This window comes from Schistocerca nitens, chromosome 8, assembly GCF_023898315.1.
Source record: "Schistocerca nitens isolate TAMUIC-IGC-003100 chromosome 8, iqSchNite1.1, whole genome shotgun sequence".
Lineage (NCBI taxonomy): Eukaryota > Metazoa > Arthropoda > Insecta > Orthoptera > Acrididae > Schistocerca > Schistocerca nitens.
Window position 1 is genome coordinate 593,177,910 of NC_064621.1, and position 72,089 is coordinate 593,249,998.

A 72,089-nucleotide genomic window follows, 5' to 3' on the forward strand; every position below is an offset into this window, starting at 1 on the left:
TAATATCTTCTGTCCAACGTGAAAGTCTCGGCGTCTACAAACCTGTTTTTGCTGTCTTCTCCGGCGCTCTGCGGCACGTTTGATGTTGTTCAGCGCAATGTCAATTATTTCGTGGTGTCGTAATCGACGAGATGTAGGAAATGTTACTAATTCTTTAATTTTGTTTGGTGGTTCAACGTTTTTCAGTATTACAGACGGAGATATCATAGTGGATTCATTTGGAATGGAATTAATTACATCTTGGAATGAGTGTATGTGTGTGTCCCAATTAACATGTCTTTTGTGGCAGTATATCCTACACAGTTTACCAATTTCTTTCATTAATCGTTCACAAGGGTTCGAAGAAGCGTGGTACTTGGATATATAAATCGGAGAAATGTTTCTAGCTCGTAACATGCGTGTCCATATAGCAGAACGAAATTGTGATCCATTGTCAGAAATTACTTTCTTCACATGCCCTACATGAAATAGAAAATGCTTTACAAATGCTTTCGAAACAGTTTTAGCAGTAGCTTTGCGTAACGGAGTGAAAGTAACAAATTTTGAAGTGAGTTCAACAGCGACAAAGATGTAGCAAAAACCTCTATTAGTTCTCGGAATTGGACCAAAAATGTCTACTGCGGCCATATGTCTTAATTTAACAGGTATAATGGGATATAATGGAGGAATGTGTGAAGTTGTGTCAGACTTAGCTTTCTGGCAAATTTTACATGACGCTAAAACTCGTCGTATACGTTTTTCCATATTTGTAAAATAACAGTTCTGTCTCAGTATAAGAAAACATTTTCTAGCTCCGTAATGTGCGTAGCTTAAATGAGTATACCAGATTAATTTGTTAACCAATTCGTCAGGAATGCATAATAACCAATTGTTGCTGTCTGGATGAGAGCGGCGAAACAGAATGTCATTGCGTACAGTGTAGTGGTTCCTAATCGTAACATTATTCTTATCTTCCCAAAGGTGTTTAATTTCTTTCCACACATTGTCTTTGCTTTGCTCTCGTGCTATGTCCTGTAATGACGATGAAATAAAATTTTCAAATGCTACTTGCTGAATGTACATAACGCTGAAATTTTCTTTGCACAAGTTGGTTGCGACGTCTTGCTGATTGTTGCTGAGAGAACGAGAAAGTGCGTCTGCTATAACATTGTGTGTACCGGGAATGTGAACAATCGTAAAATTAAATTCCTGTAAATAAAGTTTCCATCTGCTTAATCTATCATGAGTAAATTTAGCCGAAAGCAAAAATTGTATAGCTCTATGATCCGTGTAAACAGTCGTATGTCTGCCATAAAGAAAGTGCCGAAATCTCGTAAAAGCCCAAACAACACATAATGTTTCCAATTCTGTGACGGAATAATTTCGTTCAGCAGGTGACAGAATGCGGCTTGCAAATGCGACGTTCTTAATTACTTTAGAACCATCTTCTTCAATTTCCTGAAAAATGTGTACGCCTAAAGCTGTGTTGGAACTGTCGGTGGCAATGGAAAAATTTCTAGTAAGATCGGGGTGCGATAAAAGTGGAGCATTCAACAAAGCATCTTTCAGGTTCATAAATTCAGAGTGTGCTTGCTTATCCCATAACCAAATAGTGTTTTTACCTGTTAATTGGCATAATCTAGGCGTGTCTAAAGCAGAGTGATGAATAAATTTACGAAAAAAGTTAATTAAACCCAAAAAGCTGCGTAATTGTTTCTTCGTTGTAGGAACAGTAATGTCACGTAGAGCTTGAAGTTTTTCTGGATCAGGCGCAATGCCTTCTGCTGAAATTACGTGTCCAAGAAATTTTATAGAAGTTTTACCGAAATGCGATTTACTGAGGTTAACTGTTAGTCCCTGTGCATGAAAAGTTCGCAACAGTCGTTCTAAAATCAGATTGTGTTCAGACCAGTTAGCTTCTGCGATAAGAATGTCGTCTACGTACGTCGTAATTCTGTCTTTAAGTTCTGTCGGAAGTATTGTGTTTAAACCGCGAATAAAAGCTGCAGAGGAAATAGTTAAGCCGAATGGTAATTTACAAAACTGATAACAGTCACCAAAACAGAGAAAAGCTGTATATTTTCTGCAATTTGGATGAAGTTGAATTTGCCAAAATCCTGATTTCAAATCTAATGTGGAATAAATAGCTGTACCGTGAAATTTCTGTAGTAGTTCTTCTAATGTCTGTGGTCGATCTGTTTCATTAATAATAATGTCATTAATGTGACGTGAATCAAGTACAAGGCGAAGTGAGCCATCTTTTTTGTTAACAATATGCAGCGGGTTTATGTACGGATTAACTGCCGGTTCTATAATTCCTTGATCGAGCATATCCTGCAATTCTTTTTTAACTTGTTCTCTATGAATCTACGGAATAGGATAATGCTTTGCTTTAAATGTGTCGTGCTGTTTGACTTGAAATTCATACATAAAGCCGGACATAGTACCAGGAATGTTGTCGAAAACTGGAGCTTGCTGTAAAAGAATTTTGTGTAATTGCGTTCGTTCGTCATCTGTATTTGCACTGCTTTGCTTAACTTTATCAGAAATCATTTGCATTACGTCGTAGTCAGCTTCGTCTGGAGTATTATAGTTATGTACGTACGTGTCTGTGAACAATGCGGAATTACAGTCTATGTTACGTAACACGGAAATGACCTCTGTGCGGTTAATTGTTTCCTCTTCTGTCGATAATGAGTGCTGAAACTCTAAAGCTAATTGTACATTTTCGTCCTTCAACATTAAATAGGAATTTTGAAAATCAACCACTGCGTCGTGTTGTACGAGAAAGTTCATGCCTAAAATAACGTCTGTTGTCAATAAGGGAACAATCCAAAAATTTGAGTGAAAAGTATGACCTCCAATACAAAATGATAAATGCGTCTGAAATTTTACGTCCACTCCTTTACTCGATACTGCTCCTTTTACTTTCGTTTTGCCTAAAGGTAATGTGGGATAGGTATTCTCTTTGTTACACTCGTTAAAAGTCTCCTCATTTATAACTGACATAGGTGATCCGGAATCGATTACTGCTGAAAATTTCGATGAACCAATTTTAATTTCGATGACAGGATGTGAAATGGTTTTCTGAACAACTGGTCTTTCCTGCAAAAGAGTGTCTCTGATGTCGTCAAACGTAATTACATTTTCGTGAACAATATTTTGCGTGTCAAAACTAGTGCTTGTGTTATTGGAAGATGCGTCCTGTACAGTATCTAGTCAGATTCTATCTGACGTGTTATTATTATCAGGAGGATGTTGTGGCATTTCTACAATGTGAACAGTTCTATTACTTCTTCCAGACGTGTTACGCTCTCGATGATACCTACTGTCGGGTTCATTCATAAGAATATGTTCTTGCGGATGATTTTGCTGTTGGTAAGATCGACTGTTATTATATGTACGTTGATAATTGTGCTCGTCATTTTTACGTCTGTCGTGATAGTCATTCCTATACGGTGCATTGCGATAGGAATTGAAATACTGTCTTCTCTGTACGTAGTTATTTCCTTGCTGTGCGTTACTATTTATTGTAGCTGGGACTATACGTGCACGCGGCGAAACATTGTAGTTGGGTTGACCTTGTGCATTAGATTGTTGGTTATGTATTCCAACCGGCTGACTTTCATGGTGTTGTGGTGGAAAACGTCTATTGTTACTAAAAGGTGGTTCCTGTTGCTGAAGGTTTTGATGATGTTGATAATGAGAATTTTGTCTGCTGTTAAAGTTCTGGTAGTTGTCGTTCCTAAAGCGTCTGTTATTTTTCCTATTGAAATTACGTCCCTGATCATAATTACTGTAAGTTTGTTGACCTTGGTTATTATACGAAAAGTTTTTATTTACAAAAGAATAATCAGATTGTTGTACTTCCAAGAGCTGTAACAGACCTCTGAATGCTGAAATATTTTCCTTTTGCTGACCCGTTAGAAGTGAAACTCTTAATGACCGTGGTAACTTAGAAATGCATAATTGTATAAGTGCAGATTCACTATAAGGTTCACTTAAATACTGGTTTTGTTGCACCATGTGCTCAAAAAATTGCGTCACATTCGGAAAATTTGTGTTCTCATAATTTGGCAAACTAATTAGCTGATCTTTAATTCCGCGCTGTGTCGTCTTCGACCAATACGCTGACAGAAAAGCATTCTGAAATTCCTCTACTGAATAACATTGTCTCGCGATCGGCCTCATACGAGTTGCCGGTTCGCCTTCCAAAAAGCTGCAAATAAATTCCAGTTTGTGCGTAACGGGCCAAGTCGGTGGAAAAGCAAAGCTAAACTGTTGTATCCAATCTAGTGGGTGAATCTGTGTTCTGTCGTTTTTAAACACTTTAAATTTTCTTACTGACAGAAAATGTTTGTAATCGAAATTATCGTCTCTGTGTGATGGAACAGGTTCAGGATTATAAGAGAATCTGTTGAACTGTGGTTGTTCGGAATCAAAGTCTCGTACTCTCTGTAGATTACCCAAATTGCACGCGTTGCGCGAATCTGACAAATGTTCGCAAAGTGGCGTCTGCTGTGATGCGTTATTAACCGAAATATTTTTCATCTCTGTTACTTCCTGCTGTAAACTTGACAGTTTTCTACGCAACGTGTTATTAGACGAATCGATTTCATTAATTGTCTGCTGTAAATTTTGAAATTCAGTTGTTTGACTAAATGAAACCGGTGAAATGTCGTCTGATTTGCTGTCATTAGTACTTTCAATAGCATCAATACGACTGGCCAATTCATCATATTTTTCAGTCAGTATTTTTGCCTGATCATCGTTTTTAGAATCGGACGCATTAATCTGTTTTTGCAACTTACGTGTAATTTCGTTCAGTTTTTTAACGTCAGCTTTGACGACATCGGAATCCTGTGTTATTTCTAATTCTTCAAATCTGTCTGTCACTGTCTGAATATCTGCTGTATGCGTATCTGTTTTTGATTTAAGATCAGAAATTTCATCGCGTAATTCCGCGTTCAACTGTTTGATGGAATTAATTTCATCGGACATTGTAGCAATATTGTTGTCTACGTATGTTTTTGCTTTCGCAAATATCTTACGTTTGTCTTCTTGTCTCTGTGCAGTGATTGTTTCCATGACTTGACGTTTGACTTTATTTTGATCATCAATAAATTTGCGGAAACGCGTATCACTGTTCTGTATGTGAAGACTAAGACGTTCGTTAATTTGTGTGTTCTGTTGGTCGAATTTCGCGTCAATCTTTTCATCCATTGTACGCGAAAGTTCTGCTGTCATTGTTTTAAACTCGTCGCGTAATTGTGTAGCTTTTTCGGAACATTGTTTAGCGACTGTACTGATTTCCGCTCTAAGTGTTTCTGTTGTGGCTGTTTGCATTTCCCTTAATTCTTGAGCAACAGACCTAATTTCTTCGCTACTTTTTCGTGAACAAGCCTCAATTTCCTCGCGTAACTGTTCCTTAGTGTCATGGCACTGCGCGGCAACGGCTCTAATTTGTTCACTTAACTGTCTGGAATTGTTGTCTAATTTTTCATTTAAGTGTTGTTTAAGGTTTTCGTTATCTTGTTTGACCTGTTCACTAAGTTTGTCTTGTTTTTCACTCTGTTGTTTAGAAATTACGCTAAATTCGTTCTTAAACTGTAGCATTACTGCCATAAATTGCTCCAAACCAAAAGTAGCTGCTGCATTCTCAGTGCTCTGTGATGGGGTACATGCAATTGTCACGTTCTGTGTGACCATTTGGTCATTCTGTATTCTACCAGAAGGTTTACCAGTCGGATGTACACTATCAGTCACTGTTTCGGAATTAAATAAATCCGGCGTACTTTCAGTACACTGATCATTTTCATTCAAAAAATTTGTCTGATCGTCACTTGAATTTTCCAAACTGGATGTATTAAGCTGGGCAGCGCTCATTATAATAGGGCGCCCCGCGTCATCAATTGTCGTCAAATTAACAGAGGAGACAATTGAGTTCGCTTGTTCATCATTAAGGTAAAAGTCGTCATTCGCGGTTGGAACGCACTGACTGTTAGTGAACGCAGCATTGTGATCACTATTCTGCGTGTCACAATTGCTATCGGTCATGTTGTTTAAGTCGGAAATTTCATTCAAAATACCTCGCGATACACTATTCACAGTTTTTCGCGGCATTTTTACAATAGTCACAATTAATCATAAAACAAATAAACACAATGCAAAATCAACACACAAATACAACAGAGCAACGAATTGCTGATGATCTGAGGAAAGAAAGTCACAAATTAGTAAAAGCGTTGCGCCAAATTATAATTATATTTAAGCAAATAAGAGCAGATATCTGACTGTTTTTCAAAAGAATCTCACGAAATACGATCCTGGACCGGGTGTCGCCAAGTGTAACCTCCCCACAAAAAATTCGAAAAGGACAATACTTAATAGAAATGGAGCCAAGTGTAACCTTCCCGCAAAAATATTAATGACAATGACAATTAAACAAAAATTAGCAATCTGACGCAAGTATAAGTTCGCATAAAATAATGAAACATGATCCCATGACAATGGAACTACAGTGACAATCAAAACTCAGCTTAACCGAAATGTCGGTCTTTGGCCCTGTGCAAAAATCAGAATTAATTTCTTACCTTAATATAACTGCATGTCAAAATTCTGCTCTTATTCTGCGCCACAGCTTGCAGCAGATGTATCCCAATAACTAAATTTTGAAGTTAATTGAAATTTTTTTTTGTTTAAAGGAAATGGAAGGAAATCGAATGATTCTTTGTTAAAAATTGCTTTTAAATCAAAATTATTATTGGGGCGATTCTTTAAAGTTCATTACATTTAATTTACATTACTAGCTGAGCGCGATGCTGCTTAATAATATACCTTGTCCTGAATCTCGACCATTGCGGTGCCGACGCGCGCCGACTGCTGTGCGCTACCACTACTGACAGACACCTCTCCGCTACATAACTCGGCTACTGCTCCAAACAGACTACTGTACTGCACTGCGCTTCGAGCGCAACTGCTCTGGTCAGAGATTCTACAATGCCTCATCATCGCTGCCAACGAGTACATACGCCTTTCAACTTGTAACTTGGGATGATGTATGGGTTGACTACTTTACTCCAGAAATCGAAGACACTAAGTGAATTCCATTAACCCTGCACAGAAACGGCGTAGTCAGTTTCATCTGCCGCGAATACAATCGTCAATATTTTGACTATCTTGCAAAGGATAAAACAAATCTGACGAATGTCACGCAAATTAATTACATAAAAAGTCATGAAAATGTACTTGGTTTGGAAATTAATGTATTTTCTTTCCTTTTACATATTTATTTGCTGAAATTGTCTTCAATCTGCTGCTAAAACTTAAAACACGTGTTGCCTCCATTATTACAGTTTTTAACTGATCGTTTCAACAAATTGAAGGTATTGTAACTTTATGTTATGTTAATGTTTTAATAAACAGCTATTATGTCTGTTAGCGTTCCTATCACGGAAAAACCTAAGGTACAATAAAAATCACCGGAGGTAAATTAGTCCCCTATTCCGATCTCCAGGCGGGAAATACTCAGGAGGATGTCGTCATCAGGAAAAAAAAATGTAGCTACACGGGTCGGAGCGTGGTACGTTAGATCTCCTTAGCAGGGTCGTTAGGCTATAGATTTAAAAAAAATGGGTCTGAGCACTATGGGACTCAACATCTTAGGTCATAAGTCCCCTAGAACTTAGAACTACTTAAACCTAACTAACCTAAGGACATCACACACACCCATGCCCGAGGCAGGATTCGAACCTGCGACCGTAGCAGTCCCGCGGTTCCGGACAGCAGCGCCAGAACCGCTAGACCACCGCGGCCGGCTATAGATCTTAAACTGAGTCGGTAGGTTAAGGTGGGATATAGTAGGTTTTAATGAAGTGCTTTGGTAGGAAGAACAGGAATTCTGGTCAGGTGACTGTAAGTTTTTCAATACAATATAAAATAGGGTTCATGCAGGAGTAAGTTTAATAACTTATAACAGCACAGGAACCGGGTAAGCTTCGATGAACAGCATAGCGAACGCGCCATGGTAGTCAATACAGACACGAATCCTGCACTCACCATAGTAGTACAGATTCATATGCCTACTACCTCTGCAGATTATGAAGAGATTGAAATGTGTGTGACGAGATAAATTACATTATTCTCATACGAAAATCTAACTGTGATGGGGATCTGGATTTCGATAGCATAAAAGAAACAGAGACGTAAGCAGTAGGAGAATTGTTGTTGTTGTTGTGGTCTTCAGTCCTGAGACTGGTTTGATGCAGCTTTCCATGCTACTCTGTCCTGTGCAAGCTTCTTCATCTCCCAGTACCTACTGCAACCTACATCATTCTGAATCTGCTTAGTGTATTCATCTCTTGGTCTCCCTCTACGATTTTTACCCTTCACGCTGCCCTCCAATGCTAAATTTGTGATTACTTGACGCCTCAAAACATGTCCTACCTACCGATCCCTTCTTCTAGTCAAGTTGTGCCACAAACTTCTCTTCTCCCCAATCCTATTCAATACCTCCTCATTAGTTACGTGATCTACCCACCTTATCTTCAGCATTCTTCTGTAGCACCACATTTCGAAAGCTTCTATTCTCTTCTTGTCCATACTAGTTATCGTCCATGTTTCACTTCCATACATGGCTACACTCCATACAAATACTTTCAGAAACGACTTCCTGACACTATACTCGATGTTAACAAATTTCTCTTCTTCAGAAACGATTTCCTTGCCATTGCCTGTCTACATTTTATATCCTCTCTACTTCGACCATCATCAGTTATTTTACTCCCTAAATAGCAAAACTCCTTTACTACTTTAAGTGTCTCATTTCATAATCTAATTACCTCAGCATCACCCGATTTAATTTGACTACATTCCATTATCCTCGTTTTGCTTTTGTTGATGTTCATCTTATACACTCCTTTCAAGACACTGTCCATTCCGTTCATCTGCTCTTCCAAATCCTTTGCTGTCTCTGACAGAATTACAATGTCATCGGTGAACCTCAAAGTTTTTATTTCTTCTCCATGAATTATAATACCTACTCCGAATTTTTCTTTTGTTTCCTTTACTGCTTGCTCAATATACAGATTGAATAACATCGGGGAGAGGCTACAACCCTGTCTCACTCCCTTCCCAACCACTGCTTCACTTTCATGCCCCTCGACTCTTATAACTGCCATCTGGTTTCTGTACAAATTGTAAATAGCCTCTCGCTCCCTGTATTTTACCCCTGCCACCTTTAGATTGTGAAAGAGAGTATTCCAGTCAACATTGTCAAAAGCTTTCTCTAAGTCTACAAATGCTACAAACGTAGGTTTGCCTTTTCTTAATCTTCCTTCTAAGATAAGTCGTAAGGTTAGTGTTACCTCACGTGTTCCAACATTTCTACGGAATCCAAACTGATCTTCCCCGAGGTCCGCTTCTACGAGTTTTTCCATTCGTCTGTAAAGAATTCGCGTTAGTATTTTGCAGCTGTGACTTATTAAACTGATAGTTCGGTAATTTTCGCATCTGTCAACATCTGCTTTCTTTGGGATTGGAATTATTATATTCTTCTTGAAGTCTATGGGTATTTCGCCTGTCTCATACATCTTGCTCACCAGATGGTAGAGTTTTGTCAGGACTGGCTCTCCCAAGGCCGTCAGTAGTTCTAATGGAATGTTGTCTACTCCCGGGCCCTTGTTTCGACTCAGGTCTTTCAGTGCTCTGTCAAACTCTTCACGCAGTATCGTATCTCCCATTTCATCTTCGTCTACCTCCTCTTCCATTTCCATAATATTGTCCTCAAGTACATCGCCCTTGTATAAACCCTCTATATACTCCTTCCACCTTTCTGCCTTCCCTTCTTTGCTTAGAACTGGGTTGCCATCTGAGCTCTTGATATTCATACAAGTGGTTCTCTTCTCTCCAAAGATCTCTTTAATTTTCCTGTAGGCAGTATCTATCTTACCCCTAGTGAGACAAGCCCCTACATCCTTACATTTGTCCTCTAGCCATCCCTGCTTAGCCATTTTGCACTTCCTGTCGATCTCATTTTTGAGACGTTTGTATTCCTTTTTGCCTGCTTCATTTACTGCATTTTTATATTTTCTCCTTTCATCAATTAAATTCAATATTTCTTCTGTTACCCAAGGATTTCTATTAGCCCTCGCCTTCTTACCTACTTGATCGTCTGCTGCTTTCACTACTTCATCCCTCAGAGCTACCCATTCTTCTTCTACTGTATTTCTTTCCTCCATTCCTGTCAATTGTTCCCTTATGCTCTCCCTGAAACTCTCTACAACCTCTGGTTCTTTCAGTTTATCCAGGTCCCATCTCCTTAAATTCCCACCTTTTTGCAGTTTCTTCAGTTTCAATCCGCAGATTGTGGTCAGAATCCACATCTGCCCCTGGAAATGTCTTACAATTTAAAACCTGGTTCCTAAATCTCTGTCTTACCATTATATAATCTATCTGATACCTTATAGTATCTCCAGGATTCTTCCAGGTATACAACCTCCTTTTATGATTCTTGAACCAAGTGTTAGCTATGATTAAGTTATGCTCTGTGCAAAATTCTACAAGGCGGCTTCCTCTTTCATTTCTTCCCCCCAATCCATATTCACCTACTATGTTTCCTTCTCTCCCTTTTCCTACTGACGAATTCCAGTCACCCATGACTATTAAATTTTCGTCTCCCTTCACTACCTGAATAATTTCTTTTATCTCGTCATACATTTCATCAATTTCTTCATCATCTGCAGAGCTAGTTGGCATATAAACTTGTACTACTGTAGTAGGCATGGGCTTTGTGTCTATCTTGGCCACAATAATGCGTTCACTATGCTGCTTGTAGTAGGTAACCCGCACTCCTATGTTTTTATTCATTATTAAACCTACTCCTGCAATACCTCTATTTGATTTTGTATTTATAACCCTGTAATCACCTGCCACCGAACTTCACTAATTCCCACTATATCTAACTTTAACCTATCCATTTCCCTTTTTAAATTTTCTAACCTACCTGCCCTATTAAGGGATCTGACATTCCACGCTCCGATCCGTAGAACGCCAGTTTTCTTTCTCCTGATAACGACGTCCTCTTGAGTAGTCCCCGCCCGGAGATCCGAATGGGGGACTATTTTACCTCCGTAATATTTTACCCAAGAAGACGCCATCATCATTTAATCATACAGTAAAGCTGCATGTCCTCGGGAAAAATTACGGCTGTAGTTTCCCCTTGTTTTCAGCCGTTCGCAGTACCAGCACAGCAAGGCCGTTTTGATTAATGTTACAAGGCCAGATCAGTCAATCATCCAGACCGTTGCCCCTGCAACTACTGAAAAGGCTGCTGCCCCTCTTCAGGAACCACATGTTTGTCTGGCCTCTCAACAGATACCCCTCCGTTGTGGTTGCACATACGGTACGGCCATCTGTATCGCTGAGGCACGCAAGCTTCCCCACCAACGGCAAGGTCCATAGTTCATGGGGGGGAGTAGGAGAATATGGTTAGGGAAAAGGAATGAAAGGAGAAACCTATTGGTAGAATAAGGCGCACGATTATATCAATGCTAAGATTCAGGATACATTGAAAAAAGTCTGTATACGTGCAAGAGAACACCGGTAGATTTCTTACGGATTACATAATTGAGAGACAAAGATTGTGAAACCCGACTTTAAACTGCAAAACATTTCCAGGGCTAAATATGGACTCAGGCATCTTTTTTTGTTATGAACTGCAGATGAAAACAAAAAAGTCGTAGACAGTAGGAAATTAAAGAGATCAGATATGGATAAACTGAAAGAATTAAAGGTTATTGAGAGTTTCAAATGAACGACTGACTGCAAAAGAACAAAGAAATACGATAGAAGACGAGTGAGAAGCTTTAAGAGATCAAATAGTGAAGGAATCATAGGCAGAACGACTAGGTCTTGTTACTAATCCTTAGATACCACGACAGATATTGAATTTAATTGACAAAAGGAGAAGAACCAAAGGAATGCAGACGTCTAAGAGATGAGATTAATAGGAAGTGCCAATTGCTAGACGAGAACTGCTCGACTGTAGAAGCATACGTGACTATGGGAAAAACAAATGCAGAACATTGTAAAATTAAAAAGATATTTGGAGAAAAGATAAGCAACTGAGCAACTGCATGAATAATAAGAGCTCAGAAGGGAAACCTCTACTTCCCAAAGACAAGGGAAACTCATCCGAAGATAAGTTTACAGAAACAGAAGAGGAAATACATGGAGATAATCCCGTAGTTTGCAGTGGACAGAGAAGAAACTGCAACTGCAGTTTTTGCCACCGCGCATTATTAATGAGCTGTTGCAAACTTCAGAAATCGAGCAGTTCTGGACCATGAACAAACCTCTCACAAGATTACAGCGTTCGACGAAAACAACATGACGAGACTGTGAGATTGATACTTATAAAGTGACCAGTAATTTAAATTTGAAATCCCGTTTCCCTTTAACAAACAGTAAATTTCCTAGAATATAGTGTTTTACTAGCGTGGATTGTGTGTGGTAGATCTATCTCAGTATTACCTCTGATTTCATCCAATTCGAAGATCCCTCTTGGTATGACTGAGTACCACAAATGTTTTTGTTGCGACAATCTTCAGTTAAAGGCTGGTTTGAAGCAACTATGATTGCACCTACGGAACGGTATCCGCGCAGTGCCGTTGAGGCACGAAAACCAACCCAGTTCTATACGGTGCGTGGTTCATGTTTAACGGAATTTAACAACGCCATTTCAGATTTTGTTCCTTTAAAATATTCATGAATGAATCTAAATTAAGTAACAGCCAGTTGACATAGAACAGTCCAACCTACTATTCCTTTAGCGGAAACTAATTATTTTATTTTATTTGAGAACTGGCGCTAAAAAATTAAATATTAATAAAAATTTCTTTTGCTTCTATATTGTGCGCTGAGAGATTGGTGTGCAGTATTTCAGCGTTGTTTCGATTACTGATTTTTCGTACGTTTTATTTTTTTAAGAATTCTCTGTGAAAATTATTGGCCAGAGTGATTCAAAAATGTTGTTTTCAGTGATCACAGGAAATATCTATGTCATCAGGCATTAATGAAAGTTAGGTAATCTAGTTGTACACGCAGTAGTACATTACATATGCCCTGCCGTAATCAGTTGATTTTCCAGTGAAGTTTGTCCAGCTGGACTGGCGACCGCATTATTTCAGAAATTATCCAAGTTCATTTCAGGAAACTGAGTTATTCAGCCAGTTGTAAGTATTTATTTTCGTGAAAGATCAGTCAGTTTTACCCCTTTTAATCATTAATAATTGCATATAAAAAACACTCTCGCAGCTGACTGAGTTGCCATTGCCTTTCTTGGCAGTGATTCAGCTGTCGCCAGCGTTGTCGTTTTATGCAACCCGCAATGTAATATCTGGCCATACACGAGATTTTCTTATTCTCTCGCTCGCTGCGCACATACTTATAGTCCTACAGAAAAGTGAACAAGACCTTTTCGCAGGAAATTTAATGCAGTTAAATTCTGTACTCAGATACTTTTTTCTAGAGGCCGTAGTTTTCGGGTTGTTCAAGAAAAACGTACAAAAGTGACATTCAAACGCACCCCCCACACGCACACTCAGCCCCATCGGTCAGGAATTCTAGTGCGCTGTTCACGGCACACACTCCAGTCTCTGTACAAAAAATTGCGACTGCACGAATTATTTCCCACGTTCGACCATTTTTGGTCTTCATTAAGTGGCCTTATTACGCCACCGATTTGGTCAGTACCTCTAAATTATATAATTGACGCACGTATAAATTTTACGTTAGTCACTTTGTGAATTTTAACAGTATAAAATACTTACATCGTTGTATTCGTCAGGCCTACTGCTTACGAATCTACTCCGCTTACAAGTGTTAAGTTTAGATCGAATTGTCAAACTAATTAGTTTTAACGTATCGTTCTCAAAACTATTTCTCCATGGACATGTATAATTTAACGATGTTAACGAAATAGTACACCATGCTTGTGGCGTAATAGCCCTGTCAACAGTGTGAGGTAACGTTGAGTCGGAGGGTGCGTAGTATTTTTGAAAGCCCGCAACAGAGACCAAAAAAAAATCGATTATCGGGAATAGTTCGTGTTATTCGAAATTTTTGTACCGTGGTAGGTGGGAGTGGCACGAAAAGTATACTAAAAATCCTGACTGGTGTGGTGTGAGTATGGGGATGGAGATGCTTTTGAAGATCACTTTTGTGCGTTTTTCTTGAATAACTCGAAAACTGTGGCCTGTAGAGAAAACTTATACCAGTACAAAATTTTACTAGCTTAAATTTCCTACAAAAATGTCCTGTTCATTTTTTCTGCAGGACAAATAGTCTGATCAAAGCGATCGAGAAAATATGAAAATCTCGCGCGGGTTTTTTGAATGACAGATCTTGCGTTACGGGTAGCATAAAACGATATCTGTAGGGGCAGCTGAATCGCTCTGAATTTTTCCCCACTTCAGGTCGGCAGTATTCGGAAACAATAGCCTTGATTTCGAAAGCGGTAGACGTGCGATTTCAAGGTCAAGTGATTTAACAGATCGAAGTTTGGGGACGTTAAAAGATGGAGAGGCTTACACAGGATGTACTAACGCGGAGCTCTGCATATACACTACTGGCCATTAAAATTGCTCCACCACGAAGATGACATGCAACAGACGCGAAATTTAACCGACAGAAAGAAGATGCTGCGATATACAAATGGTTAGCTTTTCAGAGCATTCACACAAGGCTGGCGCCGGTGGCGACACCTACAACGTGTTTACATGAGGAAACTTTCCAACCGATTTCTCATACACAAACAGCAGTTGACCGGCGTTGCCTGGTGAATCGTTGTTGTGATGCCTCGTGTAAGGAGGAGAAATGCGTACCATCACGATACCGACTTTGATAAAGGTCGGATTGTAGCCTATCGCGATTGCGGTTTATCGTATCGTGACATTGCTGCTCGCGTTGGTCGAGATCCAATGACTGTTAGCCGAATATGGAATCGGTGGGTTCAGGATTGTAATACGGAACGCCGTGCTGGATCCCAACGGCCTCGTATCACTAGCAGTCGAGATGACAGGCATCTTATCCGCATGGCTGTTGCGGATCGTGCACCCACATCTCGATCCTTGAGTCCACTGATGGGGACGTTTGCAAGACAACAACCATCTCACGAACAGTTTGACGATGTTTGCAGCAGCATGGAGTATCAGCTCAGAAACCATGGCTGCAGTTATCCTTGACGCTGCATCACAGACAGGAGCGCCTGCGATGGTGTACTCGACGACGAAGCTGGGTGCACGAATGGCAAAACGTCATTTTTTTCGGATGAATCCAGGTTCTGTTTACAGCATCATGATGATCACATCAGTGTTTGGCGACATCGCGGTGAACGCACATTGGAAGCGAGTATTCGTCATCGCCATACTGGCGTATCACCCGGCGTGATGGTATGGGGTGCCATTGGTTACACGTCTAGGTCACCTCTTGTTCGCATTGATTGCACTTTGACCAGTGGACGTTATATTTCAGATGTGTTACGACCCGTGGCTCTACCCTTCATTCGATCCCTGCGAAACCCTACATTTCAGCGGGATACTGCACGACCGCCTGTTGCAGGTCCTGTACGGACCTTTCTGGATACATAAAATGTTCGACTGCTGCCCTGGCCAGCACATTCTCCAGATCTCTCACCAATTGAAACCGTCTGGTCAATGGTGGCCGAGCGACTGGTTCGTCACAATACGCTAGACACTACTCTTGATGAACTGTGGTATCGTGTTGAAGCTGCATGGGCAGCTGTACCTGTACACGCCACGCAAGCTCTGTTTGACTCAGTGCCCAGGCGTATCAAGGCCGTTATTATGGTCAGAGGTGGTGGTCCTGGGTACTGATTTCTGAGGATCTATGCACCCAAATTGCGTGAAAATGTAATCACATGTCAGTTCTAGTATAATATATTTGTCCAATGAATACTCGTTAATCATTTCCATATCTTCTTGGTGTAACAATTTTAATGACCAGTAGTGTGTATGTGGCCCGAAGACCACAACAGCAGCAGGGCTCACGGTAGTCATCACGACTGGGACAGTAATCAAAAAGCACTTAAAAGGCACCGGAAAATGCCGTCGTGTTAAGTTTCATACAATTCTTTGTTACACGAGAACATCAGCCGAAAAAAGATCTCGTGCACTCCTCTTCCGTACACTCACCTCTCTGTGCGAACCTTTCGTTATTTCTTAGTTGATCCTGAAGCCTCGAAGGACGCTCCTTCAAAAGCAGGCCAAGCAGGCGCAGTCAATGGAAGGCACGGCAGGGGAATAAGAAGAGCGGCCGCCGCTCTTCGGGTATCGACAAGCACACAAAACAGGCAGACGTATGTTGGGGACCACAGATTCCCGTTCCTTTTCACTGTGTCCCGGACACAAAGCTCTAGGAGGCGGGAGGCGTCAGCGCCGCGCCCTGCCTCCCTGCTCCTCGTGGGAGAGCCCACACCTGTCCAGAGGCCGGGCGCTTCTCCGCTTCCAGGGTCGCGGAGCGCTCCATTGTCACCCTGGGCCGAGTTTGTTCATCCGCCCAGCCTCCTGGCGTCTTCGTAATAGATGACTGAAATGTCCACTAAAACGTATACCTGTTGACGTTTTGCTGTTCATAAGCTTCCACGTTTCTGCTGATCGTTTGCAACGAAAGTACGAGAGGGAAAGTTATAGTGTTTTAATTATTGCCTCGAAAACAATCAAGCTACGACTTTCAAACTTGGTGACACTCTTGGTCCTTCGCTGAATGTGCACCCTTCAATCATTCGGGTTTCTCCCAGCAATGGGTGACGTGGTGAAACTATGGTTGTGTTAGTTCGTATTTAGAATGTTTGGGAAACGTTCTGGTCCTAAAATTATCTCGTCATTATTATGGAAATTCCTTTCACGCAATGGTTCTTCATCTGAGGAAAGAGGAAAAAGTCACTGCGCACATTTTCAGAATACGAGGAGTTGCAACAAGGACGTCGGTATTTACTGTTTAATTGTCCTGCTCCATTAAGGGATGAGACGGTGAGTGTATCGGACTACCCGACGCATGTTAGAACGAAATTGCTGCAAGCACACGCAATTATAGAGACTTTTTTGCAGGTTCCGTCTTTGAAAGAAGAAGAAAGCAACAAGCCACTATTAATAATGCAAATTTCTTAAGTACAAGAAACAGTGCAGTAACCGGTTTTAAACCGAGAGGTTTATAGTCAGATGGCTGTTCATAATATGCACATTTGCTTGAAGGTTACAGAAAGTTTCTGCTCTTTTTTCCCACTTGTGGTGAAGGATTCTTGGAATGGCGGTGCCCTACGGTAAAAAACGATATTGAGAACGATGTATTTAAACGCAACTATCCTCCATAACATCAGACACAATGTAAACAAATATTTTAGACCGAGTAGTAGCAGTACTCATGTCAAATATCCCGCGTAATTTTGTTGGAATGTTGTTGGCTTATATTTATGAAATACTGTAGAGTATATGCAGCACTTAACACTTTTTGTAAATGGGCACATTGTCTAAAGCACCACACACACACATACACACATATATATATATATATATATATATATATATATATATATATATATATATATATATACACCTGCACACACATACACATACATACACCTGCACACACAGACACACACACACACACACACACACACACACACACACCAAAAAGTTTGGGTCAACTGTAGAACAGGATACAACTCGTCGAATTTGACCAGTGACGTCACATTTTTGTCATAGATAATGATTTGTTTATTTTCGAGATAATAAATCAGTTGTCTTCTGTGACGAAGCGACAAAATCGTAAATAGAAATAAATAAAGTGTTTTTAAGAGACAGATATTGTGTATGCTTTTTGCCACTTTTGGTAGTTTTAAATCATTTGTGTACACGTTTAGAATTACACGTTTGACTGATAGTGAGTCGTGACAATTGCTGCTTGCTCTGAAATTAGTTGTACTGTGTAGGTCAGCTGAAGAATAGGATACTACTACTAGCGAAAGCGAAAACTGTGAAGTACGTAACAAGGGGGTTCTGTACATTGTAACCTTCCCACAAAAATAATAAAATGAATTTATAATATGAATAAATGAATGTGATTCTAATTTAATGTAACCTCTGAACAAAATTGGTTCCCATTTATAATCTCCGTGCAGAAATGCATTCACATTTGATGTACCCACAAAATTCTTTTCTCATTTAATGTTAAGTTCGAAACAGAAAATTTCCTAAACCCCGAAATAAAAAAAATCAGTAACTTGGTAAATTTTAGGACGACAGCAGCGCTGCGCCACGGCCCTGTATTCCGAATAAAAAAACAAAAATTCTTACCTCAGTAAAAACGGCGAATATATCTGCTCTTACCTAAAAAACTTTCGGCACAGCTCCGTGCAATGCTGGCCTATACTTTGTGATTCGTGAAAGGAACTGCAGACAAGCGCAGACACGCGCAGACACACGCAGACACGCGCAGACTAGCGACAAGCGACAACTAACAACATACTGCTCTCTGGTCAGAGACTCTCCTATGTCTTGCCTATTGCAGGCAGCGCATACCTCTTACATAACCCTCCACTGGGAGGGGGGGGGGGGGGGCAAAAATTCGGCAGCGATGGTGAGTCAATTGGACTTGCCATGAGCAACAATTTTTTCTTAATTAACTAAGTTTACAATCACAGAATATATAGATATATATAAGTGCAGAACATGAAATAAAATATAGTGCACATGCACTGAGTACAGAACATATCAAGCAATGACAAACAAAACATATTAACAAATGACAACAGTGCACACGCACTGTAGTACAGAACATATCAGGAAATCAAAAAATGTATACGCAATGAGTACAAATCATATTAACAAATGACATAAAGTGCACACGCACTGTAGTACAGAACATATCAGGAAATCACAAAATGTATACGCAATGAGTACAAATCATATTAACAAATGACATAAAGTGCACACGCACTGCAGTACTTTTTTACTATTTTACAAGAACTAGGATAGGAAAGGGAAGGATTGCATCATGGTTGTAGCACATTAGGTTGCACGCAGCTGCACTGAAAGTCCATATCTTTCTACAGAAGCACAACACCAAGTGAGACAATCTGAAGTTCTTTTCCCTGAAGTATTAATCAGTGTAGCCAAGACACTGAAATGTCGTATTAATATTCCATGTTATCATTTTGGTAGTACATTAGGTACACCAAACAGTGGGACCATAATAACATCTCCATCGCTCAAGGTGGTGGACAGCATGTCGTGTCAACACCACGTTCTTGTAAGGTACACCAACGTAGAATTAGTGCAAAAACCAAATATAGTGCTCCATGATGATGAGGATAGACAGGACAAACGGATATTGCAGTAATTTCTGGTAATTAGGTCAGAAGGTGAAGGACATTAAGACTTATGCCAGTCATCATTGATAATTACACTAGTCTATCAACTGATTTGAGTAATTCGTGGCACTCATCGCCCAGTTACTGAACATTTCTGTACCATGTATGAAGTATTACAGAATAATGTTCATAAGTCATCTGATTACAAACAACATTGGCACTCATTGACCAGTTACAAATCATCAGAATTCATCAGTCAAAACAGGAGCTAATGAGTGTAGCATCAAGCTACTGCTATTCATATATATAGCATGTAAGTGACATAATATAAATTTAAAATATAAGAAACAGTGGCATTTGTTGGCCAGCAATTATTGAATATTACAAAACATTTTTCATCATTCAAGTGACATACGACATATTTAAAATAATTATTGGCACTCATTGATCAGTTACAAATCATCAGAAGTCATCAGTCAAAACAGGAGCTAATGAGTGTAGCATCAAGCTACTGGTATTCATACAAATTTAAAATATAAGAAACAGTGGCATTCGTTGGCCAGCAAGTATTGAATATTACAAAACATTTTTCATCATTCAAGTGACATGCGACATATTTAAAATAATTATTGGCACTCCTTGGTCAGTTACAAAACATCAGAAGTCATTCTTCAAAACAGGAGTTAAAGAGTGTAGAGCATGCATGCATTATTACAAAATATCATTCACTATTACTCAGAACTCATCATTCAAGTGACATAAGACATATGTAAAATGTAACATACTGTAACTATTACTCAAGTCTGTGGTTAGAAAACATCATTCCGTATTACTTAGAACTCCCTTAAACTGGTAGCATTATTTGGGACTGGTAATACATTTTTTTTTTGTGCTAGCAATGCATTGCGTTGGGATCGATAATTAATTGCTGGGGCATAACAATATTTGCTTTTGACTTATTGCTGCAAATGAGGATAGGTAACGTCATTCGTCATGAGTCAACTGTAGCAAGGTTATGAAACAAATAGAGTATATGTGATCATATTCATGAATGACACACACAAATGGGTAAACAAATGCAAGTACTAGAACAGCCGGCGCTACACATCCGAGGTGCTGGAGCCAGTTGTCCTTCCTTACCTTCAGGGCTCGGACACAGCCATATTTCAACAGGATAATGCTCGACCACACGTGGCACGCATTGTCCAAAGGTTCTTCGTCAATAACCAGATTGAATTGCTTCCCTGGCCGGCTCGCTCTCCGGATCTTTCGCCGATAGAAAACATGTGGTCCATTGTTGCTCAACGAGTGACCCAGATTACATCCCCAGCTGCCACACCAGATAATCTTTGGCAACGTGTGGAAGCTGCTTGGACTGCTGTACCCCAGGACTACATCCAACGTCTCTTTGTCTCAATGCCGAGACGTGTGGCAGCGGTGATCTCCAACAATGGAGGCTACTCTGGCTACTGATTCTGGCAGGAACCACATGTCACAGACGTCTGTAAACGTAATCATTTGATACTTGGTCAACATGTTATCTACACAATAAATTTTGTTGTGCTACCTCTTGTCTTTCTTGGTGTTGCATTTACGGTGGCCAGCAGTGTATATTCAATGTCGCGGTATTTCTGTGGAAAACCACTTCTTTTGGCAGTACGATACCTCGATTTCTAAAGCTTGTATAGTTTTTAACGTGATATTGTTAGCGATACCTGTAGAACTCAGACCACTTGTGACGGTAATGTAGCCGTTGCGATCGTGACAGCTAGTGGCTTCTAAGACGATTCCGTCTCTCTTCCTAAGACACATTGGTACCACACGCAAAAAAAAAAAAAAAAAAAAATTGAGACACATTCATCCATCGCGGATTTTCGCCCAATATTGTTTGGTATCGCCAGCATTCAGTCATTGGCGAAGTACTGCAGTTAGTAGTGAAACGTCCCCTTTTGAAAAATTATATACGTGTGACTGTGTTTAAACTGACACACAATATTTTTAGCGCAACGCAATCTGACTATCAAAGATCCCTGCAAAAGAATGGCCTGAGTAACATTAAACTATACCTTTCACAAATCACTTACCTCACAAAAATCTTCATTACTCGAACTACTGCAATACAGCGAGCGCCACTACTGCCAGCTAAATAAAAGATTCAAACTACGGAAGGCACTAACTACTGATAGGGATAGTTAGCAAATGAAAGATATTAATAGAGAACAAACAATGTATTTACCTTAGTAGTCATAATATATATAGCAGTTCATGACAAATTACAAAACTCCGCCATCTCTCTCCCCACATCCACCACTGCTGGCGGCTCACCTCCAACTGCGCAACGCTCCGCGCTGTTCACATCCAGCTGCCGCTGCCCAACACTACTATGGCAGACAACAATGCAAACTAGCCACAGACTGCACACAGCACAGCCAGTGATTTTCGTACAGAGCGCTACGTAACGTTGCCAATAAGAAAACATAAACAGCCTACTTACATAGCCCCCATGCTCCCCACAAAAAATTTTACAAATTGTTTTGGGCAGTGGCCAATACAGATTTGAAAAAAAATTTTCACAATTACAATAACAAAGAAATCAAATGCACACACTCATCGATACAATGTTGGTCAAAAGCTAAAATTTTCTCACAGTCCATAAAGACAGTCCTGATCGTTCATCACAGTAAAATTGCAGTGTTTTTCTCAAAGTCTGAGCAGTAAAAGAGAATGCACACGGAAGTAGTGGATTTCCATGCAGTCTTGAAGAAGTAGTGTTGTCCTTCCGACGGAAAGACAGTGCTGACTCTTGAGATGCAGACAGGTAATGGGCCACAACAGAGCAAACCCACAGCAGAGTCAGTCGAAATTTTGAAGAGTATTGGTAGGTAGGTCATCACAGAGCAGACCCACTGTAGTCCTGGTAGAGATTACGGTATTGGTGGGCCACCAGAGGTGCAGACCCACTGTAGTTCTTGTAGAAATAATGGTATTGGTGGGCCATCAAAGATGCAGCCCCAATGTAGAGACTGCTAGCAGCCATCCGTTGCGACTGTGCAGGTGCACAATCATTGTTGCGCTAAAAATATTGTGTGTCAGTTTAAACACAGTCACACGTATATAATTTTTCAAAAGGGGACGTTTCAGTAGTAGGGGATGAATGATAGATTAGCCATAACCAGCAGGCTTATAAATAATGTGTGTGCCGGCCGGTGTGGCCGTGCGTTTCTAGGCGCTTCAGTCTGGAACCGCGTGACCGCTACGGTCGCAGGTTCGAATCCTGCCTCGGGCGTGGATGTGTGTGATGTCCTTAGGTTAGTTAGGTTTAAGTAGTTCTAAGTTCTAGGGGACTGATGACCACAGATGTTAAGTCCCATAGTGCTCAGAGCCATTTGAACCATTTGAAATAATGTGTGTGTTCCGACATGTGCAAAGCAAATGGCTTTGTCCGGTCGTAAGGGAAGGCATGGATTTGACGCCGAAAATTGTGATAGCCATAAGAGGTGTGAAAGAATTTTTTATTTGGAAAATTAAGTCCAGTCATAAGAAGGACGTAAATGTTTATATTTCTAGAGCCTTAGTCATCAAGGTGTGGTATTTCGATTTCTGTCAGATTAAGACTGCGTTGTAATATTTGATTGTAAGCACAGTGATAAAATGTGTGTGGCTGGTTTCCTAGGACGATTCTGTATGTGCGGGGGACCGAGTAGTGGAGATGCCTGTGGCCCAAACGTTTGACATTTCGAGCTTATGCCGGGAGCTGTCCGAATTGGACGCGCTGGAGTACAAGAAAGCAGCTGACCTAACTGTGTCGCCCTCTGGGCTGGTGAATAGCGAACTAATACTCAGTATGTGTTGGGCAGCCTTCCATGATGGCGCGTGTTCTCCATGGAAATTCGAGAAAATTCAATATGGGTGTGTGTTTGTGATTGACAGTTATTCCCTCCCATGTAAATTGTGTGGTTGACACACAATTTCCTGTCTTTATTTGGTTGACAGACCGTCCATTGTGGTGTGTGCTGTGAAAGACAGGTGGAAGTGATGTTTGCTGGTTCTCTAGACATGAGATGCACCTTAGTTGACTTTGTAAAGTAGAAGGATGAGTTGGAATCTGTTTCATCATCGGCATTGGTATTCACTACAAAAATAGGAATAGAACTACCAGTTTCATCTATTTTTTCGAGTTTTCACGTAATGATCTTCGCAGACGAGATACTTTTCTAGTTACTCAGTGGTTTGCACCTCGCTTAAGTTTCGGTTTACTAAAGAAATGATTTCTACTCTTATTATACTATGCAAGCGATCGGTAGCATGCTAGTATGTGCTTGATATCGACAACTGTCGCATAAATGGTGTGATATTTGTGGCAACCCATGAGAAATTACATATGTTCTTGTAATCCGGGAGTATGGAGATGGGTGTAGAAAGCATGGCAGCAAGCAAGCAGGTTGTAGCCGCAAACAGTAAAGTCTTTGTGCCGGGAGCACAGGCCCGCCTTTGTTCGACAGTCTGGAGAGTGACCGCTGTCCATGGAGGGCGCTCTGATCGTGCGTTGGGCCAGCGTGTGTGTGTGTGTGTGTGGGGGGGGGGGGGGGCAAATGACCCATGACTGTAGGCCATGGTGGATGACCGACCGACCTCGTGGGAAATATCTGGTGCTGCAACTATATGTATGGTAAATGTGCTTCCATTTTTTTGGGATCTGTCTGTCTTTGCAGTCTATGTACAAGGTTGTAGTAGTGATGGTTTTGCACGGTGCAAGAAACGAATTATGTTTACTACATCGATATGGTATGTGGTGATATAGCCCAGTTGGAGGATTTCATTTGAAAAATTCAAGCTTTCCTCGACAGTGGCAGAACAGTGTAATTGAGGAGGTGGTTTTGGCAGTAGTTTCTGAATTTCATGATCCATAGACCACTTCTGCAGGGTTTAACTGTCAGTGCAATATGACTACTGTACGTTTTTTTCTTTCGATCTGTACAAAACAGTGTTGTCACTGAAAGTCTAGTGATTTGTCTGACTATAGAAAATAAATGGCTGTGCTCCCACATCTGCATCAGCAGCAGTTTGATGGGTTTCACACCGAAACATTCAAGCTTTCCTCGACAGTACCAGAGCAGCATAATTGAGGAAGTGTGTTTGGCGATAGTTTCTGTATTTCATCATGTGTAGATAAATTTTGCATTGTTTGACTGTCAGTGCAGTATGACAGCTATATGTTCTGTTTTCGATCTGTACAAAATAGTTTTGCGCTGAAAGTCTCGTCTGCAGAAAATGGCGGACAGCAGCCCCACACTGTCAGCAGCAGCAGTTTGGCGGTTAAATTTAGTAAGAGCCAATCAAAATGCTCCATTCACAAGACATCCTTTGTGCGGGGCATAGCAGCCTCTACAGACTGATTCAAAAATGGTGGGCGAAATGTATCTACGAAAAGTTCTCTGACCCCTGAAAAAAGCGTGATGTCTTGTTTGTTCGAGGGTTCAGAGACATGTTCAGGCAGACCATACACCTCTGGCGGGATGCTGTCTCTCATCCGCCATTGTGGATTTAGAGAATTTCGAGATCAGCAGCTGTACGACACCGAAAATTTACCAAAACTTCTAGCCATTTTTCTCGTCTGTAGGATAGTGCTTCGAATTGTTCTGATTTTCCTGGTTGTGCTTCGACACCAGTATGTGACTCCAGCAAGAGCTGCAGATATAAAACTAGGCCCACTCGCCGTGTGATGAACTCCACAGCAGCTCTAGGACTGAAATTTTTCTATCTCTCTGTGGTAATGCCTTCAGACAAGCAGCCAAAACTCAAAAAGTTTTGAGCGTCTTGTTTAGAGTTATCGAGATATTTATTTCAACTGCCGAAAATTGTCGTTTTCGGATGTAAAATCAGATATTGCAGCTGATATCGGTTTTGGGATTTGTTTCCCACAAAAGCGTGTGAAGTGTCTCAGGGAGATTTCACAAGTGTGCTGTGAACTGTTTTTAGAATCCATGTTCTAGTTTGGTGGTATACACTGCAAAACTGAAGCAAACTACTGTGTAGCGATCTTTTTTGAAAGTTTATTTAGAGATGTATTGAGTTGGATTTAGTAACTCCTGAAGTAGCCTGTGCTCAAGATAGGGGTAGTTCCCACAAAAGCGCGAGAAGCGTCTCTGGGATGGCCGGCCGGGGTGGCCGAGCGGTTCTAGGCGCTTCAGTCTGGAACCGCACGACCGATACGGTAGCAGGATCGAATCCTGCCTCTGGCGTGGATGTTTGTGATGTCCTTAGGTTAGTTAGGTTTAATTAGTTCTAAGTTCTAGGGGCCTGACGACCACAGATGTTAAGTCCCATAGTGCTCAGAGCCATTTGAACCATTTTTTGTCTCTGGGATGGTTTCACAAGTGGTCATTATCCTTTTAGAATCCGTGTACAGGTGTGACGGTGGTGGTATTTCTCGGAACAAAGCGTGCAATTGTCTAAACATTCTCACGTCATCTGCAAAGCTCTCTTTTTGTGCAGTAGTACATTTTGCCCCTGTAACATCTTCAAGTTATTTATGTGACAATATTTCGCAGCAATAGATGTAATAACTCCCGAAGCAGTTTTTGTTCAAGAACTAAGTGTATCCATGCGCCCGGGACGCGGAGGAGGAGGAAGACCGCGACAGGAAGTCCGCGGCTGCTCCAGCGGCTACGGCGAGGCCGTGTCGTAAGCCAGCACGGAGACTCTTAGCGCACTGCCTCTCTTCCAGTGAGGTGCAGATACTGTGGGTTGAACGTCTTGCCTCTTGCTCTTCGGCTCTTCGGAAGACTGACTTGACTTGTGTCGAATGATCTGCAGTTACAGCACACACAGTTATCAGTATGATTGCAAAGTGTATCTTAGCTCTATCCTGCTGCATATTCATTATTTAATGAAGCAGATTCATCTTCACCAACTATCACTGCTATCAACACAGTCGTCAGGTGCACGATTACTGCTAATGTACCAATTGAACTCCTTCAGCACGTACATCTCATCCATTGAACACACTAAACAATTACATCCGTATTCCGAGTCCAGCATTTAGACACAGATTGAGTCCTCTTCCTGCCATTTTCCCCCAGAGCGCCATCTTGGATTACGTCATGGGATGGGAGATGGGGAAGGCCTATAGTGCCCTCTGGTGGCAGTGTTGCGAGCTATGTCAGTTGGACTCCAGATCTCATGGTGAACACACCAGATGGTGCTACTGTCAATAACAACTCCAATTGTTTAAATAAACAATGCATACTTATGTCGATCCTATTCGGTAGCCCAGCACAGTGTGAGTCTCTTTTCTGCTAGTTTCCAGATGTGGGAGGGGAAGGGAGGGGAGGGGAAGGAGGATTTGAGGGTGGAGGTGAGGGGATGTTGCCACATCTATGGCCGCCATGTTGGATTCGACATCTTGAATAAATTTGGCAATAATGCATAGCGGGGTGACACATACTTTGCCTTGTTACTCCCTTACACAGCAACTGACATACAGGATAGATATTTTATGTTTGTCGCTTCTTTCGCCTTCGCAATTACCAGTATTCTATCCTTCAGTTGCACTGTATCGGTGACCTGACGTACAGGTTACAAATTTAACATTTGTCTCTTTCGCCGCCCTCACTAGTACTAGTGTCCTATTCTTCAGTTGATGCTAGTACTAGTGAAGGCGAAAAAACCGACATACGTAAAATTTGTATACATGTTAACTGAGGTACTCCACGCCAGTGTTAGGTACGTCACATTTTCTGCTTTCGCTGCCACTAGTGTCCTATCCTTCAGTTGTCCTAATAGGTCAAAGAATACTAGGCTTTTCTAATTTGAAAAAAGTGACACACGAACATTACTTTCGAAATATGGATGTACATTATATTTGGCCACGATCTGGTTTCTCTATACTACAGTCGTTTGTTTTTCAACATTCTTCTATGTTTTAAATCGTTGCAATGCATCATGTATGGTAGCTTATGACGTCATTGGTCAAAGCCGACAGGCTATACTCCATTATTTAGTATTCCCAAAAGTTTTTGGCACGTAGAATACATATGCAAAGATGTCACTATCACAAATACAGTAGTGCCAAAGAAAATCACTCTCAGAAATATTAAAATATATACGTTTACTTTAGAGTCTAAAAATTTACAAAGAATAAACGCTACCTTATAAACATTTAGGGAGCATTAATTAGAAATAAAGTCAACAGATATAGTAACCAGTGTGTTAGGAAATGTTACTTAAATGATATTATGTAAATATTGTGATAAAACGTAATTGGTGAGAAACACATAAATATTATGACAGTAGAAATTATATTAACATATGAACACTAGCAGAAATTTTAAATGAATTTAACAATTGTGTTAATGTGTGACTTAACTTGCTGGTACATTTTAGTGTAGCGCTTTTATTGGAGTACTGGCTGCACGTTGTTGTCAAAACGAGTAGTATTCACTTATGTGAAAGCAGGTACGCAGGAGAGCTTGTGTAAAGTTTGGAAGGTAGGTGACAAGGTACTGGCAGAAATGAAGCTATGAGGACGGGGCGTGAGTCATGCTTGGGTTGCTCAGATCGTAGAGCACTTGCCTGCGAAAGGCAAAAGTTCCGAGTTCTGGTCTCGGTCCGGCACACAGTTTCACATCAACACACACTCCACTGCAGAGTGAAAATCTCATTCTGGAAACATCCCCCAGACTGTGGCTAAGCCATGTCTCTGCAATATCCTTTCTTTCAGGAGTCCTAGTTCTGCAAGGTTCGCAGAAGAGCTTCTGTAAAGTTTGGAAGGTAGGAGACAAGGTACTGGCAGAAATGAAGCTGTCAGGACGGGGCGTGAGCCACGCTTTGGTTGCTCAGATGGTAGAGCACTTCCACGCGAAAGGCAAAAGTCCCGAGTTCGAGTCTCGGTCCAGCATACAGTTTTAACTAGCCAGGAAATTTCACATCAGCGCACACTCCGCTGCAGAGTGAAAATCTCATTCTGGAATCTCTCCTATATAGAAGGAGGGCAATTTTGGCAACTAAGTTTATGTTTCCATAACTCCGGCGTCCTGAGTTTACACTACTGGCCATTAAAACTGAAACACCAAGAAGAAATGCAGATGATAAACGGGCATTCATTGGACAAATATATTATACTAGAACTGTCATGCGATTACATTTTCACGCATTTTGGGTACATAGATCCTGAGAAATCAGTACCCAGAACAACCACCTCTGGCCGTAATAATGGCCTTGATACGCCTGGGCATTGAGTCAAACAGAGCTTGCATGGAGTGTAAAGGTGCAGCTGCCCATGCAGCTTCAACACGATACCACAGTTCATCAAGAGTAGTGACTGGCGTATTGTGACGAGCCAGTTGCTCAGCCACCATTGACCAGACGTTTTCAATTGGTGAGAGATCCGGAGAATGTGCTGTCCAGGGCAGCAGTCGAATATTTTCTGTGTCCAGAAACGCCCGTACAGGTCCGGCAACATGCGGTCGTGCATTGTCCTGCTGAAATGTAGGGTTTCGCAGGGATCGAATGGAGGGTAGAGCCACGGGTCGTAACACATCTGAAATGTAACGTCCACTGTTCAAAGTGCCGTCAGTGCAAACAAGAGGTGACCGAAACGTGTAAGCAATGGCACCCCATAACATCAGGCCGGGTAATACTCCAGTATGGCAATGACGAAAACATACTTCCAATGTGCGTTCACCGCGATGTCGCCAAACACGGATGTGACCACCATGATTAAACAGAACCTCGATTCATCCGAAAAAATGACGTTTTGCGATTCGTGCACCCAGGTTCGTAGTTGAGTACACCATCGCAGCCGGCCGCGGTGGTCTAGCGGTTCTGGCGCTGCAGTCCGGAACCGCGGGACTGCTACGGTCGCAGGTTCGAATCCTGCCTCGGGCATGGGTGTGTGTGATGTCCTTAGGTTAGTTAGGTTTAAGTAGTTCTAAGTTCTAGGGGACTTATGACCTAAGATGTTGAGTCCCATAGTGCTCAGAGCCATTTGAACCATTTTTGAACACCATCGCAGGCGCTCCTGTCTGTGACGCAGCATCAAGGGTAACCGCAGCCATGGTCTACGAGCTGATAGTCCATACTGCTGCAAACGTCGTCGAACTGTTCGTGCAGATGGTTGTTGTCTTCCAAACGTCTCCATCTGTTGACTCAGGGATCGAGACGTGGCTGCATGATCCGTTACAGCCATGCGGATAAGATGCCTGTCATCTCTACTTCTAGTGATACGAGGCCGTTGGGATCCAGCACGGCGTTCCGTATTAACCTCCTGAACCCACCGATTCCTTATTCTGCTAACACTCAGTGGGTCTCAACCAACGCGAGCGGCAATGTCGCGATGCGATAAACCGCAATCGCGATAGGCTACAATCCGACCTTTATCAAAGTCGGAAACGTGATGGTACGCATTTCTCCTCCTTGCACGAGGCATCACAACAACGTTTCACGAGGCAACGCCGGTGAACTGCTGTTTGTGTATGAGAAATCGGTTGGAAACTTTCCTCATGTCAGCACGTTGTAGGTGTCGCCACCGGCGCCAACGTTGTGTGAATGCTCTGAAAAGCTAATCATTTGCATATCACAGCTTCTTCTTCCTGTCGGTTAAATTTCGCGTCTGTAGCACGTCATCTTCGTGGTGTAGCAATTTTAATGGCCAGTAGTGTATATGTACCGGCAGATCTTTTGTATTGGAAGTTCTTGTTCCTTAAGCTATGAATGGCTAGCTGTTGACATTTATGATTTGTTTCGAAGCTTATATTTATGTTTGTGTTTTTAAACAGATTACTTATTTTGTGGGATATGCTCCCTAAAAAAGGAAGTGAGGCATATTTTCTGCTGCTTTCTGACGTCGGTTTTGTTAACTGCATAGGTGGCTAATGTAAGGCTTTACTTTCTGATGCTTTTTTGGATTTTTGTGACAGATTTTTGAAATCAGAATTTTAAAAAGGAGAAATACTGAGTCTTCTTGACACGATAAATAGAAGGCTGGCGCAGGCAATACCCATGACACATTTACCTACCACAAAGGGTAATAGCATGACGGAGTGTACAGTCAGAAAAAAAATTTGTACACCCTTTTGGAGATTCCAGTTCACTCAAGATTTATTGTTGCAACAGTGGATATGGAGTACATGAAATAATTACTTTTACAGATCAATAGCACAAGCAGTTCTGAGGTATCAAGAACCGACCCAGACTTAACACGCAAATCGCTACGTGGTACAGACTCCAAGGGTGGAAATGCAGGCGCTGACTCTGGTACCCAGTCGATCGCCTGCTCGCCGCATTCACGCGGTTCTGTAACAGTTGTTGGATGACGAATCGCACGAGTCACTTCTCGTCCGATCGTATCTCACACATGCCCGATTGGAGACAGTTTCGGAGACTGTGCTGGCCAGGATAGTCGCTGCAGGTCTTGGAGAGCACGTTGAGTTCACAGGCGGTGTTTAGGCGAGCATTTCCCTCTAAAACAACACATCACCTTCCTGTAGCAAGAACGGCAAAATAATGGGTCTAACAACATTCTGCACGTACCAAGCGATGGTTAGTGTCCCCTCCAGAAACACGAAAGGTGAGTGAGAATTGTAACTTACTGCACCCCAGATCACAGAGAATGGGGAGGGGCCAGTCTGTCTTAGGTGAATGTACTCTATTCTGTTCTCGCAGACTACCATCACTCACGTGCAGGCAGAACGTGTTTTGAACGGCCAGTGTCGGTTGGTCACAGCCAGTGTGCTCCCTGCCGCTGTTGGATAAGCAGCTGCCAGCAGCAAGTCGTATGCTCATAGCTCACTTTTTTGTTACATAGTTTAATTCTTAATTTCATTGCGTGTTTTTGGGTACTTGCATTGTTTAATTCATAAATTTCGGGCGTATTATAGTATTTGAGAGTTGTAGCATCGCGTTTTAGTACCTGAATAGTGTAAAATCGCGTAGTCTCCTTCCGCCGCCGAGCAGTGTGTCAGCAGTGCGCAAGTAGCAGCATTACTGCATTTAGTAGGCAATCTTGTATTTTAATAACCGTTTAAATTTTGTGTCGAATTGTTCGTGCTCTCTGTAGATTGGTTCAGACATTCTTTGCACAACAGTATTTGGCATGTATAGGGACTGCGACTGCTGTGTTTGGATGCGGGATGCGGGCTGAGTTGGCATCCCTTCGCTCCCAGCTTCAGGCAGTGTTGGCTTCGGTCACACAGCTTGAGGCTGTTGCCAATGGGCATCACGGTGGAGGTCCGGATGGGGGTTTGTCGGGGACGGCCAGCTCGTCCCACACATCCCGCGATCGGACTACAGCTGTGGCTGCCCGGGATATTGCCCACATTGAGGCTGACCCCTCACCTGTGGTCGAGTGGGAGGTCGTCTCGAGGTGTGGCAGGGGGCGAAAGACATTCCGGAGGGCTGAACGGAAGGCCTCTCCAGTTTGTCTGACGAACCGGTTTCAGGCTCTGTCTCTGGCTCATACTGATCTTCGGCCGGACATGGCTGCTTGTCCTGTTCCAGACGTTGCCCCTCAGTCTGCAAGATCCAGGCGGTCACAGAGGGTGGGCTTACTGGTAGTTGGGAGCTCCAACGTCAGGCGCGTAATGGGGCCCCTTAGGGATATGGCAGCAAGAGAGGGGAAGAAAACCAATGTGCACTTCGTGTGCATACCGGGGGGAATCATTCCAGATGTGGAAAGGGTCCTTCCGGATGCCATAAAGGGTACATGGTGCACCCGTCTGCAGGTGGTCGCTCATGTCGGCACCATTAATGTGTGTCGCTATGGATCGGAGGAAATCCTCTCTGGCTTCCGGCGGCTATCTGATTTGGTGAAAACTGCCAGTCTCGCTAGCGGGATGAAAGCAGAGCTCACCATCTGCAGCATCGTCGACAGGACTGCGGACCTTTGGTACAGAGCCGAGTGGAGGGTCTGAATCAGAGGCTGAGACGGTTCTGCGACCGTGTGGGCTGCAGATTCCTCGACTTGCGCCATCAGGTGGTAGGGTTTCGGGTTCCGCTGGATAGGTCAGTCCACTACACGCAGCAGGCGGCTACATGGGTAGCAGGGGTTGTGTGGCGTGGACTGGGCGGTTTTTTATGTTAGATGGGCTCGGGCAGGAACAGAAAGGGCAACAGCCTCAAAGGATGCGGGGCAAAGTCAGGACATGCGGGGACCAAGCAGCAATCGGTAGTGTAATTGTAAACTGTCGAAGCTGCGTTGGTAAAGTACCGGAACTTCAAGTACTGATAGAAAGCACCGAAGCTGAAATCGTTATACGTACGGAAAGCTGGCTGTAGCCAGAAATAAATTCTGCCAAAATTTTTACAAAGGCACAGACGGTGTTTAGAAAGGATAGATTGCATGCAACCGTTGGTGGCGTGTTTGTCGCTGTTAGTAGTAGTTTATCCTGTAGTGAAGTAGAAGTGGATAGTTCCTGTGAATTATTATGTATGGAGGTTACACTCAGCAACCGAGCTAGGTTAATAATTGGCTGCTTTTACCGACCTCCCGACTCAGCAGCATTAGTGGTAGAACAACTGAGAGAAAATCTGGTATACATTTCACATAAATTTTCTCAGCATGTTATAGTCTTAGGTGAAGATTTCAATTTACCAGATATAGACAGGGACACTCAGATGTTTAGGACGGGTGGTAAGGGACAGAGCATCGAGTGACATTATACTGAGTGCACTATCCGAAAATTACCTCGAGCAATTAAACAGAGAACCGACTCGTGGAGATAACATCTTGGACCTATTGATAACAAACAGACCCGAACTTTTCGACTCTGTGAGCGCAGAAAAGGGAATCAGTGATCATAAGGCCGTTGCAGCATCTCTGAATATGGAAGTAGTAGGAATATAAAGAAAGGGATGAAGGTTTATCTGTTTAGCAAGAGTAATAGAAGGCAGATTTCAGACTACCTAACAGATCAAAACGAAAATTTCTGTTCCGACACTGACAATGTTTTGTGTTTATGGAAAAAGTTCAAGGCAATCGTAAAATGCGTTTTAGACAGGTACGTGCCAAGTAAAACTGTGAGGGACGGGAAAAACCCACCGTGGTTCAATAACAATGTTAGGAAACTACTGCGAAAGCAAAGAGAGCTTCACTCCAAGTTTAAACGCAGCCAAAACCTCTCAGACAAACAGAAGCTAAACGATGTCAAAGTTAGCGTAAGGAGGGCTATGCGTGAAGCGTTCAGTGAATTAGAAAGTAAAATTCTATGTACCGACGTGACAGAAAATCCTAGGAAGTTATGGTCTTACGTTAAATCAGTAACAGGCTCGAAACAGCATATCCAGACACTCCGGGATGATGATGGCACTGAAACAGAGGACGACACGCATAAAGTTGAAATACTAAACACCTTTTTCCAAAGCTGTTTCACAGAGGAAGACCGCACTGCAGTTCCTTCTCTAAATCCTCGCACGAACGAAAAAATGGCTGACATCGAAATAAGTGTCCAAGGAATAGAAAAACAACTGAAATCACTCAACAGAGGAAAGTCCACTGGACTTGACGGGATACCAATTCGATTCTACACAGAGGACGCGATAGAACTTGCCCCCCTTCTAACAGCCGTGTACCGCAAGTCTCTAGAGGAACGTAAGGATCCAAATGATTGGAAAAGAGCACAGGTAGGCCAAGTTTTCAAGAAGGGTCGTCGAGCAGATGCGCAAAACTGTAGATCTATATCTCTATTGTCGATCTGTTGTAGAATTTTAGAACATGTTTTTTGCTCGAGTATCATGTCGTTTCTGGAAACCCAGAATCTACTCTGTAGGAATCAACATGGATTCCGGAAACAGCGATCGTGTGAGACCCTACTCGCTTTAGTTCTTCATGAGACCCAGAAAATATTAGATACAGGCTCCCAGGTAGATGCTCTTTTCCTTGACTTCCGGAAGGGTTCGATACAGTTCCGCACTGTCGCCTGATAAACAAAGTAAGAGCCTAGGAATATCAGACCAGCTGTGTGGCTGGATTGAAAAGTTTTTAGCAAACAGAAGACAGCATGTTGTTCTCAATGGAGAGACGTCTACAGACGTTAAAGTAACCTCTGGCGTGCCATATGGGAGTGTTATGGGACCATTGCTTTTCACAGTATATATAAATGACCTAGTAGATAGTGTCGGAAGTTCCATGCGGCTTTTCGCGGATGATGCTGTAGTATACAGAGAAGTTGCAGCATTAGAAAATTGCAGCGAAATGCAGGAAGATCTGCAGACGATAGGCACTTGCTGCAGGGAGTGGCAACTGACCCTTAACATAGACAAATGTAATGTATTGCGAATACATAGGAAGAAGGCTCCTTTATTGTATGATTATATGATAGCGGAACAAACACTGGTAGCAGTTACTTCTGTAAAATATCTGGGAGTATGTGTACGGAACCATTTGAAGTGGAATGATCATATAAAATTAATTGTTGGTAAGGCTTGTGCCAGGTTGATATTCATTGGGAGAGTCCTTAGAAAATGTAGTCCATCAACAAGGGAGGTGGATTACAAAACACTCGTTTGACCTATACTTGAGTATTGCTCATCAGTGTGGGATCCGTACCAGATCGGGTTGACGGAGGAGATAGGCAAGATCCAAAGAGGAGCGGCGCGTTTCGTCCCAGGGTTATTTGGGAAGTGTGATAGCGTTACGGAGATGTTTAGCAAACTCAAGTGGCAGACTCTGCAAGAGAGGCGTTCTGCATCGCGGTGTAGCTTGCTGTCCAGGTTTCTAGAGGGTGCGTTTCTGAATGAGGTATCGAATATATTGCTTCCCCCTACTTATACCTCCCGAGGAGATGACGAATGTAAAATTAGAGAGATTCGAGCGCGCACTGAGGCTTTCCGGCAGTCGTGCTTCCCGCGAACCATACGCGATTGGAACAGGAAAGGGAGGTAATATCTGTGGCACGTAAAGTGCCCTCCGCCACACACCGTTGGGTGTCTTGCGGAGTATAAATGTGGATGTAGAACCTGTTGTCATTGCTGAAGACCACGGCGTGCCGTTCCATCTTAAAGGTGATCCTCTCGAGCCGTGCGCGTCTGTGCTGTGCCGTGAGTGAGGCTAGAGTCGTGCGTGCCCGTAGTCCCACCGCTAAAAACCGGTTCGCAACTGTTCGGCTTGACAGGTCTGCGCTAACAAGCCCTCTTATCTGTGCTGTAGCAGTTCTACTACAGTTAGCAATACGATGATGCTGGCGAGCATCCGTGCATGCTACGACGTCCAGCACCTCACCTACACTCACTCCTTCAGGCCACGAGTGGCCTACCGGGACCATCCTTAGTGGAGGATGCTGATAGGAGGGGCGCGGGGTCACCACACCGCTCTCCCAGTCGTTATGACGGTATTCTTGACCGAAGTCGCTAATATTCGGTCGGGTAGCCCTTCAATTTGCATCACGAGGCTGAGTGTAACCCGAAAAATGGCAACAGCACATGGCGGCCCGGATGGTCACCCATCCAAGTGCCGACCACGCCCGACAGCGCTTAGCTTCGATGATCTCACGGGAACCGGTGTATCCACTGCGGCAAGGCCGTTGCCAGAACCTCATCTACAGGTGTGCGAATGTTTACGCGACCACTGACACCAGCATCGTTTCAAAACTGACGCAGAACTTCCAACTTGTGTGGCAGTTCTCCGAAAGGAACTTCCTCCCATTCAGAAGGTCACAATCTGAGGCTTTCAAACGCGCTCAGTTGCCTGTAGAAAGCATGAGTGCACCCCCATTGTGTGGTCGCCTGCTTGCTGCAGACATCTCCACTACACTGAGCCTTCTGGCTGTGAGCATTCCCTATTAATAGCTAGACACAATGGCGCTATGATAGCTATAACACTATGCTATTTGTTGGCGGACAATAAAACAATTATCGGTACATTTACAATCACCCAGGTTGCATACGTCGTTGTTATTGTTGTGGTCTTCAGTCCTGAGACTGGTTTGATGCAGCTCTCCATGCTACTCTATCCTGTGCAAGCTTCTTCATCTCCCAGTACCTACTGCAGCCAACATCCTTCTGAATCTGCTTAGTGTATTCATCTCTTGGTCTCCCTCTACGATTTTTACTCTCCACGCTGCCCTCCAATGCTAAATTTGTGATCCCTTGGTGCCTCAAAACATGTCCTACCAACCGATCCCTCCTTCTAGTCAAGTTGTGCCACAAACTTCTCTTCTCCCCAATCTTACTCAATACCTCCTCATTAGTTACGTGATCTACACACCTTATCTTCAGCATTCTTCTGTAGCACCACATTTCGAAAGCTTCTATTCTCTTCTTGTCCAAACTAGTTATCGTCCATGTTTCACTTCCATACATGGCTACACTCCAAACAAATACTTTCAGAAACGACTTCCTGACACTTAAATCTATACTCGATGTTAACAAATTTCTCTTCTTCAGAAACGATTTCCTTGCCATTGCCAGTCTACATTTTATATCCTCTCTACTTCGACCGTCATCAGTTATTTTACTCCCTAAATAGCAAAACTCCTTTACTTCTTTAAGTGTCTCATTTCCTAATCTAATTCCCTCAGCATCACCAGATTTAATTTGACTACATTCCATTATCCTCGTTTTGCTTTTGTTGATGTTCATCTTATATCCTCCTTTCAAGACACTGTCCATTCCGTTCAACTGCTCTTCCAAGTCCTTTGCTGTCTCTGACAGAATTACAATGTCATCGGCGAACCTCAAAGTTTTTATTTCTTCTCCATGGATTTTAATACCTACTCTGAATTTTTCTTTTGTTTCCTTTACTGCTTGCTCAATATACAGATTGAATAACATCGGGGATAGGCTACAACCCTGTCTCACTCCTTTCCCAACCACTGCTTCCCTTTCATGCCCCTCGACTCTTATAACTGCCATCTGGTTTCTGTACAAATTGTAAATAGCCTTTCGCTCCCTGTATTTTACCCCTGCCACCTTTAGAATTTGAAAGAGAGTATTCCAATTAACATTGTCAAAAGCTTTCTCTAAGTCTACAAATGCTAGAAACGTAGGTTTGCCTTTCCTTAATCTTTCTTCTAAGATAAGTCGTAAGGTTAGTATTGCCTCACGTGTTCCAACATTTCTACGGAATCCAAACTGATCTTCCCCGAGGTCCGCTTCTACCAGTTTTTCCATTCGTCTGCAAAGAATTCGCGTTAGTATTTTGCAGCTGTGACTTATTAAACTGATAGTTCGGTAATTTTCACATCTGTCAACACCTGCTTTCTTTGGGATTGGATTATTATATTCTTCTTGAAGTCTGAGGATATTTCGCCTGTCTCATACATCTTGCTCACCAGAGTTTTGTCATGACTGGCTCTCCAAAGGCCATCAGTAGTTCTAATGGAATGTTGTCTACTCCCGGGGCCTTGTTTCAACTCAGGTCTTTCAGTGCTCTGTCAAACACTTCACGCAGTATCTTATCTCCCATTTCGTCTTCATCTACATCCTCTTCCATTTCCATAATATTGTCCTCAAGAACATCGCCCCTGTATAGACCCTCTATATACTCCTTCCACCTTTCTGCCTTCCCTTCTTTGCTTAGAACTGGGTTGCCATCTGAGCTCTTGATATTCATACAAGTGGTTCTCTTCTCTCCAAAGGTCTCTTTAATTTTCCTGTAGGCAGTATCTATCGTTATCGGATGCAAATCGGCTTCGTCTTTCCAGATTTATTAATTTTTTTCCGGTAATGTATAATCACATGCCTAATAATAACTACACATCCATGCACACATGCATTCCGTCTATTTACTAGCCACACAGAGGTAGCACTGTTACTACAGCGGAAGATACTGTTCAGTGAATAAGGGACTATTAATTGACTTTCATAGGTTGTAGTAATATTACCAGAAAATTAGGTGGAGTAAAATGTAGCGAACTTCCGTGTTAAATAGCAGTTCAAAGTAGATACTACTTATATTTTCTCTCGATATAGGTTATCAAAAGGTATGCTCAAAGAAAAAATCCAGCTGTTTTGCTCATTAACACACTCTACTGTTTCATCATTGTTTAACTTTATATAAAACGCACCACAAAAATAATAAAACTTGCAATTGCAGCATCCCTCATAAAAAAGATGAAAACATCTACACGAACTGTCCTGCGTTACTAACTAGCTATACTGTAAGGTTTACAACAGAGGTATATATTGAATTACTTCAGACAACATATTTAAAATTTGGTGGATGATAGTACGAAGAAAAGTTTATGTATTACTCTGTGGAATGTGAGTGTATGCTCTGACGGAAAAAAGATCGCAATACCGGAAAATAATTAATGTATAGTGATGAAATTTCGAGACTACGGTTGTCTAGGTAACATGTTTAACACTGCAAGATCACAGGTTAATTTAAGTGTGAGATAGGCCATTGTAAATGTGAAAAGCTAGTGCCATAATAATCAGTGTAATCGCGAGAATGTTGAATAGAAGCGAACGTGCAAGAATTACGTTGTGTAGGTGCCGGATGTCAAATTGTGGGATAGAGTTCCATGCCTATTGCCCTTGTTCAATCAATACAGCGACGGTTAATGCTGTTTCTGGATGGCGCTGGCGTTGTCGGAAGTTGATGATGTCCCCTACGTGCTCGACTGGAGACAGATTTGATGACCACGTAGGCCTAGGCAACATGTCGACACTCTGTAGACTATGTTGGGTTACAACAGCGGTATATGGGCGAGCGTTATCCTGTTTGAAAACACCCCCGCGACTGTTGTTCATGATTGGCAGCACAACAGGTCGAATCGCTAGACTGACGTACAGATTTGCAGTCAGGGTGCGTTGGATAACCAAGAGACTGCTGGTGGTGTCATACAACATCTCACCCCAGACCAGAACTCCAGGTGTAGATCCAAAGTGTCTAGAAACGGTGTTTTGCATGACCTCAACTGGTCTCCTTGCAAAAGGCACAGGGCCATCACTGGCGCTGAGGCAGAACCAGCCTCCATCAGAAAGCACAACACACCTACATCCTGCTCCCCAACGGGCTCTCGTTTGTCTCCACAGAAGTCGCAGTTGACCACGGTTTGGGTCAGTGGAATGCAAGCTACAGAGCGTCTAGCTCAGAGTTGTCCTTGAAATAACCGATTTTTGATAATTTCTTCTCTGACTGGTGCTCAAATTGCTGCTGCAGATGTAATACGTTGTGCCAGAACAATACTCCCGATCGTACATTCTGGTGACCACAGCTGCTAGCAATCATGTAAAGTGGTTACATTCCTGCCAAGGCTCTGTGCAATATCGCAGAAAGAAGATCCAGCTCCTTGTAGCTCTATTACACTACCTCGTTCAAACCCAGTGAGGTGCTGGCTAACATCAGGTCACTATGTCCAAACTCAAAGCAACGCTCACGACCATTACAGAGTGTATGTAAAGCAAACCTGATTTACAACCTCACAGTGGCTCTGCTGGCGCTGCTCTGATGCGAGTGGCTTGAAATTGTTAACAGACGTCACCTTTCAGATGTAGACACACATATACCAATTTTCGTTTATGTCGCACAACTTCCTGATGTTACGATTTTTTCCGTCATTGTATTTTAAATGTGGATTGTTGCCTAGAATTTACTGTGTCATTACAAAGTGAAGCAAAAATAGGATATCGCTAAGAAGCATGTCTCCTGTGGAAAATGAGCTGCGGCGTTGTCGAGAAACAAAAACACACCCTTTGACAGCTTCCTGCGATGTTTCGTCATGATAGCTTCCCATCAAAGCGTAAGGCGATGTCGGTATTTTGCTCCTCTGACGGTCTGCCCCTTACGAACATAATCTATTAGTGCTGCACCACTTCAGTTCCTACAGACTCTCATCATCTAGTTTCCCGATGTTGGTCATATCTTAGTCTTTTACAGCGTTGGTGAATCCATATGTTTCCAACTGGCTGTTTTGCTCCGTTGACGGGCGATCGTAGCGATGCAAAAAGCTCTCGTTCACAGTGAGTACGTGATGAAAGAAGGCACCCAGATTAGCCTGAGACAGCAGCTATATTTTCAGTGCTGCCGCGGTTCGCCTGGTATTTTGTATGTGAACAGTCACGGACAGTCACGGAACTCTCGGAACCCAGCGGTCGGCGAACTGCTTCACGGTCAAAATGTCTTGCAAGATGTTGAAAACTGATCCATAGCTAGTTTTCACTTGTTAGGCTATTGCCTGCACTGTGATTGGCCGGTCCTCTTGGGAGTCTCAGTTCTTCACAAAGAGAACGGCTTGCCACATCGCTCTTCGTTCTATAGTTTGGCCTCATTACAAATGTTTCGCTCACCTAACCACTATGTAGTACGTTGGTGCGGTGTTGCTGAACCCTTCCATTTACTCAGTATTCAGAATGAGATTTTCACTCTGCAGCGGAGTGTGCGCTGATATGAAGCTTCCTGGCAGATTAAAACTGTGTGCCGGACCGAGACTCGATCTCGGGACTTTGCGTTTCGTGGGCAAGTGCCCTACCAACTGAGCTACCCAAGCACGAAACACGCCCCGTCCTCACAGCTCCTATCTTTCAGGAGTGCTAGTTCTGCAGGGTTCGCAGGAGAGCTTCTGTTAAGTTTGGAAGGTAGGAGACGAGGTACTGGCAGAAGTAAAGCTGTGAGGACGGGGCGTGAGTCGTGTTTGGGTAGCTCAGTTGGTAGAGCACTTGCCCACGAAAGGCAAAGGTCCCGAATTCGAGTCTCGGTCCGGCACACAGTTTTAATCTGCCAGGAAGTTTCATATCAGCGCACACTCCGCTGCAGAGTGAAAATCTCATTCTGGAATCATCGCCCAGGCTATGGCTAAGCCATGTCTCCGCAATATCCTTTCTTTCAGGAGTGCTAGTTCTGCATGGTTCGCAGGAGAGCTTCTGTTAAGTTTGGAAGGTAGGAGACGAGGTACTGGCAGAAGTAAAGCTGTGAGGACGGGGCGTGAGTCGTGTTTGGGTAGCTCAGTTGGTAGAGCACTTGCCCACGAAAGGCAAAGGTCCCGAGTTCGAGTCTCGGTCCGGCACACAGTTTTAATCGTCCAGGAAGTTTCATATCAGCGCACACTCCGCTGCAGAGTGAAAATCTCATTCTGGAAACATTCCCCAGGCTGTGACTAAGCCATGTCTCCGCAATATCCTTTCTTTCAGGAGTGCTAGTTCTGCATGGTTCGCAGGAGAGCTTCTGTTATGTTTGGAAGGTAGGAGACGAGGTACTGGCAGAAGTAAAGCTGTGAGGACGGGGCGTGAGTCGTGCTTGGGAAGCGTTGGTAGAGCACTTGCCAGCGAAAGGCAAAGGTCCCGAGTTGTAGTCTCGGTCGGGCACACAGTTTTAATCTGCCAGGAAGTTTCTACTCAGTATTATTTGTCGCAGCGTCGCTCTCCTTCAGATGATGAGACGAACTACCACACGACAATCCACGATATCGACACTGTACCATTTTGTTTTGACACTTCTACCAGTAATGTAACGTGATTATCATTTTTTTAAGCAGGTTGGTTTTCTTCAGCATTCCAATCCACAAAATCATACCCCACTCTTTCGGCTGCAAAACCCTATTTTTCAACATAACCTCCGTTCAATATGACGGCCTTGAAACACCTTACTGGGGAGGCCGGTATGACCAGGTGGTACCGTGCGACTGCTACTGTCGCAGGTTCGAATCTTGCCTCGGGCATGGATGTGTGTGATGTCCTTAGGTTAGTTAGGTTTAAGTAGTTCTAAGTTCTAGGGGACTGATGACCACAGCAGTTGAGTCCCATAGTGCTCAGAGCCATTTGAACCATTTTGAACCAGGTGGTACATCACTACGGGTCGAGCTCGGAGCCAGCTACGTGCTGTATCGGTAACATCCTCATCATCCTCGTACTACTTTCGGCAGAGAGCATCCATCATTGGGCCAAACAGATGGAAGTCGGAAGGTGCGAGATCCGGGCTGTAGGGTGCATGAGGGAGAACAGTCCAATGAAGTTTTGTGAGATCATCTCGGGCGCGCAGACTTGTCAGAGGCTTTGTGTTATCATGAAGATGAAGTTTGTTTGCGTTTTTATGACGACGAACACTTTGAAGTCGTTTATTCAATTTCCTGGTTGTACCACAATACACTTCCTAGTTATTCGTTACACCATGATGGAGGACATCAAACAGAATAACCTCTTCAGATTCCCAGAAGACCGTCTCCATGATTTTAACAGCTGAGGGTGCAGCTTTGAACATTTTGTTCGGTGGAGAGGTGGTGTGACGTCACTCAATGAATTGCCGTTTGCTTCCGGTTAGAAGTGACGAATCAATGTTTCATCGCCTGTGACGATGTTTCGCAAAAAATTGTCACTTTCAACCCCGTAACGCGCAAGCAATTACACACAGACTGTCCTTCGTTGCTCTTATGGTCTTCTGTTAGGCATCGAGGAATTCAATGAGCTCGTTCCTTTGAGTACTCCATCTGGTGGTCGAGTATGTTGTCCGTACCAACAGAGACGTCCAAATCAGCAGCGAGGTGTTTCGCTATGGTCCATCGATCACCTTGAATGAGACTGTAAAAACTTTCCAATATTGCACGTGCCACAGTTGCGTGCTACCGGCCGGCACGCAGGACATCAGACAGGTTTTGCGTCACCTTTTGCGATGATTACGGACGCCTGGTCCAACGACTTTTATTTCCTGCCAGGTCTCAGTAGACATTCTGTACGCGCCAATGAATATCTGCGATGCTCTGATTTTCCTTGTTTTCCGCCAAAACAAACTCAATTACAGCTCTGCTTGGAACGCACCCCAGTTACAAACGCCATTTGGAAAGCAACGTATCGCGCCACCACATATCGGAACTTCATGAAACTACAGGGGCTGAAGCCTACAACTAATTCTGAAAGTTGGTACCAAAACTGGCCATTAAAATTGTTACACCAAGAAGAAATGCAGATGATAAACGAGTATTCATTGGACAAATATATTATACTAGAACTGACTACATTTTTCACGCAATTTGGGTGCATAGATACTGAGAAATCTGTACCCAGAACAACCACATCTGGCCGTAATAACGGCCTTGATACACCTGGGCATCGACTCAAACAGAGCTTGGATGGCGTGTACAGGTACAGCTGCCCATGCAGCTTCAACACGATACCACAGTTCATCGAGAGTAGTGACTGGCGTATTGTGACGAGCCAGTTGCTCGGCCACCATTGACCAGACGTTTTCAATTGGTGAGAGATCTGGAGAATGTGCTGGCCAGGGCAGCAGTCAAACATTTTCTGTATCCAGAAAGGCCCGTACAGGACCTGAAACATGCGGTCGTGCATTATCCTGCTGAAATGTAGGAATTCGCAGGGATCGAATGAAGGGTAGAGCCACGGGTCGTAACACATCTGAAATGTAACGTCCACTGTTCAAAGTGCCGTCAATGCGAACAAGAGGTGACCGAGACGTGTAACCAATGGCACCCCATACCATCACGCCGGGTGTTACGCCAGTATAGCGATGACGAATACATGCTTCCAATGTGCGTTCACCGCGATGTCGCCAAACACTGATGCGACCATCATGATGCTGTAAACAGAACCTGGATTCATCCGAAAAAATGACGTTTTGCCATTCGTGCAACCAGGTTCGTCGTTGAGTACACCATCGCAGGCGCTCCTGTCTGTGATGCAGCGTCAAGGGTAACCGCAGGCATGGTCTCTGAGCTGATAGCCCATGCTGCTGCAAATGTCGACCTGTTCGTGCAGATGGTTGTTGTCTTGCAAACGTCACCATCTGTTGACTCAGGGATCGAGACGTGGCTGCACGATCCGTTACAGCCATGCGGATAAGACGCCTGTCATCCCGACTGCTACTGATACGAGACCGTTGGGATCCAGCACGGCGTTCCGTATTACCCTCCTGAACCCACCGATTCCATGTTCTGCTAACAGTCATCGGATCTCGACCAACGCGAGCAGCAATGTCGCGATACGATAAACCGCAATCGCGATAGGCTACAATCCGACCTTTATCAAAGTCGGAAACGTGATGTTTCGCATTTCTCCTCCTTACACGAGACATCACAACAATGTTTCACCAGGAAACGCCGGTCAACTGCTGTTTGTGTATGAGAAATCGGTTGGAAACTTTCCTCGTGTCAGCACGTTGTAGGTGTCGCCACCGGCGTCAACCTTATGTGAATGCTCTGAAAAGCTAATCATTTGCATATCACAGCATCTTCTTCCTGTCAGTTAAGTTTCGCGTCTGTAGCACGTCATCTTCGTGGTGCAGTAATGGCCAGTAGTGTACTAGAACTGGCCTACTCACTAAACGCCCCCGCGTAGTAGCGTGCCACGGCACTGTGGCGCTTGTATTTCAAGCGAACCAGGAATTGAAACAAACAAATTATCTACCTAACTTCATTTTTCGAAATAATAATTAAAATTTTGTGACTACCCCTCGTAATGTAAAGATCATAAATCAGTAACTCCCCATCTACGACTCTTTAAACAATCGAATTGTCACGTCTAAAAGTGCTTCAAACGTCTGTTTACTTCACAAGTAATTTAACGTGTTAAATATTTAACGTAGAAATGTAAGCGAGAAAAAGTTTAGTAAAGATTTGAAATTATGTTTAAAGTTTGTTGGAAGTCCTGAAGCCGTCTCACTATCAAACACTGTATGATGAGTCTAGTCTGGATAATTTCCGCTCCGTTTTAAGCGAAATTTAGATATCACAGTTTATAACCTCATATCTCCTCAAATATGTGTCACATAATAATATAATTTTGCAGGTATATTCAGTGGTACATCTGGATAACGTCTGCAACGTCGTAGAGTTAGTAATAAAGGAGTAATAAATTAATATATAATGTCTGACGTTGAAATTTTACTGCATGAACAGCGAAAATGTAGTAAGTGATCATTTTATCGAGGTTCTCAGAAGACAAATTTTCGTACATATTTGAAATTACGTATAAAGTTTGTTGGAAGTTGCTAAATGCTCACATTCTAAACTACTGGATGAGTGTAATGTTATGCGCGTCTAGAGTTACGCTCCCTCAAGTTTCTAAGTGTAACACCGTTGAAACTTAAACATAAGATTATATCTCTTAATTAATAATCATATGGAATATCGGGAATCAAATTGTTGTTGTCCCCGGACGCCGTTAGTTAGGCAACCCGCAAATGGCGTTGTGCACAATTAATCGGGTTACAAGTTTAGTGATACAGATAGGCAAATGAGCTTGCATTAGTGTGACTGCACCATTACCAACGACCCCCCAGAAATAGTCACATCTCTCTAGTACCTTAATGTATGCTTACGAAGCCATTTACTGTAGAACGGCCAAATAAAACTAAGTACGAAAGGCAGAATGAGGTTCACTGACAGAGTCCACAGGAGGTGTAACGTATCCGCGAACGTGATAGCCTACAGAATCTCTCTCATCGTGGATTCGTTTAGTAAGCGTGAGAGGTGGCATACCCTCCGAATGTGATGTTCAGTTGTAATGACTCTTGCAGCCGTCTCTCCGCGATATTTTCAGAAATTTTATAAATTATATAACTCAGTACATATCTCGACATATCTCTTCTTATCTTACCGATTATCAATGCAAAGTAGTTTCAAGCCCAATTATTCCTTGGAGCGTCCATTTACTCCATGGAATAGCTTCTCTGCTATCTATGTTTTCTCTTGTGAAAAGAAAGATGACTTCTTGCCGATTAGTCGTGAAAGGAGGATGTATATGTATGTATTGTTGGGCTAGTCGCCATCTTGATGAGATGGTGTATGAAAAAGAATTTAATACATGAACTAAACTAACGTAAGTGTGTTCGCGTATTATTTAACTGTTTATTATTGACAGTGTCTGCTTACTACGCTGTGTTGCACGGGATCAGTGGGGAACGTCTGATTTACACTGGACGAACCTGCCGTTTTGTATGCTCAAGGTATCCAGTTACTTCAAATAAATAGGCTAACACGGTCTTACCAGCAGATCTCCGGTCTTCCCCACGTGATCACCGAAAGTTAATAATTATTACAAATGTTTCCAGGAGATCGACTGACAATTTTCGTCGCACCGAGACTTCGAAATTGCTTCACTGCCTTATGGAATGTAAGTTAAGCTCAATTTAATCAGGATAGAACAGTATTGAACTGTGTGAATGTGATAAGCCTGCTTTGTCAATGAAAATTCCCTTAATATACGCATGTTTTTACTATCCTGATCAGTGAAGCTAAATCAGGCCGGTGTGAGAGAGGTTTTTAAATTTTAGATCACACACAATCTCATCAAGATGGCGACTAACCCAACAATACATACATATACATCCTCCTTTCACGACTAATCGGCAAGAAGTCATCTTTCTTTTCATAAGAGAAAACATAGATAGCAGAGAAGCTATTCCGTGGAGTAAATGGACGCTCCAAGGAATAATTGGGCTTGAAACTACTTTGCATTGATAATCGGTAAGATAAGAAGAGATATTTCGAGATATGTACTGAGTTATATAATTTATAAAATTTCTGAAAATATCGCGGAGAGACCGCTGCAAGAGACATTACATGCCTGCTAAGAAGGGTAAGCGTGCAGCAGCCAAGGGTGAGCCCGAAGATGTGAAAACAAAAGTTGAATCACCGGAAGAAAATGAACCGACAGAACCGAAAAAGCCGCGAGCTGCTGCGAAGAAAGAAGATTCAAACGATGAAGCCGAAGAAGAGCCAGTGCCGGAAAAGGAGGCGAAAAGAGGCAGGGGCCGTCCGAAAAAATTAGATGCGCCAGAAAAAGCTCCAAAAGGTGAACCGAGGAAGAGGGGGCGCCAGAGGAAGGTAGCTAAAGATGAAACGGAAGCTGCGGAAGATTCTGCCGAAGAGGATAATGGCGTGGAGGAGAAGAAGGCGGCTCCTCGTAGTGCAGCCAAACCGGGAAGACCAAGCAAGAAACGTGGTCGTAATGCGGCTGCTAAAGAAGATAGTGAGGAGGAATCTGATGACGCAGATGATAAAGATTTGAAAATTGCAGTGGAGCATTGTAAATCATGAAGTATTTTTCACCGCAAGGCCTTGGAGCTCTCCGAAGCCTTGAAGACAGAGTGGCCCAAACTTGAAATTACGTACAATGATTCTACCCCAAGACGAGGAGCATTTGAATTCGTTCTGAAGAAACCAGATGGAAGTGATATTGTACTTTGGAGTGGATTGAAGAAAGGTCCACCACGTAAGGAAAAGTTTCCAGAATCCAACATTGTCATTGAATCTCTAAGGAAAGCTCTCTGAAATTCTTACGTCTGTGGTTTCCAGCGTATGATGGTGAAGCCAGAAAGAATGTAATGTTCCCTGCTGACACTGATGCTTCTTGGAAGCCAAGGATACAGGAATTTCAGTTTTTGCTGGTGTTTAATAAAATGCTTCTTGTCTAGTGAAGACTGTTTAGTTATAAGTTAGAGACTTACGTGGGCCACTTGATTTCTTTGAAACATTAGGTGAAGTTGCTGTGCTGCTACTCAAATTGTTGATTCCCTCTTTAAAAAGTGTTTTAATACAGTTTTATAGTGTTAGGTTTCTTATGTTTTGTACTCATTTTTTTAAATTTGTGCTGTGTACATTTCTTATGTTTAGTAAAGAATGTCTAACCTTAAAAAAAAAAAAAGAAAAGAAAAGGACGATCTATTAATTGCCTCTAAAACTTGGAAGGAACATGTACAACTTATTAGGAGGATTTTTGCTGTGTTCAAACAAACTGGTATAACTGCAAATCTAAAAAAAATCCCAATTTTCTCTACAGAGAATTAAATTCTTAGGACATATGATTAATGCAAAAGGCATTCTTCCAACAGAAGCGAAGATTAGTGCGATAAAAAATTTTCCAACTCCAAGAAACAAAAGACAACTGAAAGGCTTTATAGGCTTGGCTTCATTTTTTCGTCGATATATTAAAACTCAAGCAATGAACTCTGAAGCACTAAACCGGCTCCTGAGGAAAGATGTACCATGGCAATGGTCTAATGATTGTGAAAAGGCTTTTTGTGAAATTAAGGTTCAACTGATAAATGCTCCGTTATTATACCACCCTGATATTAATGTCGGATTCTGTTTAGCCACTGATTCATCAGATGTGGGATTAGGATCTTGTTTACTTCAAATTAGGTACATCGATGGTGTAAAAACCTTTTGTCCAATTGCATTTGCTAGCAGAGTTTCATCCACCTGTGAAAGAGCATATACCACTACGGAATTGGAAGCTTTAGCAGTTATTTGGTCTTTGAAAAGGTTTAATTATTATGTATATGGCTCAAGGATAGCCGTTTATTGTGACCACCAATCACTAGCCTTTTTACAAACTTGTAAATTGCTGCATCCTCGCTTGTCAAGGTGGACGCTGGCGCTGCAAGAATATCAGTTTCAAATTATTCATGTAGCCGGAAAAGAAAATATTATAGCTGACGCGTTGTCAAGATCTCCAGAAGGAATAACACCTGAACTGGATGTAAATAATAAGGCAGAATTTCCAGTGCTTCTTCTTCAAGAAAATAATTACAAGTTATATTATATTCATTTATGTAAGACAATGGCTCAGCTTCAGAAGAAGGATCGACGATGGAATGCTATAATACGACAATTCAATCAACAAAATCCTATGGTCAATTTGGAATACTACCGGCTTGTGAATAATATTTTATTTTTTAAATCTGGGAAGGCTGAGAATCCAAAGTGGTGTGTCTGCATACCCGAAGAATATGAAGAACGATTAATTTGGTTTACACATTTGACCTGGGGTCATGTTGGTGTTGTAAAGTGTGCTAATAAGATTAGATATTATTGTTACTTCCCAAATATAAGGCGAAAAGTGCACAAAGTCATACAGAAATGTATTCTCTGTCAAAAGGCTAAGCCAGGCAACAAGGGAAATAAAATTGCGCTTCACTCAATAATACCTGAAGCACCAAGATCGCTTATATCATGTGATATTTGTGGACCACTTCCTAAAGCCAGAGGTGGTGTTAAGTACATTATTGGATTCTGTGATGTGTTTAAAAAATATGTTAAACTATATCCTATAAAATCAGCAACTGCAAGAGCTGCCGCAGTAAAGTTTGTAAATGACTACATTCCTCATGCAGGGATTCCAAAATCTATAATCTCCGACAATGCGAAGATATTTAGTGGATATTTATAGAGAAAATTAGTATCACAACTAGGAATAAAACAGATATTTACATCTTGCTATCATCCACAAGGGAATTTAATTGAACGGGTTTTTCGAGAACTAAACAGATTCATGAGAACGTACTGTCATGATAAACAAACTACCTGGATAAACTATTTGACCGAGTTTGAGCAGATTTATAATAATTTACCTCATAGTTCTACAAACTTTACCCCGAATGAACTGATGTTCAGAGATAACGAAAGAAACCTTTGGGTAGATAACTTGCCTAAACTCGAGGACACCAAAATGTCATGGGAAGAAAAAATTCGCAATGCTCTCATTAATATTACGGAGAAAGCATGACAGTGAAAGGAAATCCATGACAGAAACATCAAACGGATCAGACTTTCAATATCGGACAAAAAATTCTTTTTAGAAGACACATCAAGTCATCAAGGTTGAAGAAGACCATCAGAAAATGGAATATAATTTATACAGGTCCATATATAATAGTTGATATACCGAATCCTGGTGCGTATTTATTAGCATATCCGGATTCTGGAAGAATAAAAGGATTATTTCCCCATGTAGACCTAAAGAGGTACTTGTAAGGTAAGTGTTTCAAATTAAATGAAAAGTCTGTATGAAGTATTTGGGTGTTAAAAATGAAGTGCGAAGGACAGTATGCCTCAGCTACTGTGATAGGTTAAATGACAGCATGCCAAGCATCTGTGATAGTTTAATGAACAGTAAGCGATTGCTTCTGTGATAGTATAGGAATATTTAGAAAAGTAAGTGGAACTGTAGCTATTGCTGCTGTGAAGACTTACGGATTATCTGTCTACACGATGATCACCAAAGAAGCTTGTGCGTGTGAAATAATATACATTCAGGGAGTGTTAATCTCCAGTGAGAATAAGTTTACTGAAACTATATGATCGAATACGGCGCTTGCGTGTGAAGTTAGTGTTTGTAAACTGACAGTTCACAGGAGAACAAATGAACCGCGTTAGGAAATTAGAATCGATTGCTACTGTCCACAGATATAAAGACTCGCTGTTTTTTTTTTTTTTTTTTTGGCGCGATCTAAATTCTATTCAAGAGAATTTAATTAACCAGCTTAGTGTGTGTTTATAAAATTAGAGTTAATAAGAAAGTTCTTCATTGAATTTGTAATAATGTGTCATTTTCCAGTTGGATTTGTTTATTCTTATATTGCATTCATATATGTTCATGAGAAAATGCGGCATTTGGAGTATAAAAGAGAAAAATTTGATTGTCAATAAATACTAATTAAGAGTAATTTCAGCTGGAGTGGCCATGCAGCAAGACTTAATTAAACGTTCTCTTTCAGCAAAATTTCATTTTAATCATGTATGAGTAAGATAAATTTTTTTTGGAAATTGTCTCAAATAATAAAGTTTTTAATATTCAGACATGCTATCCCCATTCGTACTTGAAACCAAATTAGGAAAAATTCAGATCTACTTCCACCTGGAAAAAAAAAATTAAAACCAGGATTAGAACCTTTCGGCTTACTCAAGAAGATCAATGAAATTATCCATGTTTTCAAAAATTGTTTTCCGATCTGGAGTTGTGATATTGTGCAACTACAGTATCGATAAAGACACCTAGGTGTGGAAAGTATAAGACGAATGGATTTTCCCATTCCTCAGATGGAAGATTGGATGGATCAGGTCCATATCTGAGTTCAAAATGAATCTGGAGAAATTCGACTAACCCTTCTCTTCCAGGAATCTTTAATAGTTGACCATTCCTTAGACGAATTTAGATTGTTTCATGCCACAATCCTGAGTACCTGTTCCTGAGGTTCCTTCTGGTCTCTCAGAATCCGTTACGTCTCCTGTCCGGTACGCCAATGCGACGCCTGTCCTCCGTGCCGTGTCCCATGTTCCTGTTCGATCAGTTTCACCGCAGTTCAGCAAGACATCGATGAAGAAAATTTTTCAGTACATTGTAAAAAAAATTTGCATGTGTAAAGTTTTTTTTTTTTGGCTATGAGGCAGATTTTATCTTTCCTATGAATTCTAGATAACTCTCAAATTTCTAAATTATTCTGTCTTTCCTATCATCTGTGATACCTAGTTGGGGTCTAAGCCTCCAGGTTTTCCGGGGTTTCCCCGTGAAGGCCAGTTCCTGAATAGGTAGACCTGATGAACAACTATGTAAGTCCATCTTCCCTGGTTGTGTACGTGGGATGCGGGTATGCCCCAGTACACGTGAAAGCAACAACTAGGTATCTAGGTAACGAAGATACCAAATCTCTTTCAATTCTTGTAATCAAAAAAAAATCTTACTAACTTCTTAAAATTTATAGGAACGTATGTTCCACAAATTCTAACGAGTTAGCTAAGCCAACAGTTAGCTCGAAAAGTGCATACATATCAACTTTGCTCGCTGCGAGGGGCGATGTAATGTCTCTTGCAGCCGTCTCTCCGCGATATTTTCAGAAATTTCATAAATTATATAACTCAGTACATATCTCGACATATCTCTTCTTATCTTACCGATTATCAATGCAAAGTAGTTTCAAGCCCAATTATTCCTTGGAGCGTCCATTTACTCCATGGAATAGCTTCTCTGCTATCTATGTTTTCTCTTGTGAAAAGAAAGATGACTTCTTGCCGATTAGTCGTGAAAGGAGGATGTATATGTATGTATTGTTGGGCTAGTCGCCATCTTGATGAGATTGTGTATGAGAAGGAATTTAATACATGAACTAAACTAAAGTAAGTGTGTTCGCGTATTATTTAACTGATTATTATTGACAGTGTCTGCTTACTACGCTGTGTTGCACGGGATCAGTGGGGAACGTCTGATTTACACTGGACGAACCTGCCGTTTTGTATGCTCAAGGTATCCAGTTACTTCAAATAAATAGGCTAACACGGTCTTACCAGCAGATCTCCGGTCTTCCCCACGTGATCACCGAAAGTAATAATTATTACAAATGTTTCCAGGAGATCGACTGACAATTTTCGTCGCACCGAGACTTCGAAATTGCTTCACTGCCTTATGGAATTTAAGTTAAGCTCAATTTAATCAGGATAGAACAGTATTGAACTGTGTGAATGTGATAAGCCTGCTTTGTCAATGAAAATTCCCTTAATATACGCATGTTTTTACTATCCTGATCAGTGGAGCTAAATCAGGCCGGTGTGAGAGAGGTTTTTAAATTTTAGATCACACACAAAAAATATTAAACAGTATCGCGGCCTGGCTTACTATCAAAATTCCAAGAGTCCACGTTCGTACAATAGTCAAGTAAATTACTGGTTCCTCTGACACGTATCTCACGAAAAGACCCGGAAAGTAAAATTAGATTCGACCTTATACATGTCATTACCAACAGTGGTTCATCCCACGCATCATTCGTGGCTTGAACAGGAGAGCGAGGAAGTAACTGTGGTGCATGCAGTGCCCATACCGTACACCATAAGGTGGCTCGCGAAAATATATTTAGACATAATCTTCACGAACTGCATGCTCTAAGTATCTGACAGCATTGTCTTCTTTTATCGTTTCATTAACACATTTCTTTGCTACTAAAGCTGACGTGTGTGATTTAATTACACTTATACGTGCAGAATTACTTAGTTTCCTCCATCAGTGATAAGGTTATTTCCAGGGAACTGGAGCACAGCTTCAGTTAAAAGCTCATGTCCCTAACCCTGACCTCGACGCTGAATCCAAACAGCGTATCATGTTTCATGACATGAAATGATTTAATGGGAATACGTTGTGTTTCTATAAACATCATGGCTACTACAAAAGAGAACATTTACGCCGCACTCGTTTAAGATGTGTTTTGATGTCCCAGAATTTCAAGAAATATCTCACGTAATAAGCCAATCAAGAAATACACACATCAAAAATAGTTTTGCATTACCTCGATTCCGAGAGTTCCGGAAACCTGTACAGAAAATTGGAATAGAGATCAACATAAACATCATTTCCTCCCTTTTTATTGCTCATGAAAACCATACATTGCATGTTGTACCACCATACAGCGAGACCTTCACAGGTTGTGGTCCAGATTGATGTACACACCGGTACCTCTGATACCCAGCAGCACGTCCTCTTGCATTGATGCGTGCCTGTATTCGTCGTGGCACACTATCAACAAGTTCATTAAGGCACTTTTGGTCCAGATTGTCACACTTCTCAACGGCGATTCGGTGTAGATCCCTCAGAGTGGTTGGTGAGTCACGTCGTCTACAAAAAAAAACCTTTTCAATGTATTCCAGGCATGTTCGATAGGGTTCATGTCGGGAGAATATGCTGACCACTCTAGTCGAGCCATGTCCTTATCCTGAAGGAAGTCATTCACAAGACTTGCACGATGGGGGGCGGGGGGAATATTCGTCCACGAAGACAAATGCCTCGCCAATATTCTGCCAATCTGGTTGCACTATCGGTCGGAGGATGACATTCACGTATCGCACAGCCGTTACAGGGCCTTCCATGACCACCAGCGGCGTACATCAGCCCCACATAATGCCGCCCCAAACAGCAGGGAACCTCCATCTTGGTGCACTCGCTGAACAGTGTGTCTAAGGCGTTCAGCCTCAGTGGGTTGCCTCCAAACACGTCTCCGACGACTGCCTGGTTGAAGGCATATACGACACTCGTCAGTGAGGAGAATGTGATGCCAATCCTGAGCGGTCCATTCGGTATGTTGTTGGGCCAAGTTGTACCGCGTTCCATGGTGCTGGGGTTGCAAAACTGGACCTCACCATGAACGTCGGGAGTGAAGTTGCGTATCATGCAGCTTACTGCACACAGTTTGAGTCGTAACACGACGTCCTGTGGCTGCACGAAAAGCATTATCCAACACGGTGGCTTTGCTGTAAAGGTTCCTCCGAGCCATAATTTGTACGTAGCGGTCATCCACTGCAGTAGTAGCTCTCGGGCAGCCTTAGCGAGGCATATCATCGACAGTTCATGTCCCTCTGTATCTCCTTCATGCCAGAACAACATCGCTTTGGTTCACTTCGAGACGCCTGGACACGTCCCTTGATGAGAGCCCTTCCTGGCACAAAGCAACAATGCGGACGCGATCGAACCTCGTTCTTGACAGTCTAGACATGGTTGAACTACAGACAACACGAGCCGTGTACCTCCTTCCTGGAGGAATGACTGGAACTGATCGGCTGTCAGATCCCAGCAGACTGTGTCTGTGATACAATCTATCCACAGCCAACGTTTATCTTCAAGAATTCTGGGAACCAGGGTGATGGAAGCTTTTTTTGATGTGTGTAACTTTTGGGGATGGCACACGGTTATATGAGGATAAACTGTTGAGACTAGTTCACACCAACCAAGGATGCTGTTAAGTAACTATCCATACATACAAAAAAATTAAGTGATATGTTCGCTTTAAAGACCCTGAACAAGGAACTGCACGGAAAGAAAATTACTGAACATGGTCCCTGCAACAGTACTGAAACATTACAAATATTCTCACTAGAAATTACCCTTTTCGTTTACCTTCAAACAGCCTCTCACAATAAGCAATTTTCTTTCTGTCTAACACTATAGCAGCATATCTGTTCGATGTTCGACGGTCCTCTAGCCTTTAAATTTCCTCTTCCTGAGGCTTTTCTTACGCTCTTCTGTTTCAATGTTTCTATGTTACATCATGCATATTTTTTTCTTTCTCCTCCACAGTTAACTCTGACTTCACTGTTTATTCTGTTTCTAACACACCTGTGGCTACTAAGTTAGTTAGGACTTGTTTATTTATGTGCAGATCATTTTGACAGTGATATTTGATTTGTTAGCTCGCTACACAGATAACTTATAATTAATTTTAAATAGTTCATCGGCACTGAAATGTTGTTAGACCCCACGTAACGCGTCTGGCTCAGAAGTGTTCTTCGCAACGCTCTGCTTTCTGTTTTCGGGAGTATGCAGTCGTAAACAAGTCACCTATTTCACCGCAACTAATATTGTGGTACACATTACCTATAGTAAATATAGTTTAAGAAGTATGTGTTACCTACACTTTGAAATATGTTTGTTACAGTCGTCTGCTAAATTATCTTGAGCATTTTAATTACAATTTGAACACCTGGGAAAAAACCTGGTTTGCTGTTTTTAACGTTGGTTAGTCTAGATTTTTTTTCAAGTATCTCCAGAAGTGCTGTTAGTGTAATAACGGACAATTTTTTTTTCTTCAGCATGGAAAACGGATCTCTAAATGTGCATTATTTAATGCATTATAATCAGCCGAACCACTATTTTCATTTAGTAGACTCACTGTCGTTTTCCATGTTTTCAATATTTCTTGTCTGTTACATTTTATATTAAAAATAATCCATAGCTATTGACGGAACGTTAAAAGCGTAATATATAAATTTTTATGCAACGGGATGACTTCCTATTGATCACTCTGCGTATGCATCTGCCATATAGGTTCCTGAAACTGGATTCTCAATGAGTGATCCTCTTGGTCTGCCGATCTCTTTGCAGGGACAATACTGTTTATTTCATATGTGCATCATTTTGGGGCGTAGTATTTTATGCAGATTTATTAATGGTCTGCTTGCTTAATTCACAACTAGTAGCGCAAGTATGCTTAACGTGTAAAGTAGCAAATGGATTTTGGTGGTCAGCAGTGGTGCAGTGAACAATCGCCAATAAAAACCGAGTACTAACTGAAGCAAAATTTTACTAAGCTAAAAATGACACTTTAAGCAGTTCAGTTCTGCGTTAAATTCGGTGCGTGCTTTCATGGAGCCAAAAAAGTTTAAAACATTAATATTCTCTTCTTTCGGGGGTTTACCACAACAGAAACTGGTGGCTTATATTATTCTTTAACGTGTAATTTTGACAACAATGATAGAACTATCTTTGTTATAATAATGACACCTATTTCTATCTACACTCCTGGAAATGGAAAAAAGAACACATTGACACCGGTGTGTCAGACCCACCATACTTGCTCCGGACACTGCGAGAGGGCTGTACAAGCAATGATCACACGCACGGCACAGCGGACACACCAGGAACCGCGGTGTTGGCCGTCGAATGGCGCTAGCTGCGCAGCATTTGTGCACCGCCGCCGTCAGTGTCAGCCAGTTTGCCGTGGCATACGGAGCTCCATCGCAGTCTTTAACACTGGTAGCATGCCGCGACAGCGTGGACGTGAACCGTATGTGCAGTTGACGGACTTTGAGCGAGGGCGTATAGTGGGCATGCGGGAGGCCGGGTGGACGTACCGCCGAATTGCTCAACACGTGGGGCGTGAGGTCTCCACAGTACATCGATGTTGTCGCCAGTGGTCGGCGGAAGGTGCACGTGCCCGTCGACCTGGGACCGGACCGCAGCGACGCACGGATGCACGCCAAGACCGTAGGATCCTACGCAGTGCCGTAGGGGACCGCACCGCCACTTCCCAGCAAATTAGGGACACTGTTGCTCCTGGGGTATCGGCGAGGACCATTCGCAACCGTCTCCATGAAGCTGGGCTACGGTCCCGCACACCGTTAGGCCGTCTTCCGCTCACGCCCCAACATCGTGCAGCCCGCCTCCAGTGGTGTCGCGACAGGCGTGAATGGAGGGACGAATGGAGACGTGTCGTCTTCAGCGATGAGAGTCGCTTCTGCCTTGGTGCCAATGATGGTCGTATGCGTGTTTGGCGCCGTGCAGGTGAGCGCCATAATCAGGACTGCATACGACCGAGGCATACAGGGCCAACACCCGGCATCATGGTGTGGGGAGCGATCTCCTACACTGGCCGTACACCACTGGTGATCGTCGAGGGGACACTGAATAGTGCACGGTACATCCAAACCGTCATCGAACCCATCGTTCTACCATTCCTAGACCGGCAAGGGAACTTGCTGTTCCAACAGGACAATGCACGTCCGCATGTATCCCGTGCCACCCATCGTGCTCTAGAAGGTGTAAGTCAACTACCCTGGCCAACAAGATCTCCGGATCTGTCCCCCATTGAGCATGTTTGGGACTGGATGAAGCGTCGTCTCACGCGGTCTGCACGTCCAGCACGAACGCTGGTCCAACTGAGGCGCCAGGTGGAAATGGCATGGCAAGCCGTTCCACAGGACTAAATCCAGCATCTCTACGATCGTCTCCATGGGAGAATAGCAGCCTGCATTGCTGCGAAAGGTGGATACACACGGTACTAGTGCCGACATTGTGCATGCTCTTTTGCCTGTGTCTATGTGCCTGTGGTTCTGTCAGTGTGATCATGTGATGTATCTGACCCCAGGAATGTGTCAATAAAGTTTCCCCTTCCTGGGACAATGAATTCACGGTGTTCTTATTTCAATTTCCAGGAGTGTATATTATAATTAATATTATTGCCTTTAATTTTGGAAATAGTGCAACGTGTTTCATGTGCTATGTATTGCTATTTGTAAACTGTATTCAACGAAGTCAGCTTGCTGAATGTTATATGCGAATGAATTAAAACAATCACATCCGAAGGCAGAGCCGCAAATTCACGCCAGAGTAGTGGCGCTCGACTCCGAAATAGCCATTTAGAAACCCTCGACATGGGACGAAGTTTCATCAACAGAATTCAAGCAGTAAGGGGAGAAGAGGTGTTGAAGGTCCTGATGACTAGACTCTGCACCAAAGTGTTGAATCAAATCCTAGAGGGTTTCTCATTGCGGTAGGACATGGTGATGGTACACTCCGTGCTTCATTAAAGCTCTGAGTAGGTTAGGACACCTTCTGACGCCACATGACTTCGGGTCTGTAATAAAATAAAATGATCGTATGGCTTTGGTGGCTAGTAGACTCCCGACCTGCTGTTGTTCAGCCGCAACTGCAAGGTATTCTATTGACGCCACTTCGGTAAACAGTCCCCGTGTGAAGAAAATCTAGGACGTGGGAGGGAATCGAACCCGGGACCTCGCGATCTAGAGCTGGCGACGCTAACCAGTAGCTCACGACCTGCGGACCTTGCTGTATTGAAGATAATTCAACAAACGAATCACAGCATTATTTAACTGACCGATTACGAGCAGCTAACGACGTCAAAAACGACATTTACTTTGATGTACCCTGATTTATGCACAGCTACATCTACACTGCAGTTCACTCGTGAGTGCCTGAGGAAGGGTTCCTTGAACAAGCTCCGGACTGTTTCTCCGCCGTCCCACTCTCGAACAACGCGCCAGAGAAACGAATACTTACATCTTTCCGTGAGTGCTCTGATCTATCTTATTTTAATACGATGATCATTTTTTCCTGTGTAAGTGGCCGTCACAAAACATTTTCGCATTTCGAAGAGAATCTGGATGATTGAATTTTTGTGAGAAGCTGATACGAATTTGTAAGTAGGCTGTTTAGGTTTTTATGTTGGTAACGCCACGTAGCGCTCTGTATGAAAATTACTGACTGCTGTGTGCAGTCTGTGGCTGGTTTGCATTGTTGGAATATTTGCTATTGTAGTGTTGGGCAGTTGACCGTAAACAGCGCGTAGCGTTGCGCAGTTGGAGCTGAGCCGCCAGCAGTGGTAGACGTTGTAACACCTCCGTTTATTTATCCCGACCTGATCTGATCGAATAGCAGCCCAATAATTATTATTAATGTGAACGTGTACCTAATGGGGCTGGCAATCGGAATTGACTGCTACGGAAGTTGTTACTTGCCAGTTCGTCCTTCTCAATACTGTAATAATGAAATGTCTGGTAACAAGAAAAACACCAACACAGTTTCACTAATTACGAACCTATATTCGTCTCAAAAACACAAAAAGGAGGAGACAGCCACTGCCTTCGTCATACATATCTAATTACGGCTAATCTCAGCACAGGCTTCTTCATTTTCCATTATCATCACACGCTAATCCATCACTGCATCCAACACTGCAATCCAACACTGCAATCCAAGGTGATGCTGGCGCGGTAGACGCGAAACCAAATATCGGCCCTAGAAATGTCACTGATCACTTTCGTAATAATACTTCTTCACTTTCACGGTATTATTCTAGTACAAAGGGGTCTAACCACGGCGATGGCGACTCCCTTCTCCGTTAAAGCTTTGCATTACAACGCCTCCACACACCTCTACCCGCAACATGGCACTCGCTCAACTCCACACTCGCTCTCGCAACACGACACAATCGATTGTTCGATCGACCTGTGCCGAGTGCAAATTTATAGTAAGGACCTACGGACCCCTTACAACGTCGAGAGAGAGATGGCAGAGTTTTGAGAGCGGACGATCTGGACGTGTGTCCGTCAGAAAAAGGAAATTTGTAAGACTGGAGGTCATGACCTGATATATATATATATATATATATATATATATATATATATATATATATATTATGACTTCAGAATACTATTAAGGTAAATAGATTGTTTGTTTTCCATCAAAATCTTTCAAAATGTTCAAATGTTTGTGAAATCTTATGAGACTTAACTGTTAAGGTCATCAGTCCCTAAGCTTACACACTACGTAACCTAAATTATCCTAAGGATAAACACACACACACACACACACACACACACACACACACACACACACACACACACACACATGCCCGAGGGAGGACTAAAACCTCCGCCAGGACCAGCCGCACAGTCCATGACTGCAGCGCCGTAGACAGCTCGGCTAAAACCGCGCGGCCAAAATCTTTCATTTGCTAACTATGCCTATCAGTAGTTAGTGCCTACAGTAGTTAGAATCCTTTATTTTCCTGGCAGTATTGGCTCTCGCTGTATTGCAGTAGTTTGAGTAACGAAGATTTTTGTGAGGTAAGTGATTCGTGAAAGGTATAGGTTATTGTTAGCCAGTGCCATTCTTTTGTAGGGATTATTGAACGTTAGATGGCGTTGCGCTGAAAAAAAATTGTGTGTCAGTTTAGTGTTGATCAGAATAAGTAAAGAGAGAAATGTCTGAGTACGTTTTACTCAGCTGTTTGAAAATCAAATAACGTAGAGGTTTTCCAGCACTGTCATTTATAAATTTTTCGAAGGGGACGTTTCAAATGAAGTATTTGTTTTAATGACTGCCACCGCAACTCACGTATCGTATCCGTGACACTCTATCCCTTATTTCTTGACAATGAAAAACGAGCTGCCCTTCTTTGAACATTTTCGATGTCCTCCATCAATCCCATTTGGTAAGGATTCCATACCACATGGCAGTATTCCCGAAGAGAAACGTAGGTTTCTTAAGTAGACCTGTAACAAGTTCTAAGCTTTCTGCCAATAAACCGCAATGTTTGTTTAGCGTTCTGCAAAACGTTATCCATGTAATCGTTCCAATTTAAGTTGTCCACAATTGTAATCCTTAGCTATTTCGTTGAACTGACAGCCTTTAAATTTATGAGATTTATCGTATAACCCAAATTTAAAGCATTCCTTTTAGTAACCTACACGTGTGGATAATCTCACGCCAGCCGGAGTGGCCGAGCGGTTCTAGGCGCTTCAGTCTGGAACCGCGCGACCGCTACGGTCGCAGGTTCGAATCCTGCCTCGGGCATGGATGTGTGTGATGTCCGTAAGTTCTAGGGGGCTGATGACCTCAGCTGTTAAGTCCCATAGTGCTCAGAGCCATTTGAACCATTTGATAATCTCACACCTTTCGTCATTTAGAGTCAATTGCCACTTTTCGCAGTACGCAGATATCTTGTCTAAATCATTTTGCAATTGGTTTCAATCTTGTGATGATTTTAATAGACGGTAAATGACTGTATCACCTGAAAAAAATCTAAGAGGACTGCTCACATTGCCTCCTAAATTGTTTGTATACATTAGGAACAGCAGAGCGCTCGTAACACTTTCACACATCATAGGGGATCGCCAGACATCGCTTCTGTTTTGCGCCATGATTTTCCGTCAGTCACTACGAACTGTGACCTTTCTCACAGGAAACAACGAATCCAGTCACAGAATTGAGGCGATACTTCACAGACACACAGTTTTGATAATACCTTGCTTGCGAGGAACTGTGTCAGAAGCATTCTGGAAGTCTAGAGATATGTAATCCATTTGAGATCCCCGTCGGTAACACTAATTCGTGAGGATAAAGAGTTAGTTGTGTTTCACAAGTACTATATTTTCTGAATCCGTGCTGACTCTGTGTAAACAGATCATATACTTCGAGGTATTTCATAATTTGCGAAAATCCTATAGCAAAACGACGGAAGTGTGTTAAATCCGCGATTCAGACGATTACTCTCGTTTCCTTTCTTCAGTTCTAGTGTGATCTGAGCAACTGTCCAGTCTTTAAATGTGAATTTTTCGTCAAGTGAGTGGATGTATGTGCAGTGAGTGTCATACAACAGATCTAAAATTCAAGGCCCAATCCCCAGTTAGAACTAAGAATTTTTTGTCATTTATACTTACCAACGTCACCGGAAGCGATTCGTATTAGCGAAGAACGCTGGGTTGCTCCATGGTTAGGAATTCCCATTAAACTGTAAGTTCCTCCAGAACTGGATACGTTAGTTATTTAGGTGATCGGAGGAAGATAGTGGCCTACTGAAATGTGGCTTCAGATTACTGTAAATTACATTAAAGGGAAAAATCCTCCAGTTATGCGACAAAATCTAGTACGAACCAACCACTGCTCTCAGCTCATTGACGTCATTAAAATAAGCAACTCAGAACTCTCTTGTTAAACAAATAGAATGAAATAAACTTTGAGCTGTATTTTACGTCTGGAATTTAACTATATACTCACGAACGTTCTGTCTGTCTCTTACATATGCTTGGACATCCGTCAGCCACTAGTAGGGGAACCACTGGTGGATTCGTTCCCACGATACAAAGCTGGAACACTTGCAAATTCCTATAGAGAGTTTGTAAGTAGGCTATTTAGGTTTTTTTATTGGTAACGCCACGTAGCGCTCTGTGTGAAAATCACTGGCTGTGCTGTGTGCAGTCTGTGGCTGGTTTGCATTGTTGTTTGCTATTGTAGCGTTGGGCAGTTGGCTGTTAACAGCGAGTAGCGTTGCGCAGTTCGAGGTGAGCCGCCAGCAGTGCTGGATGTGGGGAGAGAGATAGCGGAGTTTTGAGAGCGGATGATCTGGACGTGCGTCCATCAGAGACAGTAAATTTGTATTATTGGATATCATGAACTGATACATATATATGATGTCTTTTGAACATTATTAAGGTAAATACATTGTTTGTTCTTTATCAAAATCTTTCATTTGCTAACTATGCCTATTAGTCACTTCAGTAGTTAGACTCTTTTATTTAGCTGGCAGTAGTGGCGCTCCCTGTATTGCAGTAGTTCGAGTAACGAAGATTTTTGTGAGGTAAGTGATTCATGAAAGGTATAGGTTATTGTTAGTCAGGGCCATTCTTTTGTAGGGATTACTGAAAGTCAACTGCGTTGCGCTAAAAATATTGTGTGTCAATTTAGTGAATGTCTGAGTACTTTCAGTTTTGCTCAGCTGTTTGAAAATCAAATAACATATTTATCAGCACAGTAATTCATTAATTTTTCTAAGGGGACGTTACAAATTACAAACTGAAAATTTAATATTGGCGAATGTCCCACATACACTCACACAAGTACTCTCTTTCACACTCACCCTAACACAAAACATAAATATCTACTTGAAATTCTTAAAGTTATTACTACAACGAAATTACGAAAGGTTTTCTAAAACGAGAACTTTACAAATTTGAATCTAAACAGTGAAGGTGTTATCATATCTTTTCAAATAGTCACAGTTAGTGAACTATTAACATATATATACTGATTTAGTTTCTTAAGTGTCGCATAATTACATTTTACTGACTTTTTTTTTTTTGTAACTTCCAGATTATGACAGTTATTGACTTCAGATTTTCACAGTGTGTTCCTTTGCACAACAGAAGGTTATCTACCTAATATGAAGTTCCTCAGGCTATTTCTAGATCAGTTATTAATTTTTATAGTTCCAGAGAATGTAACTATTCTGTAAGCGCCTCTCCACTACTTTCACACGCTGCAGTCACGCCATATGTTCATGAAGCACGTCTGCAGGACACAGGTCGCCCGTTGCAGATCGTTCAAGATTCTGACTGCTTACACTAGAGCTAACATACATTCACACAAGAAAGCTTTAATAGACAAATTGGCGATCGCGTTCTAGCTGCGACGCCTCACATTGTTCATACACTTTATGACCGTGAAATGTCGATACAATTCGCATCCCACGGAACTGTAAAACAAGAAAGAAAATTAAATTATTTTATTTCATCTCTACAATAATAGGTTCTACCTTTGATGAAAAATATTCGACGAAAGAGCCAACATGAAGCCAAATCATTTAGTAACTGAACAATGGCGGCTGCAATCCTGTTGAAATCGGCCTCCTGTGAAGTAATAAGTTACAGTTTTGATTACTTGAATATCTTTAAAAATGCATGCTTCAAATATATCTACTAAATAAAACATCTCTACACTCTTCATTAAGTAATTATTCAAAAAAAGGTTTTATATGAGCGATACTTACAATAAGCTGTAGTACCCATCGAAGGTAGTGAATCAAGTGATACCAATCTTGTCGTAACAGAAGAAGCACAACAATTTTATTTGTTTTAAAAGATAAATGACAAGGATATGCAAACAGCATCTTAGAATGCGGAAAATAATCTCTGCTTTACAATTTGTTGACATTACGTAACTGAGTAGCACATGGTGAGTTCTCTATATATGTTGTGTTAGTCATTTAGGTGATCGGAGGAGGGTGATAGCCTACCACCTGCAGCTAACAAGGAAATGACAAACTACTAAAATATCAGGTGCATTACAACAGCTACACAGTTCGTGCTATGAAGGTAAATATTTCACTAAAATGTTAAGGACATAATAACCAAAAATCACACACTATATATATATATATATATATATATATATATATATCATACAGTCTAAGCCTCGGGCAGGGAAAACCATATATATATATATATATATATATATATATATATATATATATATATAATACAGTCTAAGCCTCGGGCAGGGAAAACTATTTATGGTTCTCCCTGTAACGAATACGAGAATGGTAGTCAATGATGTTATAAACATAAGTGTCTTTCGGGAGACCATGTTCATGATTTCTTCTCAGTCATGTACCCGAAAACTTTTGTAAATGCATCCCTCATCCCAACATGTTAGCACACAGCTGCTCGATTGAGCGAGGGAAAGTGGGATATATATTTCATTAGCAAGCGAATGAAAAATTAATGCCAGGATCTAAGAGCTTTTAAGGGGCGACGTGACTTCGACCACGAAACAAGGATTTTGTGTCGCCGGTTATCCAGCTGCTCTCCCGATCGGCATAGAGCTTCGGCGTTCTGCGGAAACAAAGATATCTACCATTGTGATAGATAACAGTCTTTGTTCACTGCCACTTGTCAGTTCTGGCGCCTTAAATGAGAGAACGAATATTGTCCAAACAAGAGCGAGAAAGCGAAACTATGACAGTTCGACCATATTTATTTTCCTTTTACCATGTTGTCGCCTTCAAAGGTCATCGTCTGGTACTCAGAGTAGAATTGTCGATTTCAAAGATGACAGTATTCTTTCGAATAAATTTGCGAATGAGGGATACATTAGCTGTGTCAGTGGAAGAACTCCTATAGGCACAGAAAACCATTCTTATTCATTTCGATTCTATATCTATAGGTGACCCCCAGCCAACTGCAAACATACAGCTATGCATAACATATTATATGCATCAGTGCCTGAATACCAGTGTTAATCATCAATATTTTACTAAGGAAAAAATATGAATTTTATTATTCTCCATGCTCTCTCTACAGTCAGTGGGGCTGACAGGTGCTGAATTAACTCACCCTTAAGACAAGTACGCAAGCATCTGAGCAATATATTGTACCTGGAGGATAGTGTGCTTAGGAAGACATGACTTTTCCTGGTCGGTGTTCCAAACCTGTGACCGATTTAAGCGCACCAGACACGGCAGTAAGGAGTTTCCGACATACTCTGCTGTTTTTGTTGTTGTGTTCTGTGCAGCGTTTGTAAACTTTAGAAGCTTTACATATTTAATTGTCAATTCTTCAGTTATAGAGTTTCATGGTGAGAAAAATCGGTATTTTTTAAAAAAATAGTTACATAACGTGTGGGCGGTTAAACCATGCTTTGTCAGTCCTATACCCTGAAACGGAAGAGCTACCATGGAAAACCTGATATATGCAAATGAACTAAGTGACTTTAATGTCTTAGCAATTTTCTATGTATTGAAAATGGAAATTTTTGTTTGACGCCAATAATGTCGTCTTCAAAATGTTTTCAACTTGTAAGTGGTTTTTCATAATAATTCTTCTTAATTTGACCTAACTTACGGATTATTGGCGTGCAGTGAAGTAATAATGTAACACACAGTATTAGATGTACTATTGACGAGATTTTCACGACTGCCACTTTTTTAGATTTGAATATAAATTTGTTCCTAGGTAAAAATCATGTTATAACTTGGAACAGCTTTTCATATTTGGAAAAAATCTTACTTTTAGGAATCAATTTTTGTAATTTCGGAAAAAGACTGCGACATGCATAAAGCGATGGATATTATTTCGAAACAGAATAAGAAAGTTTATTAAACTTCCATTAGAAGACTGGTAACAGTCGAAATTTGAAAAAATTTCCAAGATGCGAGACTTTCCCCTACTTCAATCACAGATTTTTATTTTATGTAGTAAAGTTTATAGCAAAGACAGCACAGTGTTTTTACGCAACAGTCCAGTATATAATATTGGTAAGCTTCATATCTTGAACAGTATCCGGAGATACAGAAACGATATATTCTGACCTCGACCGTGGCATATAATGATTAAAACTCATACCCTCTACTAACAGTGAAGTTGTATAGTACCATGCAGAGGTTGTGTACCGGCAATGCACAGTCTCACGTTTTCCATATGACAAATAACTGGTCGAATAGAAAAAATGTCCGCTGAATGAAACGAAGGGGAAGAGGTAGAATCAGTGTGCAGTTTGGTAAAAGAAGAGAACCCATAACGGGGGACACGAAAAAAAAATTTAATGCTCCATTTTTACGATTTTATCCTATGTTTCGTCGATAAGCAGTCTTCTGCTCAAGTGATGTTCATATAATTAAGTACATTTTCAGAAGTTGTCATATCAGAAGCAACCCTATGACCATAAAATTTTATTGTAAACGAGTGCTAAATAGACTCCTATAGCTAGACGCTTTGATGAATACAGGGCTCAAGCTAAATAAGTTAAGGAGAGAATGTGGTAAAAGGACGACCTTGCGGTATCGTTGAGAGTTTTACGAAAAGCACCGAATGTACTATACAAAAATTTAAAGGCCACATGCACGTCAGACACAAAGAAAATAATAACAACGAGTTTGGAGTAAATAGGAATAACCGATACATGGGTCAACAGGACAGTGCAGATTCGGTGAAAAACGACAAGAGAAACGAAATGTTAGTGAGTCATCATCAAGCGGCGGGGCGGGTTAAAATATATGTCTCGAACATTCGTCGTACAGTTCATAGTAAATGTCCATCTACCTCTCTACGGCTTCCGCTCGACGACCCTTCACTCTGCAATCGTAGGTACTTACTATACGGCGAAAAAGAAGTGTTGAAGAAAACGTCGCCTAATAGCTAACCAGCAGAGTCCGCGTAACTCTAGTGGTGGAAACAGTTCGTGAAAGTTCCTGTTTATCAAGATTTCGGTTGGTAATAAGGTGTATTTTTTGACTGACGTAAGCGTCCTAAAATTTCAAGACCAGTAATGTTTATTGCTTAATAACACACTTTATGGCTATCAAGTCCACATTTAGTGAGGTACTGTGGTGTGCGTACTGCAAGACCTTTGGTACACACACCATCAGATTATTTGACTTGTCGCTCTAACGAAGTAGGCGAGTGTCAGCAATATGTCTCGTGGTCTTATCGTGGCGTGTTTATCTTCTGCGGTTAAGTCAGACGATAGAAATGCCACTTGCACGCTTAGAGTAGCAGATTGATGGTGACCAACTTTAAAGAGAACCTGATTAATTTTCACACACATTTATTAAAATAATAAAAATCAGAGATATTACGTAACTTGATTCTGGGTGCTGTTTACAATTGACAATCTGACGTTCCTTTGGTCTTGGTACGTGTTGTGTCTAGACCATACAGCCTAGACACAATGCTGTAGCCGATAGGGCACGCAAGGCTAACGCAGACGGGCGTGAAGTCTGGAACATGAGAACTTATAAATGAATAAGAAGAAAAGTACGTAGATGCTTGTTACTTAACTTTTAATTAGTCCTTGGAATACATCTCTCTTGAATATTAGTAAGCTATAGGCACTGATACAAATGGCGTCTTGCTAGGTGGTCGCCAGTTAACTTAGCAGAGGGCTATTCTACTGTCTATCTCTCGGCAAATGAGAGCAAGGCTTAGCACGTCCAATCGCTAGCTATGTTGTCCGTACAACTGGGACGAGGTCTCCTCAGTCTCTCGAGACCTGCCTTGTGGTGGCGCTAGGTTTGCGATCCCACAGTGGCGACACGCGGGTCCGACATGTACTACAGGACCGCGGCCGATTTAAGTTACCACCTAGTAAGTGTGGTGTCTAGCGGTGACACCACATTCCTCCCCCGCAAATCGGCGAACGGTCGTGAGATAAGGCTTCCGCCCGCCGTGGGGAGGACCGCATGTTGACGTATGCGATGAGGTGGGGAGCCTAACAACAGGCGAGGCTGTGCCACCCGCACCCGGCCATTCGGTCCGAGGGGAGCTAGGAAACGCCTGAAAACCTAGTCCAGGGTGCACGTCAACATGCGGTGTATGCGCACGTAATGAGACAGGAGGGGCCGAAGGGTCGACCTCCATTGCGTCGGGGAATCCGACGCGCGATGACGACATCTGGTCCGGAGCGGGCAAGAGGTCCATGGCGGAGGACGGCTGGTCACGGGAAGCGAGCGGCGGCGCGTGACCCTGGGAGGCGCCGGGCGGTTGCAGCGAAGCGTCCACTGCGGGCGGCGTCGGCGGCGGCTGCGGCGGCGGCGCGACGCCATGAGGCAAAAGGGAAGGCAGCGTCGGTAACACCTGGGGATGAGACGAGCCAGTAGATGGGTCCCCAAGGCGCTGACCGGACGGCTCCGTCGCTGAAAGCAGACGGGGAGCGGCAGAACCCAGGCGACGACAGAGGCGCAGCTGATTGAGATGCCGTCGCACCTCACCAGAGGCCCCCAAAACCAAATACATCGCGCGGCCGAGGCAGCGAAGAATGCGCCCTGCGAGCCAACGCTGTGAACCGCGATAGGTGCGATAATAGACAACGTCGCCAGGAGCAAAAGCAGGAGTCTGCCGCTGCACAGGAACCTGATGTGGCGGATGCAGCAAAGACATCAAGGTGCGATGAGAACGACCATGGAGCAATTCAGCCGGCGAGCGACCATCGCGGGGCTGAGAGCGATACGAAGACAAAAAGAGCAACAAAGCGTCCTCCCGAGAATGCGACTCTTTCAATTTCAACATCTGTGACTTGAAAGTCCGGACCAATCGTTCAGCGGCACCGTTTGACTGAGGCGAAAACGGCGCGGATGTCAGATGTTGAATACCATTGGCCTCGCAGAAGGACTGAAATTCTGCGGACATGAATTGTGGGCCATTGTCGGAAACAATAGTCTGCGGAAGACCTTCAATGCAAAAGATAGCAGACAAGGCTTGTATTGTGGCAGAAGACGTCGTGGAAGACATCCGGACAACAAAAGGAAAATTACTGAAAGCATCGACCACAACCAACCATCGAGCATTCCAGAATGGACCAGCAAAATCGATGTGCAAGCGTTGCCAAGGGGAAGTGGCTTTCGGCCATGCAAAGAATTGCCGCGGCGGTGCGGATTGATGTTCGGCACACGCCACGCAAGAGGAGCACATATTCGTAATCGCAGCATCGATTCCGAACCAAGTACAGTGCTGACGAGCAAGTTGTTTCGTACGCACTATACCCCAATGTCCTTGGTGAAGAAGCTTTAAGACAGAGGACTGTAACGAACGTGGGACCACGACTCTGGATTGATCATTATCGGAACGCAACAACAAAACACCACGTCGTACAAAAAGTCTCTCCTGGTGAGCAAAAAAACGGCGAACCAAAGGATCCTCGATCCGTGACTTTGACAAGGGCCATTGCGTAGCAACAAAACGCAAAACAGTAGCAAGGACAGGGTCAGCAGCTGTGGCTGTAGCTACACGACGAAAATCAATCGGAAACGATTCGACCACGTCATCGGTTTCCGAATCAATGAACATGCAAGCAAGTTCGGAAGAATCGAATGCTTTATCCTCAGCAACAGGCAAACGGGACAACGCATCAGCGTTTCCGTGCTTAGCAGTGGACCGATACAAGATATCGTAGCGGTACTGCGAGAGAAAAAGAGACCAGCGAATGAATTTCTGCGCTGTACGTGGAGGTACAGGCTTGTTCGGATGAAAAAGCGATGTCAAAGGTTTGTGGTCCGTGATGATTGTAAAGTGACGACCATACAAGAAATCATGAAACTTTGTAACACCAAACACGAGAGCTAAAGCTTCTTTCTCTATCTGGGAATAATTTCTTTGCGCAGATGAGAGCAATTTGGACGCAAAGGCAATAGGGCGATCATGCGAGCCATCCTTGTGCGCAAGCACAGCACCGATCCCGAAATCCGATGCATCTACCATCAACAAAAGGGGTTTCAGGGGATCGAATGGCGTAAGGCACGTATTTGAAAGTAACGCCGATTTCAACTGGCGAAAGGCGCGTTCGCATTCCGTCGTCCAAACGAACGGAACACCTTTACGGCGTAAGCGATGAAGCGGAGCTGAAATGGAAGAAGCATTGCGCACAAACTTTGCATAATAATTAATTTTACCCAGCACACTCTGTAGTTGTTTAACATCCCGTGGCGAAGGCAACTCCTGTATGGCACGGAGGTGCTCTGGACTCGGATGTATACCTTGGGCATTTATGACATGCCCCAGGTAGGGTAAGTCCCGAGCAAAAAACACACATTTGTCCTTCCTCAAGCGAAGACCATTCTGACGCAAGACCTGAAATAATGTTCGGAGATTTTGCAAATGTTCGGCTTCTGTCTTTCCTGAGATCACAATATCGTCCAGATAGTTCGCAGCAGGAGGGACCGACGCACAAACAGTTTGTAAATATTGCTGAAACAAAGCAGGGGCGGATGCACACCCGAATGGCAGTCTTTTGAAGCGATACAAGCCAAGATGCGTATTTACCACCAAGACGCGCTGGGATTCTGCGTCCACAGGTATTTGCAAGTACGCATCTGCTAGGTCCAATTTTGAAAAATATTTTGCCGGGCACAGTTTGTCAAAAAGATCTTCCGGGCGGGGCAAAGGAAAAGTAGCAGTCACAAGTTGAGGATTCACAGTTGCCTTGAAATCCACACAAAGTCTCAATTTTCCGGAAGGTTTTGGTAAAATTACTAAGGGTGAGGCCCAGAGAGAAGCCTGCACACGTTCAATTACACCTTGTGATACTAAATCGTGTAATGTTCTTGCGACCTCATCACGCAATGCGTGGGGAACATTGCGCGCTCTGAAAAATTTCGGTTGTGCGTTTTCTTTCAGTTCCAAATGCGCTTCATAGTCCTTAGCGCAACCAAGGCCCGGTGCAAAAATGTCTGCAAATTCTTCACAAAGACTAGAAACACTGGCGGAAGGCACAGTCTGATTCACTGATAGGACCTGATTTACTATAGACAAATTAAACAATTGAAACAAATCTAAACCAAACAAGTTCACTGCAGTAGAAGAACGAAGAACGTAAAATGAAACAAGTTTCGTTTGTCCCTTGTATGTTGCAAGAAGGCTGCACTGTCCTAACACAGGGATATGCTGTCCTGAGTAACTATGTAACTTAACATTTGCGGCACGCAATGGCGGTTTGCCCAGTTGTTTGTACGTGTCGTGATTGAGCAATGAAACTGCAGCTCCGGTGTCGAGCTGGAATGGTATCACTTTGCCTTCAAAGTCTAAGTCCACAAAAAGTTTATTGTCCTGCTGACGACAAGAGCGACTGTCACGTGCAATTTGAACTGATACAGGTACAGAAGCACTTGCGACTTTACGGGATTTTCGGCGACGTCGACGCAATCTGTTTGTGGGACTAACACAGTCACTGTTAGCTAAAGTGTCACTGGACGGGTGGGAATGAACTACATGAATGTCCATGGGCGAAGGTCCACGAGCCTGATTATCCTGGGTTCGATTCCGGCGCGAAGCAAAGGGCCTGGAATTATTGTGATTGTCTGATCTAAGCTTTTTCTGGCAAACACTTTGAACATGTCCTTTCTTTTGACAGTAAAAGCAAATAGCTTGGCGTGACGGGCAATTTTCACGCGAATGTCGAGCTGCACACCGCAGGCATGATTTCACTACAGTTGCTTGCTTACGCGGCGCACGTGTTTGCAAGGTAGGCTGCCGCTGCTGTGACGGGCGCGAGGGCCGCGTAGCGTCCCGTGCAGCGGGCCCGGCGGGCCGGTTAATGTGACACACTGCTGGCGAAGTTTCAAATGAGTCCTGAGCAAGGTCAAGTGTGTCTTGCCTATCCAATATGTCTATCACTTGTTGGAGGGAGGGATTAACGAGTTTCAAAATCTGTTCCATTATGCGGACATCAGAAACGTTCTGTGCTATTGCATCACGCACCATTGTATCTGAATAAGGAAGTCCACAGTCACATT

The 72,089-nt window shown here is 42.6% G+C and overlaps 1 protein-coding gene and 1 pseudogene across 1 annotated transcript; one reads left to right on the forward strand and one right to left on the reverse strand.

Moving 5' to 3' along the window:
• Positions 1-35,770: 35,770 nt before the first annotated feature.
• On the reverse strand, positions 35,771-35,888 carry LOC126199730 (5S ribosomal RNA; annotated as a pseudogene).
• A 10,927-nt stretch (positions 35,889-46,815) lies between these two features.
• LOC126199687 (selenoprotein H-like) lies at positions 46,816-47,784 on the forward strand. Its single transcript, XM_049936613.1, has one exon. It carries the CDS (start codon positions 46,816-46,818, stop codon positions 47,524-47,526), a length of 711 nt encoding a protein of 236 aa, XP_049792570.1. The 3' UTR covers positions 47,527-47,784.
• Positions 47,785-72,089: the final 24,305 nt, after the last annotated feature.